The sequence below is a fragment of the Hyperolius riggenbachi genome, chromosome 3, assembly GCF_040937935.1.
Source record: "Hyperolius riggenbachi isolate aHypRig1 chromosome 3, aHypRig1.pri, whole genome shotgun sequence".
Lineage (NCBI taxonomy): Eukaryota > Metazoa > Chordata > Amphibia > Anura > Hyperoliidae > Hyperolius > Hyperolius riggenbachi.
Window position 1 is genome coordinate 223,207,545 of NC_090648.1, and position 72,089 is coordinate 223,279,633.

General features: G+C 43.2%; 1 protein-coding gene across 1 annotated transcript; it reads left to right on the top strand.

Moving 5' to 3' along the window:
• Window positions 1-520: 520 nt before the first annotated feature.
• SEC11A (SEC11 homolog A, signal peptidase complex subunit) lies at window positions 521-31,084 on the top strand. Its single transcript, XM_068275823.1, has 6 exons — window positions 521-651; window positions 5,832-5,941; window positions 20,145-20,294; window positions 22,434-22,553; window positions 28,769-28,826; window positions 30,515-31,084. The coding sequence occupies exons 1-6, from the start codon at window positions 601-603 to the stop codon at window positions 30,563-30,565; spliced, it is 540 nt and encodes a 179-aa protein (XP_068131924.1). The 5' UTR covers window positions 521-600; the 3' UTR covers window positions 30,566-31,084.
• Window positions 31,085-72,089: the final 41,005 nt, after the last annotated feature.

Here is a 72,089-nt window from a genome sequence, read left to right on the forward strand (position 1 = left end):
CATTGCCAAGTCTCTTCAGTAGCAAGGCGAAACTTCACCTGTCAAGCGAATGTAGCACTACATATGGCAATACATCATCACATCACACTTTTGTACTATTGTTCCCTGAAAGGGCTGGAAATGTTAGTACTGCTGATTGGTATCATGAGGTTAATTTATGGCATGCATGACTTTGCACATGCTGAGTAGCATTTGTATGCTATTTTGATGGGTATGTTGAAATGTTGGTAGGTACACCGGCAGTCGCCCATGTGAACCTGCCCAGAGGACACCAGATGCATAGCTCCCAACTGTCCCTCTTTTGTTGGGAGCCCTGTCCCTCTGTCCTCCTCATTTGTCCCTCTTTCGGGACTTTGCTGCACGGGTGGTTGTTCAATGGTGCCTCTGCGTTGTGTTAACAGCGACACTAGGCGGACAGATAGGAAGACTAGTTCACCAGTGTAGTGAATTATCACCTACGCCAATAGATGCCCTTTTACAATATGGCTACTTCTGCGCTTCCTGCCAGCAAAGGAAATAGCTTTTTGTGACTCCGCCCGCTCTTGTTTCCGGTGCCTAGGTGCCTCCGGTTGGCGCCGGTAAGAAGTGGAGGCGTACAGAATGATGTCAATGGACTTTCTGGACGATGTACGGCGGATGAACAAGAGGCAGGTGAGGGCGCTGATTGGTTCCTGCACGAGGCGCTGTAGTTAGTGTGTCACCAAGAGTCCCTGTCACAGCGTGCTGTTCATTGTGTTGACACTGTTCTTTCAGCTGCATTGCCACTTGCTTATACTGATCGCTCACTGCAGCGATTGTCGCTTCATCTATGGCATTGTGTCCACCCCTGTGCAGAGAAAGGGACGTGGCAGACTCGGCATTCTGTGTCTCTTTCTCTTGCAGCCCATTGCTGTTAGCTACCACTCTGAGCATAAAGAGGCAGAAAGATGAGTGGCTTTCTGTACAGGATGTCATGTGAGGTGTAATGGCCACGTTCAAGGATGAATATGTTATAAAAGTGTTTTTAGGCATGATTGTTATTAAAGGTAAATAAAATTCCAGCCGTCTACCATAATTTGAATTGTTTATTAGTTCAGAAATGCTTTTATTTTTAACATTTTCAGCCGTGTCATATGGCTGGTGCTGGTCATTGTTCCTCACAGTGAGGTTTGGTAATCAGTGATAACCAGAGATGGGTTAGTGAGATGCTAGAATTCTGGCTTGCATACAACTTGAAATGCAGATTCACTTCCTGCTGATTTGAATTGGCACAGTGTCAGTACAGTTTGCAATATATTTGCATGCACTTCAGTATTATTAGCGTCTCATTAATCATAGGTGGTGGCACTGAAGGGGAGTTTTATGATACTGCACTCAAACATCACCCCCAAAACTAACTGGTAACTTTGGAGGGGGCAGTGGCACATTGAAGGGGAAAAGGGAGAACAGTAAGGGACCTGATATACTGCAGGGGAATGGAAGAAGCCTCAAGTAAGTATATCTGAACTTCCAAACACAGACTCCTTCTGCTTATAGTAATAATGGCATCACTGCATGCAGGTACGTCTGCACATACTCTGTGTCGCTCTTCCCAGACCTCATCCCCTCCCCTGGTTCAAATGTGTGATACCATACTATCAACCTTGTATGCAAGCGGAATGCGCCCATCGCATCCCCTCCTTATCCTCTGGTTTCCAAAAAGTGCCTACGCCCTACTCTGTGTCAATACTAATCACTAAAGTGCAAAGTGCCATCTAACATGCCTACAAAGCACTATAACCCTAAATGCAAAACTAAACTATGCGCTGCCCGTATTAACCTCTATGGCAATATGATTACTTCTGGATTTTAGGGTCTAAAAGCAATGCAATCTTTTAAAACTCCAGCCCAGCACATTACTCACCTCCCCTGGATCCAGCACTGCAGTTCTTCCTCCGTCCACCGGGTGGTGCTGTACCCCTATAGTAAGTGTGCCAGCTGTCGCCATGACAGAATGCAATCTCACCAGAGGGATCCAGAGCCTCCGAGGACTGGAAGAAGAATGGCTGGATCCCGGGGAGAGGTGAGTTACAAAGCCTGCTGTGAGCAATGCTCTGCATTCTCCTCTCTGTGGCCAGGGATGAGCTTCAGATGAAATCTGAATGGGGTTCATTCAGATTTCATCCAGATAATTACTGCACCTGAGCAGGCGGGTGAGGGATGGTTAACTTACCCAGGAGCCATCTGCATTAATGCGTCCCATGGCGCAACTCACGATGCGTTCCAATTTGTGATCACATGACTACCACACTTCTACTTTAACCCTGAAGAAGGAAGCGTGGCAGTTACATGAACGCGAATTGGAACACAGCGTGAGGCGCGCTGTGGTACGCATTAAAGCAGACGGCTCCTGGGTAAGTTAACCATAACCATCCCTCGCCCGCATGCTCGGGTGCAGTCATTATCTGGATGAAATCTGAATCAAACCCATTCGGATTTCATCCGGAGCTCATGCCTGCCGGTGGCTAACACGAGTTGGGCTCGGGGTTACCGCTCTGAGCTGCGGATTTCCTGCTTGGGGTTACCGCTAAGAAGGTTAATTAGCACACCAAACATCAATCGCACCCTATTCCCCAATGATTTTGCTTTTATTTTCCCTGAACCCATGCGCCATATAAATGCCACAGCACGATGCACTACCTCCATGAATGCAAACCCTATACACAGTGATCGAATCTGCTGGGTAAAATCGATAAGTGTAAGTGTACCAGATACGTAAAATAATAAAGATTTGATACTTACCTGCGGCTTCCTCCCGCCGCAATGAGCATGTCTTCAGTTCCTCACCGTCCTCCCGCAGGTCTGGCGTTCAGTTTTGTTCTTCTGCGCATGCGCGGACCTTCAAGCCAAGCATGCAGATCATGTGCTCTGACTGAAGTTTTTTCTGTTATCTCTCTTGTTATACCATTTGCTGGCACGTGTCAAGGGCCCGTTTCCATTAGCACAGTCTGATGCAATGATTGGATAGCATCCAACCTGAAACCAATGCAGCAGTTTCCATTGTTTGCAATGCGATCGGATATGCAATGCATCCCCAGAAAAGAATCTCCTACATGCTGCAGATTCTCACATCACGCATCTGATTCCCTTAAGCTGAGTACACACGTACGATAACGATCATTTGAAAACGAACGATAACGACAATCGGACCGATAATCGTGCGTTCCAAATTTTCCAACTGTCGTTTTTTTGGACGATAACGACCGTTATCGTTCAATCCGACCGATCCAACCCGGCGGATTTTTTCGAAAGATAATCGTTCAATCCTTGCAGTGTGTACAAAGATCGTCCGATAATGATTATCTGTGGAGTAGTACGCATGTTCTTATTGCCTGTCATAACGTCACTTCCGTTTGCGCACGCATTTTTTTATCGTTCGTCGTTCAGTACTTTATACTTATATCGTTCACGTGTGTACACAATCGTTCATTACGAACGATCTTTTCGGTCTAATTTGAATATCGTGCAAACGTCACGAATCGTTCGTAACGAACGATCTTTATCGGACGTGTATACGAACCTTTAGGCCATTACAGACGGCCACATCCAGACTTTCAGAAGTGCCTGCGGCACGATGCGATCAACGCATCATTTTGATAGTGGAAATAGGCCCTAAAGCTATATACACTACAACCAAATCATTAAGTTTTTCTAATACTTCAATAAAATGATCGATTGCAAAGCAATGGTAGGAAGATCTATATGAACTCAAATACCGTATATTCCAGCGTATAAGACGACTGGGCCTATAAAACGACCTTCAACTTTTCCACTTAAAAATATAGAGTTTGGTATATACTCGCCGTATAAGACTACCTTTCAAAACTGGCAAAGCTGTCACACAGTACTTCCAATCACATACTAGGTGCTGCAGCCATTGGGGAAAGAAAGTGACATACCGAATGCTGCATGCAGGTTTAAACTGAAAGATCCGGTAGTCAAATGTTCCTGCACAACCATTATGCGAGCAGCCGCTTGCGTGAGTAGCAGCTCAGCTTCCTGGTTCTGGGTCACATGTCTGGTGCGCTCCACAATTCAGTGAGTTCCTCTGGCCATCTCCAGCGTGATACGCATAAGTATATATCACCAGTGGAGGGAGCTTGCGCGACTCCTCTAATTTGCATATTACAATCTTGTTGATTGAAAGTATGTAACATGAAATGCATCTCTTAACTACCAACGCAATTTTAAAAGACAACTGAAGTGAGAAGGATATGGAGGCTGCCATATTTATTCCTTTTTAAACAATACCAGTTACCTGGATATCCGGCGGATGTTCTGCCTCTAATACTTTTAGTCATACACTAAAACTAGTCCTTGATAAGCGTACTTGTAGATGGTACAGACAGGAACAAAGAACATCTATCAGGCCCTAGGCAATGTAACTGTGGGTACATGTAAGAGTGATGTGCAGGTACTCTGCAGGGGAATAAGGAGATTCTTCCTCTATTACACATTCTTCATGCACAATCTGAACCAGGTTTATGGGTGATAGACAGCACCTCTGTGTTTAATGTGCACAACATTCTCAGTGCATTCCCTGCAGCTCTGTGGGGAGTGCATATGTAGAGTATAGTACTACTGTGTAACAAAGTAAACCGGAGACGGATGAAATTAAAGCTTTATACATACCTGGGGCTTCCTCCAGCCTCCTTCAGGCTAATCAGTCCCTCTCTGTCCTCCTGGTGTCACCTGGATCTTCTGCTATGGGTCTAGGTACTGGAGCCGGCTGGGCGTAGTGCGCATGCACACACTCTGCCGCCGGGAACGTACTACACCGCATCACTATTGCGCAGGTGCAGAGTATTCCTGGCTGTAGGAGCGGCACGTGGCCGGACAGCGCTGACTGGCCGAATTACTGGAACTCATAGCAGAAGATCCAGGCGGTGGAGGAGAAATAATTAGCCTGAAGCGGGCTGGAGGAAGCCCCAGGTATATATAAAACGTTTCTTTTCATCCATCTCTGGTACCTTTTTAATTCGTAGTCACCAAACCAAATTTTAACATATCAAATTATTATCCATATATACTGTACAGTCACAATAAGATATGTATATCTGACTTTAAAAATACGGGGACTGCTTTATTGAAACAACACAAGTAACTATTTTTTGATTGGTTTATTTCATTTTTGTGGATTTGGCACAGCTATTACTGTATATATAAATTATGACTATTTTCTGAGCAATAGAACATTTTATCATAATATCTATTTTAATTACAGTTCAATTCATTAGGAGTCGGATTTGGTGCATTTTTTTTCCAGACTCCGACTCCACAGCCCTGCTGCTTATAGAAGGCAATGGGCTCTATTCCCAAAATTTCTCATTCATGACTTATTTATTACCTAATTAATAAAAATAACCTTTCAACACATTTACAAGCAAAATAATCACTCAAAGTACAATACACTTCATTTCAATATTACTTTTCTTACCTTAAATAACATAGATCAGGTGAAAACAGAGGAAAAGCGGGGAAAAAGCTTTGTGAATCATGCCCAGTGTGAAGAACCATGACTGTCACTAGAGTGTGGCAAGCTTATGTAGCTGAGCATGAGGTTTCCGGGACAGTTTTTTTTTGTAATGGCTGGAAACATTGGCCCAATAGTACTTGCAACAGCTGGATATAATGCAGCGGAGACTAGATACATCAGACCCACAGTCAAGTCAGGGACAGAAAGGCTTTTTCTTGTGATCTTTTGTAGTGGATTGCAAGTAAGGAAAAAGGGATTTAAAAGTATGTATCCTGCCAAATGCTGTTAGTAAATGTTTTTCATATACAGTAATAAGCATTGCATCTTTTTGTTTCAGTTATACTATCAAGTCTTGAACTTTGGTATGATCGTGTCCTCTGCGCTTATGATATGGAAAGGTCTAATGGTGGTCACTGGCAGTGAAAGTCCCATTGTTGTTGTTCTGAGGTAGGTTAATGTTTATAGTTCGTGACTATGTCTTCCATTATTTTCAAAATTTGATGATTATGTCCTTTTCTACGACATAAAGTTAACCTTTGCATTTTCAAATTGCATTAAAAATGCACACTACCTATATGCGCTGTATGTTTTAATTGGGTGGCAGCTGCTGATCACCCTGATTGCCGCCATACTTTGTCACTTTAGTCTACCTCAGCTGGCAGTTTCTTCAAAACGATCCAGCACAGCTCTTTTATCAGAAATTACTTTGTTTGGATCATAAAAAACAAACTGTTACAGCTGCATAGTGGCTATGGTCCACCGTTGACTGTTTATCCACACAGGTAACCACCCACCCATTCTATTGGTCAATGGTTCATGATGTCACTGCATTAGCAAAACACATATGATAAACAAATGTGAAAAGCATCTGTTACACAGATCCAATGTAGCTATAAATTACCTAAAAGATCCAGGATGAGGTAAAGTGCATCCTGAAGCATAGGGCATGAACAGATTTGTGGATCATCAGCACACAACCGCACTGTAACACGAACAGAGTGCTGCCCACGGCACCTTACCATAACTACGGAATGACGTACGTCATGACGCCTCTCAGGCGTTCAATCACCGTCGCGATGCGGGAAAAACAGTACCATAGTACGGAATCAACAAAAACAAAATACGCATGCCCAATGCCTACAATGGATGCTCAACACCTCAACCCATAAAGTAATTGCCATCAAGGCAAAGGAACATGATACAAATGTTAAACTGGTCGAAAAGACCCCCCCCCCCAGACAGCCCCCCACCCCTTAAAAAACAGGCACAGAGCACAGCTATTACCACACAAAATTAAGGTCATATTCCCTATTCAACCTCCCACGACTAATAGTCACCAGCTGCCTTATCCACCGTGCCTTCCTCTTTAACAGTTCTCTACCCCTATAATCCCTAAACTCCCGGGGTACCCCATCTAGTACTTGGACTCTAAGTTGACTACCATCATGTCTAAACTGAACAAAATGTTCTGAGACCGCATGGTCCAAGCTTTTGCCTCTGATGTTGGATTTGTGTTTGGAAACACGATCCCTTAGTTCTTGTGTGGTTTTCCCCTTGTAACAGTTCCCCATCAGGTCCGATCATATCATACTGTTCTTTGGCTGTTATACTGTGATAATGACTGTATAAAGAAGTGTGTTTGCATTTGCTCATTTGGCTGTGTGGCGTGAACAAGGACTGTGGTGGTCCGAAACGGTGGACCGTTGTCACTATGCAGCTGTAACAGTTTGTTTTTTATGATCCAAATATAGTAATTTCTGATAAAAGAGCTGTGCTGGATCGTTTTGGAGAAACTGCTTGATATACCCAGAAGGTACACGGGTTGATCCGCTGCACACTCATCACCTGCATCGCTGGAGTGCGGTCTCATATATCTTTTTACCATATACCTTTTTGGTTGCTACCTCAGCTGGTGGTACACGAAAGTGCGTAATTCTGTGAAAGCAGTGTGCAGAAAGCTGGGGGAGCTCGTATGATCTATCCTCTCTGTGTAATTTACAAGTTTTGTGATCAGAAACGGACAAGTAGCATGAAGGTCCCAGCTGCCATGGATGACAAATTACCCAGTGGTAAAGTAGTATATAGCAGCTGTTACAGCCTCGGGCAGCCTGATGGGGATGACTGCAGCATAGGAGAGTTGATTTATCTTAGTGTTGCCTACGTTTAGCACCCATCTTCTAAAGTGTGATGTCCTTAGATGTGCGCTGCTGAAATGGCTGCATGCTGCTTTTGTGCATCTCTGCACAGTATTGCTGCTGGCTGTGATCTGTAAGGCTCCAGTGATGATGTACCGTCTATTGAGGTAGTATGTTCTTTATTTTATGGATTCACAGGAAAAGAGGAACACTCACGTGCCCCAATAACATGACATGACCCATGTATGCATTGCCAATGTGTTTTACATGTTTGTCCTGCCCTTGTTTTAGACAGGTTTGCTGCAAAATTCACGTTAAGTGTAGTTACTTGCAATTACTAATACTGTAATTCGCTTTTATTAATCAAGTGGCAATATATTATACAGCACTGTACCTGTACAATAAATAGGGAGTACAGGTATTCTCCAGGTAATGAACGAGAATGGAACTATAGGTTCATTCTTAACCTGAATTTGTTTGTAAAGTCAAAAACACTGTGTACCCCTGTGCCTCCAGTGCCCTTTTCTGTGCCACCAATGTCTCTACTGCCCTCCTCGGTGTCCCTTCTGTGCCACCTTTTCTCCCTCTGTGCCCCCTCTGTCCCTTCATCTCTTCCCCCCCCCCCCCCCCCCTGTGTCTCACGCACTCCCCTCCTCTCTGCCTTGTGCCTCCTGTGCCCCTTTATGTTCCATCACTGCCTCCCTTTGTGCCACCTCTTCTCCACTCCCTTTGGTGTCTCCTCTGCCCCTTTTTATAAATAAAACTTGTGTACATTTAAAGTGGACCTGAACTCATGCACAGGACAGAAGGAAAACACACAGAAATGTACCCTGTATATATTTAGAGCGTTTAGCCAGTTTAATTCCCTGTCATTTGTGTCTAATCACAAGTTGTAATTTGATCTCTCCCCTGTGCTACATGACTGCCACGGCAGAGATGGCAGATAAGCTCATTTGAAAGCACAGGCTGTTAACAATATGTCTGCTTCCATGAATCAGGAAGTAGAAACAGTGCAGATTTATTTTAGTCTTTGTATCAGCTGTAACAAAGAAATGTTTTTCCTTTTTAAAGGTTCTTGTGCTGTTGTGTATCTTTTAGAGCAGAGAGGATGTTCTGAGTTAATGCATCTAAACAGTGTGCCTGGTGCTGGGGCATTAAAACCAGTACATACATTATATTTTTGTATTTATCAAAGAGGGACAAGGAAAGTATTGGAGTACTGAACTTTGTGTTGGGCCAAAATGCATTTGGAGGGGAATGCCAACTTACAACTAGAGGTTTATACACACATCAGACTATAGTCTTTTGAAAATGAAAGATCACAGACCAATTTTACCCGCTTCCATGTAGTATGAGAGCCATAGTCTACACAGTCTTTTCTATGGAGCTGAACTCCCCATCAGAAAAAATCTTTGCAAGATGCTGCGCACAAAGATGCTGTACAGACACAAAAGATCAGTATCTGCAAAAGATCTGTTCCTGCCAAAAATCCATTCCTGCAAATTGCATTCATAGTCTATGAGATCTGCAGATCATCATACACACCTTGTTTAACTGACATTCATCTGCAGATCAGACAATCATCCGCAGATCTGAAAATCCATCCTGGTGGATCTGATCTGCAGATGAATGTCAGTTAAATCATGTGTGTATGATGATCTGCAGATCTCATAGACTATCATTGCAATTTGCAGGAATGGATTTTTGGCAGGAACAGATCTTTTGCAGCTACAGATCTTTTGTGTGTGTGCAGCATCTTGCAAAGATTTTTTTTTTCTGATGGGGAGTTCAGCTCCATAGAAACTACTGTGAAGGTATGGCTCTCATACTACACGTAGGGGGGTAAAATTGGTCTGTTTTTTCCAGACTATAGTCTGATGTGTGTATGCACCTTAGGAATGGTTAATGAGATGCAAATAATTCTGAGCTGATACAGGAATATGAAAGTGTATGCATCTTTCAAAAATGGATCAATCCAATTCCTCCTTGGCGATGTTCGGTTGGACCATTATCTATTCTAGCATATAACATTTATAGCAATGAAGGAGCACCCAATGGATAATGTGGCGTGCTCAACCCCTATCCCAGCACCTCCAGGGGTACACTCACAGATTCTTCAAACAGAAGGGTCAGCACCACCATAAGTAATTAATGCTCTTTTAATGCAGGCATTGCTGCCACTGCATTAAAAGAGCATTAATTACTTATGGTGGTGCTGACCCTTCTGTTTGACTAATCTAGCATATAACATTTGCATAATCTTGTATTGACTGAATTTTTTTTTTTCATCTCATCGATCAACCCTACCTACTTACCTTTTCTAACTGGGTTTCTTTTGACCTTTTTTTTTTTTTGTACAGAGACCTATTTGTTTTTCTGTACTGTGGACTGTGAAGGAGAGAGTGTGGAGTTGAAGGTTAATCTAATGCACAGGAGTTGATTTGCATGCAGTCATATCATGCAGTCCGTCATTCTGCTTGCTTGTGCAGTATGCAGTTGGTCGTACAGTTGATTGGTGCGCAGAAAATACTAGTCACGCAATTGCTTGGTTGGTCATGCCGTCTGGTTGGTTGTGGGCTTTTGTTGGACATGTGTATGAGCCTTAAGGCAGTGTGCCTGAATGATGATGAAAAGGACTACAATGTGGCCAGCTTGAGGCCTGGAACCCACTACAAAACGCTATCGCTAATCGCAATCGCTAGCATTTTGTGTGAGCGTTTTGCAAAAAGTGCATAGCGTTTTGTGAGCATCACCGATTTAGCGTTTTGCAATTTGATTGGTTCATTCAAAAAAATTTTTTTTTTTTTTTAACCAAATTTAGGCAATGTGTAGGATTTGTTTTCAGCTTTTAAAGGGGACTACACACCTGTATGAGTGGCAGCATCACATACTTCACACAATGAATTAATAATGATAATAATAATAAAGGAGTCACGCAGAAACAATCGTGGTAGTTTACTTAACCTTCATTTTCTTTGCTTTTTTATTGTTTGGCACTTTTTTTAATTTATTGGAGGAAAAAAAACCTCAAATACAACTTTGTATCTGTATGGAGCACACATAACCCACAGTATTTTTGGAGAGATGTATTGTGTGTACATATGTACTCACATAATAGTTTGATAAAGGTAAAATTGTTCAATGTTCAACAACACGAATTTAACATAACGTAAACACATACAAATAATAAGTACGTTTCTTCCAGAGTAGAATGAGCCATACATTTTTTTTTTTCTCCTATGTTGCTATCACTTACAGTAAGCAGTAGAAATCTGACACAACTGACAGATTTTGCACTAGTCCATCTCCTTAGTGAATGGCAGTAGCCAGTGGCGGCGCCAGGGGGGTGCTTGGGGGTGCTCAAGCACCCCCTAAATTTGTCCAAGCACCCCCTGGTGTGAACTGACTTCAGGCGTCTAAGAGACGCCGAGTCAGTTCACAGCGGCAGCCCGGAGCAGCAGACAGGGCTACGGTAAGATGGCCGCCCGAAGCCCTGCTCTGCAGACTTGGAGTCTGCAGTGCAGGGCTTCGGGCGGCCATTGTCCCGTAGCCCTGCTCGCCAGATGCAGGCTGCTGCAGGAAGGAAGAGGATCGTGGGAGCTGAGCTGCGCGCCACAAGGAGGTCGGAAGAGGAGGAGGTCGGAACAGGAGGTCTTCTGACTAGGTGAGTAAATGGGTTTTTCTTTTCTTTTTCAGGTGGTGCTGCTGATTGGGGTCATATCTGATAAGGATTGTGCATATTGGGGTCATATCTGATAAGGATTGTGCATATTGGGGTCATATCTGATAAGGATTGTGCATATTGGGGGCAGCACGGTGGCGTAGTGGTTAGCTCTCTCGCCTTGCAGCGCTGGGTCCCTGGTTCGAATCCCAGCCAGGGCACTATCTGCAAAGAGTTTGTATGTTCTCTCCGTGTCTGCGTGGGTTTCCTCCGGGCACTCCGGTTTCCTCCCACATTCCAAAAAAGTTAATTGGCTCCCCCTAAAAATTGGCCCTAGACTACAGTACTTACACTACATAATATAGACATATGGCAATGGTAGGGATTAGACTGTGAGCTCCTTTGAGGGACAGTTAGTGACAAGATAGATATTATATATACACACTGAACAGCGCTGCGTAATATGTTGGCGCTATATAAATACTAAATAATAATAATAATAAATAATATCTGATAAGGATTGTGCATATTGGGGTCATATCTGATAAGGATTGTGCATATTGGGGTCATATCTGATAAGGATTGTGCATATTGGGGTCATATCTGATAAGGATTGTGCATATTGGGGTCATATCTGATAACGGTTGTGCATATTGGGGTCATATCTGATAACGGTTGTGCATATTGGGGTCATATCTGAATATGATTGTGCATATTGGGGTCATATCTGATAACGGTTGTGCATATTGGGGTCATTTCTGATAACGATTGTGCATATTGGGGTTATTGAATGTGTTTTTTGTTCAAATCTGCTCACATTACGTGTATTTTCTTGAGAAAACCTGCACAATTATGTGAATTTTCTGGGAAAAGGGTCACCAAAACTTGGGCCCTCTGTCTTTGCGTTGCACTTTTAAAGGGAACCCGAGGTGAGAATAATATTGAGGCTGCCATATTTATCTCCTTTTAATTAATACCAGCTGCCTGGCTGCCGTGTTGGTCCTCTGCCTCTAATTCTTTCAACCATAGACCCTGAACAAGCATGCAGCAGGTCAGGGGTTTCTGACAATATTGTCAGAACTGACAAGATTAGCTGCATGGCTTGTTTCTGGTGTAATTCAGTTCACTACTGCAGCCAATAGATCAGCAGGGCTGCCAGGCAACTAGAATTGTTTAAAAGGAAATAAATATGGCAGCCACCATATCACTCTCACCCTCAGTTCACTTTAAATTACAGTTAGCCCCGCCCTCACCCGGTCATGACCACGCCCATTTTTCCGCCTTGTAGCCACACCCATTTTTTGCCGGTAGTCAGCTCCCCCGGAAATTAGTCCAGCACCTGCATAGCACCCCCTAAAAAAAATTCCTGGAGCCGCCACTGGCAGTAGCTCTGCCCAACTGCCACAAAAGTGTGCAAACAGGTAGGGGAGCAGTCTGCATCTTTATATAAATCTTTTTTCAGGGATTGGCTATTTAGAAATCATAAAAGCCTTGTGGAGAATCTCCCATGAAGAGATGGACTACTCCAAAACCTGTTGGGTCTGTCAGATTTCTACTGCTTACTGTAAGTGACAGCAACATAGGAGCAAAGTCATTTATGGCTCATCTTACTCTGCAAGAAACATATTTTTTACATTTTTTTCCCATAGAAGTCCTTTAATATTACAGGTTATAATTTTTGGGGTCATAAGAACTGTAATGGGATCTTAGGTTGCGCCTAACAAACCTTAGTTTAACTTGCATATTGGTGCCAAAATCTAACTAATAATTAGGCATCATCTCATCTGAGCAGGTCCACAAATGAACTTTTGCTGGAGGCAGTATTCTCAGTTGCTTGTTGTGGCTTTATTTGTGTAAGATAAGTGTACATAACAGGCTCTTGAGTTTGCTGATGAACATTATAAGGAGGTTGGTAAGGGAGGTAATAGCCCATGTGGCTTGGAGGCCTATATGGGTAATTGTGGTATGCTGCATCCTGTTCACTTGGGTAGTAACCCTGTCCCTGATTGTTTTGCAAGTGCCCATAGGGTGGTTGTTTGGGATATGGTGAAATAGGCACTGGAGGTGATTGTGAAGGTGTGCTGGAAGAAGAGCTGTGTGATTGGCCCACTGTATTAGCTGGGTGGGAGGTGATATATATATATTTTTTTTTGATGAGATCAATAATACCCTGTCGAAGGTCTAAGATTTTTCTTCAGGGACTTTTTTGCGAGTTAACTTTGTAGTGATCAAACCTTTTATTATAAAGCACTTCATGAGGCTGCACTTTTACAATGACATCCTCCAGAGGTAAACCACGTTTTGCGACGCATTTCTCAGAAATTCTTCCTCTGCACGCAGCCTGCAGCTCTGTAGCACTTTCGACCATCCAGCAGACGTCACCAGGAAGTAGGAGACTGTTTTTTGTAAAGCCTTCTGGGAAGCACAAGGCCTTCTGGGTAGCGTTTCAGACAAGCAAAACTCTAACTAAATCGCTCTCTGTAGGTTTTGACCAGCGAATAGGCCAGCGTTTATATACTTAGCAGAAACGCTAACGCTAAACGCCAAAAATGCAGCATGTTTTAGGAATCGCAATTGCTCCAGTGGAATTTGGCCCATCCATTAACATTAGCTGAGCGTTTAGGGAAATCGCTAGCGGTTTGAATTGCTCCCTAAACGCTCACAAAATCACTCTAGTGGGTTCCAGGCCTTAGACTGATTTAATGACTGAGGTGAATCAAGTTCTATCAGGGAGCAATTGGTCATGTGTACAATCAGTTAATTATTGACCTGTGTATTAGATGCAGCTTTTTGTGTATGCACATCATCTTTCAGTCTTTTGACATTAAGTCAGAACCTAAATTTCTATGTCAGTTCTTGCAATGAACAGCAAATAGTTTAATCAATGACATTTCTATAGGCTCTATAAACACTAAATATAGGAAAGATTTTGAGGTGCATACATAGTATTTATGTACTTCTTGAATTAATAGCCTTGCTTTTTATTAGATTTTTGCTCCATCAACTGGTAGCTAATCAAAATTATGCAAATGATGCAGTTAACGTTATCTTTCTATGTGTGAGATCACCGAGTCCTGTCCTCAAATCTTCACTGCTAATCACTTTACCCTTTCTCTTATCACAATTGCCCATTTATTTATTTCTATTTCCGCTTGTCTGCTGCATAGATGTATTTATGAGATTGATGGCTTAATAAAGCAAATAGTTGCAGAACCTGACATCTCTTCTCAAATGAGTGGAGATTACCTTTTAAAGGTCAGTTAGATGTGTTGTCCTGGTCTTCATTCGCTGCACCCTTCTATTTGTGTAAATATCAGGAAGCATGTTTGTGAAGTGGCAGCATGCTCAGTCTTTAAGAGCAATCGGGGAGGTGATTGTAAAAGGCTATCCAAAGGTTTTATGTATTTTTCCTTAAGTACGGATTGGAAAAGCAAATAGTCTGTTCTTTAAGATAGGAATCTACTTGTCATTAATCATCAGAGCAAGATTTCTCATGTAATGTGAAGTAATGTAAAAAAATACACCTCATTTAATATACTAATTACCGTACTAGATGCCCACTGCTTTAGAACTGTGAAAAATGCATAGCTGTTTTTTGTTAAAATCTAAACAGATGGTCAAGCAAATTTCTTTAAAAAGGGAACCTAAAGTGAGACTGCCATCTTCATTCCCTTGTAAACAATGCTAGTTGCTTGGCTGTCATGCTGGGCTTTTGGCTTTAGTTGTTTTGAGTCACGTACCTGCAACAAGCATTTAGTCAGGGCAGTCAGACTAGAGCCAAAACATCTGATTTGCAGCCCATTCATGGACAGTGACTTCAAGTATTAGAGGCAGAGCATCAGAAATTCCACTTTTTGCTGCGAAAAAAATAAATCTTATAGTTTCAAGTCAGATCCATTCTTTGCAATAGATTACTAGCAACATTATTTCATCTTGGTTATATTTTACATTCTGGAAATGTAAAACAAGTCCGTGATGTTCTGAATGGGTATGTTCACTAAACTGCAGTAAGCAGTATAATGTGCATATGCACGATGCGTGGAGCGTAATTTATTGCATCCTGCTCTACTCATTGTGCGGTATGAGTTTATGCCTGCTATTCTGCTTACTACAGTTTAGTGAATTTACCCCGAAGTGAGATGGAAGTATCAAAACCTGCTGCCAAACACTGTATTAGTCCATGTACTCAAAGCTGGGTAGAAGGCTTCATACTCTGTTCAGGCATTTCATCAAGCCAAAAGAGCAGAAGTTCTTCACTATTACTGTGTCACATCATGCAACAATAACACCCATTGTGGGTTGCAAGTGAAAATCCTATTATCACAACATTAAACATCTTGACCTTGTTAGAATTCCGTGGTGGGCTACCTTGCAGGATTTATATTCTGCCCCCGCAAGCAGTCTTCACCTCTCTGAATCTAGCTTAGTATTACCAGTTTAGCTGTGTGGCCTGGTCCTGCTGGATTGGTGCTGATGTTGTGAGCTGGTTCTGGCCTGTCCTGGCATAAATTATTTGGCTAAGAATTGTATTTCTAACTCTTCCTGGTTGCTGACCTGACAATTCCCAGCTGGTACTTACTGTCCTGGTGTTACTGGCCCCATATGCACGGATCGCTCCCACGCCGCCGTCCTCCGCTTCCTGTATCCGGCGGTCCTGGGTCCCGTAGTTTCGGCCAGTCGGCGGCAACACACGGCCAATCGTCCGCATCACAGGGGCTCCCGGCATACCCTTAGGCGTGCGGCTGGCGCAGCCGCAAGCGTACGGGTATGGAGGGAGCCCCTGCTCATGCGGACATTTGGCCGCGTCCGCCGGAAGTGACGGGACCCGGTACCGGCGATCCAGGAAGCGGAGGATGGCGGCGTGGGAGCGATGCAGGCTTATGGGGCTGGAAGAAGCCCCAGGTATGTATGAAATCTTATTTCTTTTTTTAAAGCTGGCGTCTCTGGTTCCCTTTAAAGCTGTGACAGTCTGTGATGCAGTATGTGCCCAGTGTCTGAGTTCTGTACCATGTACTTAAACCACAAATGTATTTGACATTAGCTAATCAAGAAGCTTATCCACCGAAAAAGCAAGTTCACAGCCCAATCCCTGAGTGAACATAGTGGTCGGAACAGTGGCAGGTATGACTATGGTAGGGATTAGATTGTGAGCTCCTCTGAGGGACAATTAGTGACAAGCCTATATATTCTGTAGAAGATATCATTTTATAAATATTAACTATAGAATCTCAAGGGATAATAGTGAATCATATTAAACATTTAGTCGTGCATGTATATACATTTTAATATCTGTAAAACTGATTATTTTTAACCACTTAAGTACCACAGGCTTAACCCCCCCCCTCCCCCCTAAAGACCAGGCCATTTTTCACAAAATGGGCCACTGCAGCTTTAAGGCCTCGCTGCAGGGCCGTACAACTCAGCACACAAGTGATTTCCCCCCCTTCTGCCCACCAACAGAGATTTCAGGGCTTTGATGCTCCCAGGATATTTGTTTGGGTTTATTTACAAATATTTATTTCTGGGTTTTTTTGGGTATTAAATTTTGCTTTTAATTTTATTTATTTTTTTAAACCCTGCCCTCCCTCTCCCCGCCAGCCATGATTGACTGTCATAGGCTGTGACACGGTTGCCAAGAAGTTAAAGTTTTATAATATTTTGTTAGTGTGTCTGTCTACCTCTACCAGATGTCTGGTGGTGGTTACTAAACTGATTTGGATTACAGGATTTCACAAAGCACATTTCGAACACAGTGAATCCAGCGCAGGAGAACTTGTGCAGCAGCAGGATCAGCCATACACTGGCTGTATTACGATAAAGGAGAGGAGAGGGAGACAATCGGCACTGCTTCTATTGCTATGTAATTCAGAGTGTGGTGGAACACATGTAAACAATCCAATACAGTGTATCTTCAAATTGTGGCATCAAAATTATTCATTCAACGTAAACATGCATGAACATACCATTGTCTGAGGTGGTGTGGTAGCGGTGGGTGCTGGGCACAGATAGCCTGTTATATGCTATATCCTTTCAAATTCAGCGCAAACACTGTAGTGCCGACGCTTTTCTTCTTCTATCATAGAATATACACTGGCTGTATCCTGCGCCCAAGTCTCCCGCGCCGATTACTCTTGTACGCAGCACATTATATACCGTCTGTGCTTACATTCTAAAAGAAGGTACGGTATATTCGCGCTAAAGTACTTTTGTGTTTGTGGAAACAAATGCAAAGCTCAGAAATTCTCGTATTTAGCAATTCAGCTGGGAAAGCGTATAACACTGTGCCTCAAGAATAAACAGTATCTTTGTGACATGGGCTCCCAAAAAGGTGAGGCTAATAGAGGTACATTACCGCAAGGCAGCCAAAGCCGTGCAGCAGGAGGATGTGCTGTGATAGCTCTTTCCACTGACATTCAATTTATGTAACTTTGCAGAGATGTGGAAAAACAAAAACCACGCAGAAGTGTTCGTGTGCTAGGCTTTGTTACCTGGAGGGGAAAAAGCTCTTGTAATTATTACCGCAGCTGTTTGTTTATTTCGAATATTTGTTTACTATGAAATGAAAACAATTCCAAGTTGATGCTGCATTATGCAAATTTTCCATGCTGCTTGAGAATGGATCAGTCAACTTCTACCTTAGTGGAATCCGATTGGTCCATTTTTAAGCTGCATAAATTAGCATTAACTTTGACATTTGCATCTCATTGACAAATCATAATCAACTCTCTTGTGTTTTTCGTGGTGTATACCTATTGACTATGCTTGGTAATAACCATTCACAGTGTCAAGTACCACAACACACAGCTTAACTGAAGAGGGTAAAAAACTGATCAGGTCAATTTACAAATATCCTCCTGGATAAGATTTACCTGCTAGTGCATCCAAATGTTAGAGATAGCTGAGGGATGGAATTAACCCATGTCCAGTCATCACTGAGATGTTATATTTGTAATTTATTAGTTAGCATGGGGCTAAGCATGTGTCTAGGTATTGCTGCTATCTATCCTAATTATGAAGAATAAAGCTCTCTTCTTGTCCTGATAACCACCCACAGTCTGATGTAGTGGTTACCAAAACAGAATGTGAGAAGCACAAATAATATTCTGCCCGAGCTTATAGCTGTTGCCCACTCTTCAAGAACAGTTGTTGTTCACGTCTCTTGATAGGTGTACCCTACTTCATTTCAAGATTGGAAGTGAGGAAAATCCTCCTGAATTGATACAGGTCCTCACGAGGCAAGCTGAAACATTTGCATCAGGCGGCAGAGATTACAGGGGCAGCATTTTTGTACTGTGTTTACACCTAACAGCATATAGTCAGAGAAGAAAGAGAACGACACTCACAGACTCGCTGCCAGCCATTGTGCTATTTTGCGCAAAAGGTGGATCAGCGCAACACCAGGCCGCCTCCGAATGGCCTCCATCAGAGATGCGCTGAGCCCCCCCAGGAACTACAAACGCACCTTGAACCCAAACAGAAGCTCTGCATATACACCAAAAGCATGGCTGTTAAGTGGGAGCAGCTGACCAAAAACGAATTACATTAGTACATAGCAAGAAAATAAGCAGCGCTACTTAAAAACAGACTAGTGCCTACCTGCAAAAGAGTGCAAGCCCCACTTGTGGGGTCGAATACACACCGAGCATACACATGACCTGTCTACCACTAGAGGAGGATGTTTGTTTCCATTAACAGCTTGCATGCAACCTATTAAGTACTCGTCCCTCCCACTGCGAAGAAGTCAATCCTCCATGGGAGGGGCCTAACACTAACTAAATCCTAACCTATGTATATGCATAGCCTGGGTGCAGCTAATCAAATAAAATTGAAAATTGCGCAAAAGGTGGATCAGCGCAACACCAGGCCGCCTCCGAATGGCCTCCATCAGAGATGCGCTGAGCCCCCCCAGGAACTACAAACGCACCTTGAACCCAAACAGAAGCTCTGCATATACACCAAAAGCATGGCTGCTTTGTTGAGCTGCTGCATATCATGTGAGAACATTATTTGAAACAGAGTAAATTGTCGGGTGCTGTATGATAATTCCAAATCGGGGGGGGGGGGGGGGGGGGGGGAGCGCATTCTCACACATTTGACTCAGGCAGCAAAAAGTCTACAACCGGCCCTGGATAGATACAACAATAAAAACCCACTATGGGTTTTGATTCATTTTCACACTACACAAAAGTATAATAAATATATTGGCTACATTTGGGATTTTATGGTTTCCTGAAGTGAAAGTGAAATTTTAAAATTGCTTACCTCTGTAGAGCAAAGCCTCTAGGTAGTCCAAAGGATTCCCCGATCATCCAGTGGCACACCGTTTATTCGACACAAGCTTGTTAAATATGTTTTATTAACTGCACACCTGTCCATTTAAGAAGCATGACTGCTCTACGCATGCACCAGAATGTGTTCTACCCCATGCCCATTGCAGTGGTATGTCTTCTGTCAGGAACATTGCAGTATGTGTTGCCTTCTAAACAGAAGCAAAGCATCAGTGCTATCTGTTTAAGTTCTTTTCTGCTAAAAAGCATGTGGTGGTGGCAAGTGTCTATGTATATGTGGACAAGAATTAAGTTTTATTAACCTTGCCCATGATGCTTTTCACAGCCTACTGGTGCTTAGATTGCTGTCCTGTACACTGACAATTCCATGTGCAGAGTGACATTCAGGACCATTGTGTTTAGCTGAACTGAAGAGCGGCTCTCAATACTGTACAATAAAAGTCAAATGAATTCTGCTGAAAATTACTGAAGAGTTTCTAAACATACCACACTTTTTTTCTGAATCAACCTTACACTTGCATATTTTCTCTTGTTTTTATTAACGTTACCACTCTACCACTCCACAGTGGCAGTATGGAGCCTGCATTCCATCGAGGTGATCTACTTTTCTTGACCAATCGTGTTGATGATCCCATCAGAGTTGGCGAAATCGTTGTCTTCAGAATAGAAGGAAGAGAAATACCCATTGTACATCGTGTTCTAAAAATTCATGAAAAGTGAGTAACTGCATAAGTAAATGGAGCAAAAAAAGCTGTGTCTGTTCTTCATAGCTTGCATAAGTTTTATAAATGATAGAAATATTGAGATAGGTTGACGCTCAGTTTCAGACGGCTGCTGCATCCTTGATCACATCATCCTACTATGCAGCCTGCAAAGGTAAGGCACGTACTGTAGCACTCTGAGACGATTGTGAGTCTGTGCTGCAGGAACTGGCCCCAGCCTGGCTTCCTGACCAGCTACATTGAAAGTGATTTATCTGACTAGAGGGAAAGCAAGCTTTGTACTGGAAAAAAAAATGTGCCTGAAGTGGTGCTTTTTAACTGGTTCCAAACCATGCTTATTAAAATCTACGCCCTGTTTGGGTGCTGCTATCCCAACCAGGGCTTAGATTACAGTCACCCGTGGTTGCGTGCCTCCCACTGTTCGCACCGCTGCTCTGCTCTCATTAAGACAGCAGAGCTCTGTATGCGGTCCTGTTTAAAATATGGAAAGAATTGCTCTGGTCCTTAAAGTACACCTCAAGTGAGAGGGATATGGTGGCTGCCATATTTATTTCCTTTTAAAGGGAAGATCCGAGGGGAAAAAAAAGTTCAACTTACCTGGGGCTTCCTTCTGCTACTGGCTGCCAATATGTCCATTGCTGCAGCTCCGAGGTCCCCTCCGTTGCTCCAGGGTACCCTCCGCTGTAGGAGAAGCGGCAGCGTGTCTCCTAATCAATGGCTTCAGCGGGGAACACAGACCTCTCACCTTCTGCACTGCTCTCCTAGTGTCGACTTCTGCTGATGACCCGATCAGCAGACATCATCAGAAGCCATCACTAGGGGGAGCAGTGCAGGAGATGAAAGGTCTGGGTTCCCTGCTGGAGTCATTGATCAGGTGAGACATGCTGCTGCTTCTCCTACTTACACATGGGGGGGGGGGGGGGGACCACAAGAGGATGCAATAATTGGGGGAAAACATATACAAGATGCTCCTGGAACATGGACGCACCAGGTTTAAAAAAAAAAAAAAAAAAAAAAAAAAATATATATATATACACACACACACACACACACACACACACACACACACACACACACACACACACACACACACACACACACACACACACACACACACAGTGTTGCGTCTTATACAGCGGCAAATACGGGTATAAGTATAAATTATAATATAACCATCTTCTTATGAAGAAATGAAGACTCCGACGGTAGCCAACCTATATTGCTATGGGAAACGAATCATATTCCATTTGTGGACATAATGATGGTCTGCTGCTGTCATAAGTGGCCTTTACTCATCAATCCAGGCCCATGTTTCTGTTTTTCCACCCCCTCCACTGGGACTTCTGTAGCCATTTTCTTTTGCCCTATATAAATCACTATAGGAGTTTAAAAAAAATGGCTGACCTATTCCAGTGTATACTGTGTATACACTCTGACCCTTATTTTCTTGTAGTTCTATACTACTTTCTGTGTGGCTTCAGGAAAGCAGAGGGGGAAGCAGAGCGATGACACAGGTTGGCCCTAAACATTGGTGCACGCAGTGCCTCAGCAAACAGCCTGTGGGTTGCATGCAATGAAAATCTCAGGAGCTTTGGGCGCCACTGGAAAAGGCTTGGCTGGCTGCATTTGGCCCTCGGGCCTAACTTTGAACACACCTCATATAAGGCTACAGTTTTTTTTTATGAAGAAGGCACTCCAATTGAATGTCATTTAGAACAGTGTTTCTTAACATTTTATTGGTATGTACCCCTTTTAAAACCCTGTACTCACCAAGTACCCCTTAGCATAGTAAACATTATCACAAGTACCCCTTGACAAATATATATTTAAAGCTAGTACATGATAATTGGTTCTAAACTATTTCCAAGCCTTTACTATTTGCTTTTAAATAGCTAAAACACTAATTTGGTGTTGTTTAAATAGGATTTATCATTTTCTACAACTCTAAATTTGTTATTCTTGGTTTATTATATAAGGCCCGAGTACCCCCTGGAACTATCAGAAGTACCCCCTGGGGTACGCGTACCACACGTTGAGAACCTAGGATTTAGAAGACTGAATGCACTTACTGTACTATGTCTTTAGACTGTAATATAAATGCCACGAGTTGTAATACAGATATTTCTGTTTAAGGGAAAATGGAGACATCAAATTCTTGACGAAGGGCGACAACAATGCTGTGGATGATCGAGGGCTGTACAAGCAAGGCCAGAACTGGCTGGAAAAGAAAGATGTGGTTGGAAGAGCCAGAGGGTAAGTTCATACACGCACTTTTGGTGGTCAGTCATCTGGGATGAAATGAAAAGTATGAATAGCCTGTTTTGCTTATTCATTATTGACCTCCCTGGCATTCAATTTCCATAGGAGTTCTGTGCAAAAAAGTAGTTCAATTATTTTCCAATATTATACAGCATTTTTGCTGTACTTTTTTTTTTCCCAATATTGAATTCAGTACAGGTTATTGTATTGAATTCAATACAACAAACAAAAAAAAGTTTTCCACCAGGTGTTGATGACGCTGTTTGACCCACCGTCATCAAAACCGATTGCCTGGGAACATGTTCTCGCCAAGGGAGAAGCAAAGCCAAGGGACATGGAAGATGACACTGGGGAAGCTATTGGAGGTACACGACGAGGGATCAGCATGCCAATGGTGAGTATAAGCCCCAGTATAGGTAAACCAGCTATAGGTTTCACAGTATTGGTAAGCCAGCTATAAGTTCCACAGTATAGGTAAGCCAGGTGTGAGTGTCCCCAGTATAGGTAAGGCAGCTATAGGTTCCGCAGCCAGCTATAGGTTCCACAGTATAGGTAAACCAGCTATGAGTATCCCCATTATAGGTAAGGTAGCTATAGGTTCCACAGTATAGTAAGCCAGCTATAGGTTCCATTGCCAGCTATAGGTTCCACAGTATAGGTAAGGCAGCTTTAGGTGCTGCCAGGTATGAGTGTCCCCAATATAGGTAAGGCAGCTATAGGTTCTGCAGCCAGCTATAGGTTCCACAGTATACGTAAACCAGCTATGAGTATCCCCAGTATAGGTAAGCCAGCTATAGGTTTCACGGTATAGGTAAGCCAGCTATAGGTTCCACAGTATACGTAAACCAGCTATGAGTATCCCCAGTATAGGTAAGCCAGCTATAGGTTTCACGGTATAGGTAAGCCAGCTATAGGTTCCACAGTATAGTAAGCCAGCTATAGGTTCCATTGCCAGCTATAGGTTCCACAGTATAGGTAAGGCAGCTTTAGATGCCACCAGTATAGTTGGCCAGCAACAGGTGCAACCCTCCTTCCCTCCTAATCCCCGGGCGGCGCTGTGTGATGAGCAGGGGGAGTGTTATGGTGGGCATACACGGTGCGATCCGGTGGCTCGATTATCCGCCGGATCGACTCCCGCCGCGCGTCAGCTCGTGCGCCCGAATCGATTACCGCTCGTCCCCGCCGGCGGCGCCTATCTTCTGCTCGATTCCCTGCCATTGTCCGCGGGCAGGAATCGAGCGGGGAATCAATCCATTCGTGATCGGACCTGTCGGATATTATCAATCGAGCCCATCAGGGGCTCGATTGATAAGAAAGAAACGCACCGTGTATGCCCACATTACTCACAGAGGCTCTCTCCAGCGTTGCTCGCCAGTTTATGTCGGTGTCCAAACTTGACATCTGTCTGTTTTTCTATTTGTATGTGTATTTGTAATCGGGCTATACATTATGAGTCTAAATGCGGCCATATTAAAGTAAGGGGCAATAATACTAATGATGGCCATGTATAGTGGAAAATCTTATGGCTGTAAATAATACATTTGCAAACTTTATGCAATCAGCCTCAGTCTTGAACAGACTAGTAAAAATAGTTGCAAATTAAAAAATCACTGGAAATATAATTTTTTTTTTTTACCGCTGAAACTATTTTTAGGTTTGTGAATTGCATTAAGTTTTGCAAATTCTGGAGATTGAATGATGTTTGATGCTCTAGTTTTTGTTGTGTAAAAATATTCATTTAATTTCCACTTGAAAGAGATGTAAAAATGACTGAAAAATTATTTGTCTGTCATTAGTTAGTGCTGACATCTCTTAGCTCTACTAAGAATCTAAAGTGGCAGTGACAGTATGTTTGATGGTGATAGTTTGGGAGTTTCAGCAAGACTTGTAGGTGGCTTGAGTAAATTGTTCAGGGGCTTTAAAACAAACAAACAAACAAAACTTGTGTCATATTTAACAGCGTTTGTGAACCACACGTTACAACTAATGTGTGGTCACCTTTAAAAATTGCCATTTTTCTTGATAGTTACCAATCAGGAAGGATTGGAAAATTAAATGTGTTTCTTCAAAGAAATAGGCTTTCTTTGGTGGTATGTTTTGCAGAGAACTATTTTATTCTAAATGCGGTTTAACGGGAATAATATAAAAAGAATGGAAATAAAATCATTATTTCTCAGTTTTTGGCCATTATAGTTTTAGAATAAAACGTGCTGCTATGGATAACACCTACACATTTTGTTTGCCCATTTTGGCCTGGTTATTACGTTTAGAGTGTCCCTAGTAAAATGTATGGCGACAATATTTTATTTGGAAATAAAGGTGTATTTTTTCTGTTTTGCGTCCATCACTAATTACAAGCATATATATGCAAAAATAACAGAAATATACCCTTATGACATGCAAATTTAAAAAGTTGAGTCCCTAAGGTAAAGAGAGAGGGGAGGTAATGGGTTAACTAGTGGGAAAATGTATGTATTTTTTTATTATTGTAGTGTATGTAAATGTAATTTTACTATTTGGCCACTAGATGTCCCCCCACTTTATCTTCCTCAGTGTACTGTTAGTACACGAACAGTAAGTAATATGTGTATGTTTTTTACTTTCGTTTTATCAATGACCACGGCATCATTGATGCCAGTGGTCATTGATCACAGGCACTTAGATGTTCCCATTCACTGATCTGTGTGCTAATGGGCAATGACAAGAACACACACGGTAAAGCCGTATGGTATGTGATGGAAAGGAGGCACCCTTTTCCCATCCACCATAATGCATTTAGGTGGACTATTTGCATGACAGAAGCATTTCTGACTGCAGAAACTACTGTAGACTATAGCGTCACCAGACACCTGTAGTCTAATTTTTGTAAACCAGCACTATAGGGAGGAAGGTGAGATTATATAATACAGCCTTACCCTTAGTGACAACTATGATAGCCTTGACACAGATTAACTTATGTATGGCTGGCCAAGCGCATTGTGTTAGAACCTATTCTATATCACCTTGCTTCGACACCATTAACTTCTTACAGTTGCGTCTCACAGACTGTGAGATCACTTGACTCTCCACACAGCAAACAGGAGATAGACTTTCTCAGGCTTCTTCAAGGTTTACGTTATTTATTCCAGAAACAGAAATGCAGATAACTACAGTTCATCATGCCCTGGCAAAGCAGATTTCCATGTTGCGTTACAGCTGCGTTAGTACCTTCCTGCTGAAGGTACCCAGGTCGTCTTGTATCTACTCTGTTACATCCAGACTACCTATGTACAGCATACATTATATCAGATTACAGAAAGGAAGAACATACTTAGAGGTCCCAGTCAGCCTTGCGAGCTAGGGCGAAAGTAAGAAGCAGAAGCTCTGATCGCCCCCCTCGGTTTTAATACCGACTAGGAAAGAGTTAAATGTGACATCATATTTGCCCTCCCCTAGACCAGACTATTGGTTGGGCCACCTCGTGATGTCATAATACCCACCCACTCGATTAATAATCAATGAGGCATTTGACCCACATGCAGGAATGTGGATGTTTACAAAACATGGCTGATGTTTATTGTTCTAGTGGTGGTACATGCCCAGGTCAGGGAGACCTGCGGCCTTGTTCAGAGAACAGCTTCTTGGTATGTTCTAGTTCTGCTGACAGAACTGCAGATTTTCTCTCTAAGAGAAAATCCCCTTAAAGGGCAGGTCTGCTCATCAAGCCTTTTTGACTAACTCAGTCCAAATAACTGAGGCCTACTTAAATTATAACACATTGCACCATGTTGTTGCAAGCTAAACCTATCATATGGATGCTGTACTGTTTCTGGCATTGTAGAGGCGTTAGCAGCTGTTCCATATGAGATCTGATTTTATGGAACTATGTAGAAATGGGTTAGGTTGTCATGGTCCACGACAACATTGCTCCTATTTTGGGTCCTCAAACTTTTATAAATGACTTTATTTAAATAGAAATGTGGCAGAAATATCTGATTTTCTGTTATTCAACCAGTGCAAGTACAAACACCATGCTTTTTGTTGATTCAAGGGGCAGGCGATGTACACCTTTCATTCAAGGGGAAAGGAGTGTATACCTCTCATTTAAGGGGCAGGCTATGTACACCGTTCATTTAAGGGGCAGGCTATGTACACCTTTCATTCAAGGGGCAGGCTATGTACATCCTTCATTCAAGGGGCAGGCTATGTACATCCTTCATTCAAGGGGCAGGCTATGTACATCCTTCATTCAGGGGGCAGGCTATGTACCATCCTTCATTCAGGGGGCAGGCTATGTACCATCCTTCATTCAGGGGGCAGGCTATGTACCATCCTTCATTCAAGGGGCAGGCTATGTACCATGCTTCATTCAAGGGGCAGGCTATGTACCATCCTTCATTCAAGGGGCAGGCTATGTACCATCCTTCATTCTGGGGGCAGGCTGTGTACCATACTTCATTCAAGGGGCAGGCTATGTACCATCCTTCATTCAGGGGGCAGGCTATGTAACATCCTTCATTCAGGGGGCAGGCTATGTACCATCCTTCATTCAGGGGACAGGCTATGTACCATCCTTCATTCAAGGGGCAGGCTACGTACAATCCTTTATTCAAGGGGCAGGCTATGTACCATCCTTTATTCAAGGGGCAGGCTATGTACCATCCTTCATTCAAGGGGCAAGCAATGTACAATCCTTCATTCAAGGGACAGGCAATTTTATTGTCCTAGTAAACCATACATGGCAGTTTGTTCAAGTGCATTATTTGTCAGAAGTAAATTACCTCTTCACATGTGTACATTACGGACATCAAATATCTGTTAGCAAACGGGTAAATCATTTTTTTTTTCAGTTTTTTATTTATATTTATGAAACAGATAACAGCTTTTTTTACTGCACCAATATGCTGATATCCTCTTAGCCCCCTGTTGTTAGTGTTTCATGGCATACGGTAATGCAGTTGCTGATCTGTTTGTACAGGAGGATCACAGGATTTATTAATGGTTAAGCAATGACACATTCATAGGTCATTGTCAGTGACTTGCATCATTAACACACCATGAATAATTCTCACATAATACAAAACCGTCTCCTACCCGCATCATCTGCCGAGGCAGTGCTTGCATACAGAGCACACTGCTATCCCCCTAAAGGCAGCTCTGGATGTGTTCTGTTTGTGCTTCAGTATTCCTCTCCAACGCTAGCCTGGCCTTGACTCCTGTTCTTTACCACTGCCTAGTTTGCTTACAAATAATGCAGCATAATATGTAAGCCTTTGGCATTTAACACATTTGATTTTAGATCTGTTTATTTTCTTGCATTTTAACTGCTGTACACGTAGTCCCAAGTTAATGAATTAGGGATTGTAGGTTCGTTCTTAACCTGAATCTGTCCATAAACTAGCACACTGTGCCATCTCTGTCCCCTGTACGTCCTATATGCCTCCAGTGTCACCTCTGTTCCCCCGTGCCTACAGTGTACCTCTCTGTCACCCCACTGTCACATTTGCCTCCCTGTGCCCTCAGTTTACTGCAGGAAAATGTCATTTTACCAGTTTAAAAACCATTTTAATCTTTCAATTTGTTTTTAAAAAAAATGTTCAAAAACTACAAGGTCTTTTTGAAAAACAATTTTGCCTTGTTACCACAGAATTAAATGTATTATTTTTAGGCCTTTTCTATGTCCAAGTTTATTTGTAGATGTAGTTTAGGTGTTTTTCTTGTCTTCCGTCATACAGGTGAAAACAAGACCAGTACTATGGGAGTTGTGGGTACTCACATCGGGCGGACTGACATACCAAGCCCCTGCTAACATGACCTGCTCATTCACTAGTCGGAGAAAAGCAATTTATGCAGGAAAAAAAGCAGCATTTGGGAAATGTGCGCACGTAAAATGGAGCAATACAAATATTTCTATTTAAAACTGATGCAGAACAAATAATTGGCATCTTTTGGTGCTCACTGATGATACAATCTTGATTGTACAGTCTTACCAAATCTGTACAGTAGAAAAGTAAACAGAATTAATATACACTGAATGGATATTTATGTAGTACCTCATATTACATAGAAGTGGTAAGATTGTACAATCAAGACTGTATCATTAGTGGGCATCTTTCCTTCAGCCATTGGCCTATACTTGATATACGACACCACATCATCCTTGTATCTTTTGTATCTTAGATTTCCTGTGAATATACATTTTCAGTAATGCTTTTCATTTTATGTTTCAGGTTCGTGCCCTATATAGGAATTGTTACAATCCTCATGAATGACTACCCTAAATTTAAGGTGAAGTATTTTACCGTCTTAGATCCCCTGCACACTGCAAATCCGATTTGCAATTCCGATTTTCCCTGGATGCTATCAAAATAAGAAGAAAAATGCTGAAAAAACAGAGCATGCCGAACGCAAATCGGAATTGCATGTAAAATCAAAATCGCAAATCGGAAATGCATGTAGTGTGCAAGAGGCCTTAAATAGTAAACTTTTATTTCCTCTGATAAAACATGTTCGTGTCACTGTAAATAGTATGTATGTATTTTTGCTTGTTAAGTTAAATTAGTTTCTTAAAGTGTACCTGAGATGTGGCACATGAATAATATATATGTACCTGGGGCTTCTACCAGCCCCCTCCGGCATGATTCGATCCCATGCCGTCTTTTTCTTCCTCTTTGTTCGCCCGCTACTGGCCCCGAAAAATCCGTCAGTCGTTGCCAGTCGACTCATGCACAAGTCTGCCTCCCCTGTCTCGCTCCCGGCCTGATCCCTTCCACTCTTACTGTAATATGAGGGACTACCTAAATATCCATACATACATGAGCGCAGCGGGAGCGCGTGTGCAACCGGGCCACCCATGCACAATTGGCCTTGGACCGGGGAAAACGGAGAAGAAGAAGGGGACGTTGTAGGATTGATCAGACCGGAGGGGGCTGGATGAAGCCCCAGGTATGTATATTTTATATTTTATTCATGTGGCCCCATCTCAGGGTCACTTTAAGTCTGAAAATTTGGCAAAGAAAACCACTATTGGTAGGGTGGATGACAAGACTTTTTGTATAATTGGGTTTATTGTTACAAGCCAAATTTGTTTTTAGTCAATAGACAATAGTGTTCTCTTAGTTGGTCCATCAATCTTGGAATTTATTAGCTGAATTGGTGAAAAGGCCCTATGAAACCGGTTACCAGCTGGCTAAATTCTGCTTAATTACCTGGTACGCTTTTGCAGTCACAACTCAACATCCCGCCCTGCATTTTACTGTTCTGTTCGGGGGGGGGGGGGGGGGGGGGGTTGAGTGTCTGGTCCCTTTTCCATCAGAAAAGTGCAGACACTGGTGCATACACTGGTTGTATATCTGCACTTTTCTGATGAAGGGGACTCCATGTGGCCCTAAAACAATTGTCAGTTTTCAGTGCTGACACATGCTTTACTTCAGCTGTAGAATGGAGTGCTAACCTACTTTGGACTTTCGCTGTTGCTTGGCACCTTGGTTATGCACCCAACCAACCGAAAGGTTTGCCACTTACTGTACTATAAATGTCACAGAATCTGTGTTCCCCTTGCCACATTGTCCCACTGGACAGTAGATGAGATCTCAGGAAAGCTCTGATCTGATATCCCTCTGCCAAGTGCACTGGCTAGGTTTGTACTGCTTGCTGCACTACAAAGCTTTGGAGCTTCACTTTCACATGGCTTCTCCAGGCTGGCATCCTTTTTGTTAGATAAATTCACATGATGGAATCTGTATTTTTTTATTTAAAATGAAATTGTTGTCTTGCAGTAACTCTTCAGGCAAACTTGTTTTGTTTTTTTTCTCTGGCCAGTATACTAAAGGGCATGTACCTACCTGTCTGTGTTTATGCAATTTATGCATATGCACATGGATATAGAGAGTGAAAATATCTTTTTTTCTTACTGTCATCAGTTATTACAATATTACAATCTTGTAACCTTTTCTCATGATTTCTTTTCTTTTCAGTATGCGGTTTTGTTCCTACTTGGACTGTTTGTCCTTGTACATCGAGAATGAGAAGCTGGCAAATGGGAGCAGTCTAATCCGCACAGACTTGTCTGTGTTTTATCATTTGTTACTTGTCAGAGTGAGAATTATAAAAGGACAGATCTCATCTAGCAGTGTAAAGTTTTACTTTTCAGACCAGTATTTTTCATACATGCGTGTATGTGATCACTCACTTGTTAATGCAGAGATCCAAGAGATTAAAACGGGCCCAATCTCAACCACGGCTTTTCTACCTCCGTGGCCTCATACGGGTCAATTTATCAATAGCTACTGCACTGTTTACATTTCTTTTTTTTATTTTGTACTTTGGGTAGTATTTTTTTTTTATGATATTTAATACCAAAGTCCCTCATTGATCAAATTATGAAGCCTGTCTGCATTTTATTCAGAAGTGCCTAGCTAAGATGTGGTGTGGGGTATGTACGTCTTTCTTAAGATGTTTAGTATGGATATTTTCATGTTGGGGTCAGAAAAATATGATTTGATATGTCATGAAATTATACAACTAAACAGATTTTCTAAGCAAAAGGTTTTGTTTTCTTGTCTTTTAAACTCCGTTTATTTGTATTGTCTTACTCCTTGAAAGATGCAGTCTATACTCCTTCCTGTCGTTCACTGCTTTACAACTGGATGCCTTTTGTTACTGTACAAAAGATATTTTGATGTACTGTTTAAGTGAATATTTAGTTCCATCAAAGTATTCTAAATCATTCAGAATATTTGATACTGTATATACATAGTGTCAATCTCATGACAAATTGTCATATCACAATATCACATATACGTTCATGATTTTTGAAGTATATATGACCTAAGGTAAGCACAGAGATATGTTTATGCTGGATCCACATACCTCTGTGTGTTGTCCGTTCTTCTCTTCATCCCTCCAGTCCCTGGGCTAAAGTCACATTTTCAGAGGGGAAGAGATAGACTTGCGGCGATGTTCTCTCCTATTACTCTCCTATTTCCTCCTCTTCCCCGCCCCATATGGACAAGCCTGCCTCCTCCAGTTTGAAACGTTGACTTTAGCCAAAAATCTAATTTTTAAGAACTGAATATACAGGGAGAGGAATGGACAAAACATGAACTTACCTCCTGTGCTTACGTTGGATAGCTTTGTCTCTAGTCAGGTACAATTTCAAGCGTACCTGAAATGACATAAACATATGTACATACGGCACTATAGCCCTTCTAAGAAATGAAGTCCCTCTCTGTGGTCCAGTACAGGAAGAGTTAAAATGCTGGAGTTTTTATCTATGTAAATGAGCTTGTGGAACAGTTTATCAATTCAGTAGGTTTCCTGAAATGTAAATAGAAGCCAAAACAAGGCTTCTGATAAGGTTTAAGTGTGTTGGAAAGTTCAAATGATCATTACTTGTATTTTGTTTTTTTCAATAAAAGAAAGGTTTTCAATCTGGATGATACCATTTATTGGCTACTTTAAAATAAAAGGAGTAAGCTTTTGGTTTTTAAACCTTCCTCAGACTTGATTCCTGTACACTATATATTTTTTCAATCAGAAAAGCAGATTTGTCAGTTGCTGTTCAGAAAGAAGAAGCCTAAAATGAAGCATTTTAATTAAACTTAACAATATGACTCAGTTCTGTTTAATTAGCCTTTATCAAAACACATGCAATTAGTCATCTCATACGTTTATTTTTACTTTAGGTTTCCTTTTCATTTGGGTTATGAGAATATCGTTTTTGTAGTGTTGGAGAAACCTAAAATATCCATCTTACAAAATCCTTACTGCATGAATTTGACCGCTTACACCATCTGCACCCACACCCCTAGGCGCCGGGAACTCGCAGTAGCCAGTCTGCTTTGTATTTACAAAATACACCATAGTTAAGCACAAGCCATTCTGTCTTTAGTGGAGGATATAGTGGACAGCTTTTTTTGATGAAATGGGAAGGTTATCTCTAGTTTGTAGTGCAGCACTACCCAAAAGACGTGGGGAGCAGAGGTTTGTTATGTTAATCATTGCAGTGCTTGCTGCTCTATTAGGCTTCTGTACATGTTTGGTTGGATTGGAGCAGTTACTGGAGGTGTTGGGGGCTAAGAACAGTGTTTAACTCAATAGTTCTTTTCAGTCAAAATATATTTTTGAAGATGAAAGAAAATCTGTAATGTAAGCCTATGACTTTGCGGTCTCAAAAGTCAAAACACTTTGGGGCAGTTTTGTCAAAATCAGTGTAAGGCAAATTGTAACAAGACAGGTACATAAGTGGTAAAGATGCCCAGATCAAGGAATCAAATTTGTCTTCCTAGGCAACTGCTCCACTTTTGTGTCGCTTTTCTTGCATATGTTTTAACAAATCTGCCCTATTTTTTTTAGTGGGTGGTCTAGGTTTTGAGGTAACTGTTCAGAGCAATTATTTTGTGTAAAGAAATGAAACCAGAAAAAAGCAGAGTGAGCCTACAAAATCACAGGAATTGTGACTTTTCCTTTGATTATTAAAAATTGCCCAACTAAGATGAGTTCCATAAAAGATTTAGTAACCTTGTCCAGCCACTAATCTTGCCAGTGTCAAAGGTGCCCATAAACATCACACCCTAATCATTTTGGTCAGCCATTTGCAGCTCAACAATTGTTTGGTATGGCAGGCAAACGACCCTTGTCGGTAGATGTCCTTGTATTCTGCAATGATCATATTGATTTAGTATTGCATATCAAAACCATCGCTGTGTGGAAGTGATTGAAAAATCAGGCATTTCTCTTTATCTGCTGCATGGGTTAGTCTGCAGATATTTGGCCAGCTTTAGGCACTAGCCGGCCTCCTATTTTCAGGCAAAAATATTACAGTCCATATAACCATATCCACATGGCTGTCATTCAGTCAAGTCTGGGTGATATAAAGACAGTTGAGTGGTTGTATTATGTCTGCATTTACAAATGTTTCCTGCTATTTGTAGGCAGCTTAAAACCACTATTGGCCTCATACCATATGCATGAACTTTGTTTTTTTTTTTTTTTTCTTTTTTTCTTTTTTTTTTTTTTTTTTTCTTTTCTTTTAAACTCAGTACACATACCCAGATTCATGAGTAGTCAGTTACATGGGGCATTAGCAGTTTCTTTTCTTGCCATACCCCTAAACTGAAATGTGTAATCATCATAGTTTAAATATCATGAGTTGGTAAGCGTTAAGTAGGTATCACTGTATTCCTCTTCATCACTGCGCCCTTATTTCTCCCGACTACCTGACTGTTGCTGGGACAATTATCTAGTTATCTTACTCATACAACAATCATATACATGGGCCCCATCCACAGCCTGCAAATACTCCTCTCATCTCTCCATCTTCTCCCTTAAAGGGTATCTGTACCTTGCGACTAACATACGCGTCTCAGACTTATCATTCACAGTCACTCAGTCATCCATTCTCTCCCCGGGGTCCCCCGTCCCACCCCAACACCAACCATTACCGCCCACTTCCAACCCCAACAACCCTCTCTGATGACTCCGAATTCTCAGCTCATTCCCTCCCCAGGGTAAACCTAACCAAGATTAGCCACAAGACTTCTCCATATTTCTTCTACCTTATTCGTGGTTCCCAGCTCCATGTTCTTACACAGTTCATCCATCTTGGCAAACCATTCTCCTATATCTAGCCCAGACGGATTTTTCCAGTTGTTAGCGATAATACTTTTGGCAATAATCGTGCCATATTCTTTAATCAGTGAGCATCCCGGGCTTTCTTTTTTAACTGTATAACTGAGGATTGCTTCCTTCGGGGTAAGTTCAAATTTTCCTTTTAGCAATCTCCCGGCCAGAAGGATGAAATCATCCCAAAATTTTCTGACTATCGGGCACTGCCACCACATATGTAAGGTATCTCCGTCCCCCTGTCCACACCTCCAACACATCACCTTGCGGTTTGCAAACTTACCAACACGGGATGGTGTCATGTACCATCTACCAATTGTTTTAAATTGGGTCAATTGTAATCTTGGATCTTTGATTTTAAAAGTATTTACCCATATTTGTGGCCATAACCCTTCCAGACTGGACCCCAGGTCACTTTCCCATTTTCTGCAATATGCCGGGAGGTCCTGGTCATATTCTGCTGCGCAGATGTCTGCGTATAAACTGGAAATGGATTTATTCATTTTTTTTCCCAGATAAAAGTGTCTCTCGAGATTATTCAGCTCCCTCTTCTGAACCACCCTCGAGGCAAACTTACAGAAGAAACTATGTATCTGGGAGCGACCCCAAAAACCAATCTGGTCACTACACTCAAGAATCGATTTAATTCCGAGCGTGGGGTTTCCCCCAATATCTACAGCACGTGTTTCACGACTTATATTATGTTTGCCAAACCAAGCTGGGTCAAGACCTGGGGGGAAGTCTGGATTATCTCGTAGGGTTATCAAGGGGGAAAACCCCGTTTTTTTTTTGCCATTTTTCAATTATCCAGAGTACTGATTTCAGGGTTGGTTTAATCAACGGATGGGAAGATGTGTTATAAACTTTATTGATATTTTTAGTGATCCAAGTAAAGACTAGATCAAAATCTGCTTCTTCTTCCTCCAACCGTGGCCATATCTTATTCTCTGTACCAGTGGTGGTCTCCCTTTTCCATTCTAGAAATCTTGTCAGATGTACACTCTTATGATAGTTATATAAATTTGGAGCGGCAAGTCCGCCCTGGTCTTTTCTTTTCATGACTAATTTATAATTTATTCTGTGTTTAGCATTGTTCCAGATAAAATTCTGGAATATCTTGTGCCAATTCTGGAACCATATATTAGGGATGGCTATTGGTAGACTCTGCAACAAAAAGATGAGTTTAGGGAGGATCAACATTTTAATAATGTTAATCCTACCAATTAAGTTGAAACACGGACGGTCCCAAGATCTCAGCTTCTTTTTACATTCACCCACTATTTTCAAAAAGTTATTTTTAAAAATCGAATCAAGATTGCTGGTAAGATTGATACCTAAATATTTAATTGCATGATTATTACCTTTAAACTCACTATTCTGTTTTATCTCTTCCATGAGTTCTGCCGAACAGCCTATATTTAGAATCTCTGTTTTTTCTTTATTAAGTTTAAAATTTGAATATTTTGCAAAAAAATTAAATTTATCTCGACAATTTATTGTTGAATTAAGTGGATCTGTCAGAGTTAGGAGTAAATCGTCGGCATAGGCCAGGATCTTCATCTCGCCTTGTCTAGTTTTTATACCTCTGATTTCCTCATCTTGTTGGATAGCTTGAATAATTGTTTCAATGCCAAGATTAAATAGAATGGGGGACAAGGGACATCCTTGCCTAACCCCGCATGAACTTTGTTTATATTGTTATCATCTACAGTTATAGACCTAGTTGCACTCATTAAATGCATTACCAAGAGAGTCTAATAATTGTACACCATAGGGATGTTGAACTCAAGGACTGAGCTCCTAACACATGTATGGCACAGCTCAAATTAATTGATGAAACTTAATCAGGAAAGGTGTGGCGCATCAACACATTTCTCAGCCCATCCTAAATACTAGTACGGATATGGCACTCAAGGTCTGGAGTCCGACACCTTTGCCCTAGATCAGCGTTGTCCAACTTCGCGGGCATGGAGGGCCGTTTTTTTTTCAGACCACATGGTGGAGGGCCGGCAGACTGATACAATCCCCAGATTGGCAGCAGATTCTCCACAAAATGCACTCAGATTGGCCGCAGATTTGCCCACAAAATACACTCAGATTGGCTGCAGATTTACCCACAAAATACAGATTGGCTGCAGATTTACCCACAAAATACACAGATTGGCTGCAGATTTACCCACAAAATACATTCAGATTGGCTGCAGATTTACCCACAAAATATGTTCAGATTGGCTGCAGATTTACCCACAAAATATGTTCAGATTGGCTGCAGATTTACCCACAAAATATGTTCCGATTGGCTGCAGATTTACCCACAAAATATGTTCATATTGGCTGCAGATTTACCCACAAAATACACTCAGATTGGCTGCAGATTTATCCACAAAATACACTCAGATTGGCTGCAGATTTATCCACAAAATACATTCAGATTGGCTGCAGATTTACCCAAAAAATACATTCCGATTGGCTGCAGATTTACCCACAAAATACATTCCGATTGGCTGCAGATTTACCCACAAAATACATTCAGATTGGCTGCAGATTTACCCACAAAATACATTCAGATTGGCTGCAGATTTACCCACAAAATACATTCAGATTGGCTGCAAATTTACCCACAAAATACATTCAGATTGGCTGCAGATGTGCCCAGAAAAGGCAGTCAGATTGGCCGCAGATGTGCCCACAAAACGCACTCAGATTGGCTGCAGTTGTGCCCACAAAATGCAGTCAGATTGGCCGCAGATGTGCCCACAAAATGCAGTCAGATTGGCCGCAGATGTGCCCACAAAATGCACTCAGATTGGCCGCAGTTGTGCCTACAAAATGCATTCAGATTGCCCGCAGATGTGCCCACAAAATGCATTCAGATTGCCCAGAACACCCCCCTCGTTGTCCCCCGTGCTGCCGCCTGTAACTCACCTCAGATCAGCAGCGGCGGGCAGAAGATCGGACTCGGAGCCAGTCAGACCGGCGCATAGCAGCCGCGCGGTGAATTTGAATGGAGGACGTGACATCATCGGTCACGTCCAGCACGTAAAGTCCCCCGTGCGGCTGTCATGCGCTGGTGTTACTGGTTCCTATCTTCTGCTGCTGCTGCCGATCTGAGGTGTATTAGAGGCGGCAGCACGGGGGACAAAGAGGGGGAAGCCTGTAAATATAGTCTGCACAGCATGGGGAAAGGGTTTTTATTTAAAAAATAAATAAATAAAAGTTGCGCTACAGCATGGAACAGGCGGCAGGGGGGCCGCAGCAGGAAGCCTGGCGGGCCGGATGCGGCCCGTGGGCCGCCAGTTGGACAGCACTGCCCTAGATGATCAATATTATTACATGCTAAATTATTGTGTAGTGTTATTTGAGACCTTTAAAGTCCATCTCCAGGCACAGATATAAAAACATCTAGCAGCTTAGTATTCAAAGCACTCATATGTTAACTTTTTGAGTGTAAAAAGATTCTGCAGCTTGTCTCTTTGGGGTTAGTTGCTGATGTGTGTATTGCATCATCTCCACTGTGCTACTTATTGTGAACTGCAAGTCAATAGCAAGCTGTACCAGTATAGTAACTGAGACATACCCCTGGTCATCTTTTGCATAAAATTGAATACGGACAAGGTGGACGGTGAACTATGCAGCTAAACCTCTTCCTTCAGTTACATATAATACTATGGTAATGTTGGGAAATGTAGTCTAGTCTGTGTTCTTCCTCCTCTGAGAGTCACACGGTTATTCCTGGTTAACCCATCAGCTAAATCTACAGAGATAAGGAAGCCTGCTTGTAAAAGGTGTTTTGTTTTTTTTTCTTCTGACCACTTTGCATCTGTACAATGTTAATAATGCAAGGTCAACCTGATTTGGAATTTAGGCAGGCTTTAAAAAACATTTGTCTTACCTCATTAGCTAATCAAGGGACTTCCACACAGACCTAAGCTGTGCATTTTGAGTTCCTGCACAACTAACAATATATTTGTGCCCAGGGCTGGATTTCTGGAATGGTCCGGGCCTTGGGCGCTGCAGCCCAAGGGGGCACCTGGACATGAAATAGGGGTTGCTACATATGGAAGAGAAGGCTGCTAAAGGGAAGCAACACATGACAATGGAAGCTGATGTCTAAGGGAGTTGTACATGAGAGAGAGAGGGGCAGCAGTACATTGATGATACACATGGAAGAGTGAGCTGTACATGGAATGGGAGGGGCACCGCTGCACATGGAAAGGGAGCCCCCATATACTTGGCCTAGGGTCAGAAAAAGTATAAATCTGGTCTTGTGTGTGCCTGAATAGGGTATTTCAAATAATAGCAACAGCTTCAATGATGAGTAACCTAAAGAGAACCTGAACTGAAAATAAAAAGTCAAAATAACCATAAACAGGTCATACTTACCTCCCGTGTAGTCTACTCAATCTCTTTCTCCTCTCCTGCGTCCCATTTGTCCACTGTGATCAATGGAATTCTCCATCCTCCATTTTAAAAATGGCCATTACCCCATAACCGCTTCCTGGTCAGCATGCTGTTAAACTGTAATATCACCGACTTGAGCTATAGGGAAACCTGGACATTACCTTGCATATTCAGTTGTAACTGACAGTTGCTGATATATAACTGACAGCAACTGGTATATTTCATTTCTGACAAAATCTTGTCAGAACTGGAAGGGATCACTGTAAGAAGAAAATGGTGAGCTTCTGAGAGGAACTGACGGTGAGTTTAGTATGTACTATTCATTTGCAGGTACATCATGTGTTTATTTTAAATAATTTTACTCGCTTCAGGTTCCCTTTAAAGGGAAGGTTCAGGGAGGGTGGGTAAAAAATAAAAATCAATTTTCACTTACCTGGGGCTTCCTCCAGCCCGTGGCAGGCAGGAGGTGCCCTCGCCGCCGCTCCGCAGGCTCCCGGTGGCCGACCTGGCCAGGCCGGCTGCCAGGTCGGGCTCTTCTGCGCTCCAAGGCCCGGAACTTCTGCGTCCCACACCGGCGCGCTGACGTCATCGGACGTCCTCCGGGCTCTACTGCGCAGTAGTTCTGCGCCTGCGCAGTAGAGCCCGGAGGAGGCCCGATGACGTCAGCGCGCTGGCGTGGGACGCAGAAGTTCCGGGCCTTGGAGCGCAGAAGAGCCAGGTCGGGTCGGCCACCGGAGACCACCGGGAGCCTGCGGAGCGGCGGCGAGGGCACCTCCTGCCTGCCACGGGCTGGAGGAAGCCCCAGGTAAGTGGAAATTGATTTTTATTTTTTACCCACCCTCCCTGAACCTTCCCTTTAAACCTGTTAGGATATAAAATTAAGATAGGAACTGCCATTGTGGGCTTGCTTCCATCTATAGTCTTTTAGCTCCTGAATAAGTCTATTTAACAGCAGTGACCGTTCATGTTTTTCCCTATTTCAGCTGCATATGTTTGGAGTGCTAAAATGAGCATAAATCTGCTTTACTCTGTTTGCTTTTTTGTAAATCATCCTTAGCAACTCCCCAACCAGGAGTTCGGGCATCCCAACACATCACTAGCTCCATTCTTGTATCAACACATCGACTTGCTACTAAATTTAAAGGGGAGCCAAGGTGAAATTTAACTGTTGAGATAAACAATTGTATCTATCGTCCTAATTCTGAAAATTACTTTTATTTTATTATTTTAAGAATCCCAGCGTTATTTCGTTTGAAAACATTAAGTATGTTTCATGTTGTTTTGTCTTTCAGTGTCCCAAAAGCTAAAAATATATATGAACTATTAATAGACTTCTTTATTTGTATATTATCTCCTGCACTCTGAAACTGTTTTCTGCCAGGCCCAGAGTTCTATGGCTGTAATTCTTTACCTGTGTTGGTTGCACTATGGCCCGACTAGGTCTGGACTGGAGTGATTCACTTGCGTACCAGAATGGTTAACTCTTTTAGGCAGCAAAAGGAACACAGCCTAGTTATTTGTGTGCTTGACACTGTACATGCACAAGTCCATCTCATCATGTCACATCCCCTCTGGTACACTTTCAGGCCCTGTGCACACCAAAAACCGCTAGCAGATCCGCAAAATGCTAGCAGATTTTTAAACGCTTTTTTTTATTTTTCTATGGCGTTTTGCAGATTGCTGCAGCGGATTTCAGTATAGTACATTTCATATATTGTTACAGTAAAGCTGTTACTGAACAGCTTCTGTAGCAAAACCGCTCTGAACTGCCGTTTTTCAGAGCGGTTTGCGGTTTTCCTATACTTAACATTGAGGCAGAAACGCATCCACAATCCAAAAAATGCCTCACCCCGGGAGGATTCGTTTCTGCAAAACGCCTCCCGCTCTGGTGTGCACCACCCCATTGAGATACATTGACCAAGCGGATTAGCAGCCGCAAGCGGATCTGAAAACGCCCAAAAAGCCGCTCGGTGTGCACCAGCCCTGAGATAGCAAAGACAACCAGAGAGCTTCTGCTTTTGATATTAGCCATGGAGGCAGATTTCATGTTTGTCTCCAGACAGATTACCTTTATGAAACTGAAAGTACTATGTGGTTGGATGTAGACCCGGCTACACAACACATTAAGGGAAGGTATTATTCATTTTTAATGCCATAACATCAAAGAATCAAACGGTTCCAGAAAACCCATCTGGATTTATAAATAGTGTTCTGACAGGTGGCAAAAGTTGGCAACCCTCACTTAGATTATATCTAAACAGTGATTGTTACTGAAAGCTTAGTGAAGTAGCTGTTGTGCACCTAGAGACTACTGTTCACTTGAAGTGGGAATAAAGCTGGCCTCAATTTATTAAAGCTAAACTCTTGTTGAGGTTGTGTGTTTGTGACCTAGCAGCACACACTCTTATTCCCTATCAAAGCCCCTTTCCAGCCAAAAAATGTTAGGAAACTTCCTCCTCCCGTTTCTTCCCTGAAGCCGTGCAAAAGCAGATTAAAGGGATCTGAGCATTGTTTTTGCATTTTTAAAAAAAAAAAGAATCTCCCCATAAGGGCTCTTTTCCACTATGAAATGCGATCGCGATTCCGATCGCGATCGCAATCGCGTTTCAATTTCCACCATGCGATTGCGATTGTGATTGAGCTACTATACTCATTATAGTCCAGCTCAATCGCATACAAAACGCGGCAGGACGACGATTGCGCTTTGACCAAAATCGCATCGCAATCGGATCGCACTAATGGAAATTGCTGCTGCAGTTTCCATTAGTTTAATGTACCTTGCGATTTGCAGTCTGAAGCAAATCGCAGGCTAGTGGAAAAAGGCCCTTAGGGCCCTTTTCCACTATGAAATGCGATCGCGATTTGCGATCAGAAGCAAATCGCAGGCTAGTGGAAAAAGGCCCTTAGGGAGGTTTGTAATGATGAGTGCAGCTGGGGTCAAGGGGAGCACCAGTACTTACTGGGTGCTGATCCTCTGGCCCCCGACCCAGTGCAATATGCATTCTTCACCCAGCCATCAGCTTTTGTGGGAATTTGTAATTCTTGGCGGGTGTCATGAGCGTGCATGCCGTGATGCTTTCTGGGAGATATTAGTACAGTTCAGTAACACTTTTGACTTGGAAAGGGATTTTCAGCAATCCCCACTATGTTCGGCCACCTGGCAAGAGATCATTTTTTTTACTTTGTTCTGGGTTTGGGAAATCTCAACTGCTCCTCCAGTTCCTCTGTCCTTTGTAAGAAAAAAAAATATATATATATATATATATATATATATATATATATATATATATATATATATATATATATATATATATAATATTTGAAACTGTGCCCATAGGAGATTGCTATCATTGTCATTCAGAAGCTGTGTATGTATCCATATTTACATATCTTTGCACATTTTATGTGGCGACAGTCAAGGCTTTTGTGTAAATATTTCTGTTGTCAGATTAAACTGTGTTGTATAAGAGGAAACAGGATGGCGTGGCACTTCTCCTTTAAGGGGTGCGTTGCTTCCAGTCTTGGTGCGAGTGCGGTGTGCCCAAGGTGATCAATATATTAGCTGACAGGCTATACTTTCATGTGCTTATAGACAATTGCTTATACAAGACGTGTGCTCCGCTCCACAATTGGGAAGGAAGAAGCTTGAACATTATGCATATAGAAACAGATAGCGTGCATCTTCCGTCTTAAGCATGTAGATTTATTGCCAGTGTTATACATCAACATTGTATTCTGTGCATGGCGTATTCATAACTGCATACAAGATCTGCATAATATTGCACATATATAGTACCTTGCGGCTCCTTGTGTGGGCCTGTCAGTGTAGGAGGTGGGAGTGAGGGACTGATGTGGGCCTAGCGACGGCCGTTTCGCGTCCTCCTGGACGCTTGGTCACGCCGTGTTCCACTGCAAGCCGGCGCCGCCTCGCCACTGCTTACATGCGGGAAGACCCGCCTCTACCGTGGCGTCACAGCACCGGCTGTGATTGGGGCTCAAGTTTCCACCAATGAGGGAGCTGGAGGGGCTACACAATGCGAACGGTGCCCGGCGAGGACCAATACAAGCGGACAAACTGTCGCATAAACACACGTCATTATTGACGCGTCTCATGCGGCTCCCCTCCAGCGCATGCGTAAATCGTACGCGTTGCCGGAGGGCTCGTGAACTGGATGAAAAATCACCAGTAGAGAGCGCCAACGCTGTATGTCTATTCCTCAGCCGGCACATCGCAGTAAATTGGCACATATATTTCTGTTGCCCTTAGGTAGAAACCTCCAGCTCGTTCGCGGGCGGAAAAACAATTAAAATTAGTGATAGTGCATGATGTGTCACACCATTAAAATTAAATACTGGGACTGAGGGGCAGAACTTCCACGATTACATTCATTATTGTCGTGGACCGTTACACTTGCTCGTGTAACCCATAACTTCAAGCAGACCTAAAAGGGGGATGGAGAAGGGGCAGGGGGGAGGAGGATACATCGGCCATCACCGGCCGTCTCAGACATATATATATATTACACTCAAATGTGAACCATTGACGCATACATGTTGACTGAACATTTATGTAGAACACTCATCAGCAGCATATTCACGCCTAACACTAACAATTGGTACTAGCCTCGGCACAAACTCTGCAACACCCCATTTCTTCATAAGCGAGTATCCCAACTAGTGTCGCTCAACACAAGGTTTATGGGTCTAACGTACTTGCAAGCTCCACCTTATCATTAAGGCCTAATGGGCCCAGGGCTTCAGTTTGTAAAATCAACCAGGTCTCCCTTTTCAACAATAACCTGTCCCTGTTGCCACCCCGTCTTGCCTTATCTACTCTCTCTAGGCCCGCAAATCTTAAACCTCTGATATCCCCTTGGTGGTATTCTCTCATATGGGCAATAAAACGGGCACAACCCCTACCACTTTTAACCGATCCCAGATGTTCCCCTATCCGTTCTTTTAATGGACGCGTGGTTTGCCCTATGTAGAATCGTTTACAAGGGCAGAAGAGGACGTAGACCACATACTTGGTTTGACAGGTGATTAGGTCCTTAACCATCAAGCATTCCTTTCCTACTTGTACATATTTTTGTGAAATCATGCGAGGGCAGAACTTGCAATGTCCACATCGGTGATTGCCTTTTGGCATATCTTTGCTCAACCAAGTATCTTTTCTAGGGGAAATAAACTCACTGTGGGTAAGCATGTCCCCTAGTGTCGGAGCTCTCCTAAAAGCCACCCTCGGGGGACCTCCCACAATCTGCTTAAGGGATTCATCCCTCTCTATCAGCGACCAATTAGTAAAGATGGCCTTTCTAACCATGTCGGCCATTGGTGTGTAGTCGAAGGTGAAGGTCATACGATCCTGTGTGGACCTCGACTTATTTATTGGTGCCAGTAGCCCCGGTCTGGGTTGGTTTTTAGCCCTTCCATATGCCTCCTCTAACAAGCTGGCATCATATCCCCTATCGGACAGGCGTTTGGTGAGATCGGCTGCCTGTATTTCAAATTGCATTTCATCAGTATTATTTCTCCTCAGCCTCAAGTATTGGCCATATGGAATGGCTTTTATGACATGCTGCGGGTGAAAGCTCTTAGCGTGAAGGAAAGAATTAGTTGCCGTAGGCTTTCTATATCCCTCGCAACACAAAACATCGTTCTTGACCATGATTCTTAGGTCGAGGAAGGTCACCTCTATATCACTTTTCTCAGCCGTGAACTCCATGTTAATTGTGTTGCTGTTGATATACTGTAGAAAGCCATCGAACTGCTCATCCGTTCCCGACCACACCACCAGGACGTCGTCCACGTATCTCGACCATTGTCTGATGTGCCCGCGGAATGGATTACTGTCCGAGAGCACAGCAGACTCTTCCCACGCCCCCAGAAAGAGGTTCGCAAAAGAGCATGCCACAGGGGTCCCCATGGCCGTACCCGCTGTCTGATGGTACCAATGTCCATCGAACAGGAAGGCATTGTGCTTTAACACAAAGCTCAGGCATTCACAGACGAAATCTATATACTCATCATCTCTGTCTGTGCGAGTCAGAAAATGTCTGACAGCCTCAATCCCCAAATCCTGGGGGATACGGCTGTACAGACTGACCACGTCGATAGTGGCCAGTCTGTCACCGGGGACCCATGTAGCACGCTCCACCATCTGCAGAACCTCCAACGTATCCCTCAAATAGGAGGGCACCCCCTTAAGGAGGGGGCGCAGGAGATGGTCGAGATACCTGGACAGCCTCTCTGTGAGAGACCCACAGCCGGAGACAATGGGACGTCCCGGCGGTGCGGTCACGGATTTGTGCATTTTCGGTATGTGGTACCACACCGGACGGCGCGGATAGAGAGGAAGTAGGTCACAGGCTAGTTTTTGTGAAAGATATCCTTGCTCCACGCCTCTGCGCAGCAGAGTGCGTAATTTACTTTGGTATTTAGGAGTTGGATCTCCCTGGAGCGGACAATAGGTGGCTGTATCACTCAGTTGCCTCTCGGCTTCATTTTTGTACTGAGTTGCTGACATGATCACCAGGTTTCCACCCTTGTCCGCTCCCCTTATCACCAAGTCCTTGTTTTGTTTCAACCACCTGAGAGCCTCTCTCTCCGCGCCGCCCAGATTGGGCACCACAGTTTGGTAAATCTCTGCCTTAATGTCTTTCATCACTCTATCAAAGAAATGGTCTATACTCGATCCCGGCGTAACAGGGAAAGGCTGTATAGACTTGCAGGCCCTGAAATCACCACCTCCACCCAGACTAAGAGCCTCTGGCCTCCCCAAGTCAGTCCACATCTGATGACCTCCATCTGCCCACAGTTCCTCCACCATCTGGCTGAGCTCCTCATCCGTGGGGTCCCACTGTACCGAAACGGCCGTCGCTAGGCCCACATCAGTCCCTCACTCCCACCTCCTACACTGACAGGCCCACACAAGGAGCCGCAAGGTACTATATATGTGCAATATTATGCAGATCTTGTATGCAGTTATGAATACGCCATGCACAGAATACAATGTTGATGTATAACACTGGCAATAAATCTACATGCTTAAGACGGAAGATGCACGCTATCTGTTTCTATATGCATAATGGTCAGATTAAACTGTTACAGACTAATACACTTTCTTCATCCAAATTCTGGTTTTGGAGTTTTAATGGCCGTTTGCCATTGTGTAGTTATAAAAAAAAAAAATGTATGTTCATTATATCTGTATGGCTTAATTAAAGTGCAATTGTTTATAAGCTGTCAGTAGTATTGTTTATAAGCTGTGCATCCTTTTCATCATTCAAAAGGGGATTTTTTGGGAAAAAGTTCTCGTTATATTTTTGATTTGTAACAAACTTTTCACGGGGTATTTGGTGTCAATGTGGAAACATTTGTACACCTTGGTGTGTGTGGTCATGTGATGTGATGGTCATGTGATGAATACCAGAACTTGATTTACTAAAGGCATTGCTGGGCTGGAGATCAAAAGTGATCCTGGAGTTTTCAAAATGGTCTGTTATTAGACTATGTTGAATTGAGTATGGATAAGAGATGAGAGTATGAAAGCAAGTGATGTCTGCCTTTTAAATCAGGGCTGTGGAGTCGGTACAAAAATCCTCCGACTCCTCAGTTTAGGATTCCACGGCACCGACTCCTCGACTCTGACTCCTCTAATTTGCATATTACAATATTGTTGATTGAAAGTATGTAACATGAAATTTGTCTCTTAACTGCCAACGCTTAGGAATTTTAAAAGACAACTGAAGTGAGAAGGATATGGAGACTGCCATATTTATTCCCTTTAGTCATAGACTAAAACTAGTCCTTGGTAAGAGTACTTGTAAAAGGTACAGGCCAGAACAAAGAACATCTATCAGGCCCTAGGCAATGTAACTGTGGGTACATGTAAGAGTGATGTGCAGGTACTCTGCAGGGGAATAAGGAGATTCTTCCTCTATTACACATTCTTCATGCACAATCTGAACCAGGTTTATGTGTGATAGACAACACCTCTGTGTTCAATGTGCACAACATTCTCAGTGGATTCCCTGCAGCTCTGTGGAGAGGGCATATGTAGAGTATAGTACTACTGGGTAACAAAGTAAACCTGAGACAGATGAAATTAAAGTTTTATACATACCTGGGGCTTCCTCAAGCCCCCTTCAGGCTAATCAGTCCCTTGCTGTCCTCCTCCGCCACCTGGATCTTCTGCTATGAGTCCAGGTACTTGAGCCAGTCTGGCGTAGTGCGCATGCACACACTCCGCCGCCGGGAGCATACTACACCTTTTCAGCACTGTTGCGCAGGTGCAGAAAGCGGCATGCGGCCGGACTGCGCTGACTGGCTGAATTACCAGGACTCATAGCAGAAGATCCAGGTGGTGGAGGTGGACAGCGAGGGACTGATTAGCCTGAAGGGGGCTGAAAGAAGCCCCAGGTATGTATAGAACTTTTCTTTTCATCCTTCTTAGGTACCATTTAATTCGTAGTCACCAAACCAAATTTTAACAACATATCAAATTATTTGATTTCATGAGCAAAGAGAGTGCGTACATTTGCATAAATCATAATCAACGTAGAATTATTTCCATCTCATTGACCATCTCTATTAGTGACACGGCTACACATCAGGCTTCATTCTTACAGCATAGATGTTGTTTCGTGTATATGTTACGGCCAGAACCCGTAGTGTGGCCACTTTGCGTTCTGGCCAGCCACTTCGGGTTCTGGCCGGCCAATGTGCGAAGTGGCCGCAGCGCAGCGGCCAATGTTAGAAATGTTATGTTTACGTCGTCTCGCTGCGGCCAAATTTATGACAACCTTGCTTAATTTAATGAAATATAGCCGGCGGCAATGTAATAGATGAAGCCGCCGGCTTTCGCACTGCCTCTCTCCTCCTCCCTCGCCTCTCTCCTCTCCCCGCCTCCCATACAATAAGTAGCAGCCGGCAGGGACATGCAGCCGGAGAGTCGTTCGTCGCGGCAGGGGAAGCAGAGCAGGGAGGCTGCAGACATTGCTTCTGCCAGCACCCGCTCTGCAGGAACGGCAGGATTCCCCTGTCGCGACGACCGACTCTCGGGGACACGCGTGTCCCCGCCGGCTGCTACTTATTGTATGGGAGGCGGGGAGAGGAGAGAGGCAGTGCGAAAGCCGGCGGCTTCACATTGCCGCCGGCTATATTTAATTCAATTAAGCAAGGTTGTCATAAATTTGGCCGAAGCGAGACGGCATAAACATAACATTTCTAACATTGGCCGCTGAGCTGCGGCCACTTCGCACATTGGCCGGCCAGAACCCGAAGTGGCTGGCCAGAATGCGAAGCGGCCACACTTTGGGTTCTGGCCGTAACATATATATAAGAGATTTCTGTGTACACATCATATATACAGTCACAATCAGATATGTATATCTGACTTTAAAAATACGGGGACTGCTTTATTGAAGCAGCAGAAGTAACTAATTTTGATTAATTTATTTCATTTTTGTGGACTAAGCACAGCTATTACTGTATATATACATTATTTATGATGACCATTATCTGAGAAATAGAACATTTTATCATATTTTCTATTTCATTTACAGTTTAAATTCATTAGGAGTCGGAGTCGGTGCATTTTTCCCCGACTCCGACTCCGACTCCAGGCACCTAAAATTGCCCGACTCCACAACTCCGACTCCACAGCCCTGTTTTAAATATCCTCCTGTCTACCTAGCCCTTGTACCAATCATCTTCCTCAGTGATCAAGAATGCATATTGATATTGGCTGCTATTACTCCACTGCCTGCATCTATGTTGCAAGTGTGTGACGTGGATACTACTGATAAGCATGGCAGCAGTTATTTCTGAGGCTGCATTCACACTGCATCAGTTGTGTTGTAGACTAATTCTGCATGTCAACTCACTGCCCATACAATTCTATGGGGCTGCTCCCATCTCTGCATTGTAAAGGATCACATTATTCTAACTCGCATGCAGGCTTTGTATTACCATGTATGTTATAGTGCGTGCAGTGTCCATTGCAGTTCACACACATAATGCGTGTGTTATGCAAAGTGCACAATGTAAATCAAGCCTTAAAGCACACTTCAACTGAGAAGAATATGGAAGCTAATTTATTTCCTTTTTTTTAAAAAAAATCTAAAAGCCTGGCAATAATACTGATCCTCTGCCTCTAATCCTTTTAGCCATAGACCCTGAACAAGCATGCAGATCAGATGTTTCTGAGTTCTGACCGAAGTCTGACTGGATTCATGCTTGTTTCCAGTGTGTGATTCAGACACTACGGATGCCATAAATATCTACAGGACTGCCGAGCAACTGGTATTGTTTAATAGGGAAAAAAGGGCAGCCTCCATATCCCCTGCACATCAGGTGTCCTTTAAACAAGAGGATGGAATGATAGTAAACTTGGTTGCAAACCTTTATACTCTATAAAGCTACCACTTCAGAAGCACAGACTGCTGCCTCTCTAGTTTATTTATTGTATTTATAAAGCGCCAAAATATTATGCAGTGCTGGACATTAGTTAAGGTTACAGACAATATTTAAGGGTGACATACAGCAATACGACAATACAGGGATACATGCAAACCAGATCACACAGCACAGTATGAGTACAAGGTAATGCTTAGTCACTGGATGGGAGCATGGAGATTAGGCAAGTGAGTTCACTCAGATCCACAAGATGGGTGTACGGTAATGGACGTGCGTGAAAAGGTAGGAGACAAGGAGGAGGACCCTGCTGAAGGCTTATGATCTAGAGGGAGAGGTAGGGACACGAAAGGTAGGGGACCAAGGTTTAGCTGCGGGTTTAGAGCACCAGTGAGTGGGGGTAGGCCAGAGTAAAAAGGTGCCTTTGCGGTCCTTGAAGATGTTGGAGGGGGTAACTTTAATGGGGAAAGGTAGAGAGTTCCATAGTGTTGGAGAAGCTCTTGAGAAGTCCTGGAGGCGTGCAAGGGACTGGGTGATGCAGGGGGCGGTCAGAGGAAGTTTATTAGAGGAGCGGAGTGTGTGCCTCTGAGTAAGATTGGAAATGTAGGTTGGGCAGGTTTTGTGGACAGATTTGTAGGCCAGACACAGTATCTTGAATCTGATTCTGGACTGGATAGGAAGCCAGTGGAGGGATTCACAGAGGGGAGCTGCCGTGGTGGAGCGATGGGAGGAGTGGATAATTCTGGCTGCCACATTCATGATGGACTGCAGCGGGGCAATTCGGGTCATAGAGAGGTCAGACAGAAGGGCATTGCAGTAATCGAGGCAGGAAATTATGAGGGCATGGATGAGGAGTTTGGTGATGAGAGGTCAGGAAAGGGCAGATGTTGCAGAGGTGGAAGTTGCAAGACTTTGTGAAGTTTTGGATGTGGTGGGTGAATGGGAGTGCGGAGTCCAGGGTGACACCCAGACAGCAGGCTTGAGAGGTAGGGCGAATGGTAGTGTGGTTAAAGCGGATCCGAGATGAAAAAACGAACTATAACAAGTAACTTGTCTATATATCTTATCTAAAGTTTAGATAGATAGTTTACACAGCAAATCTAGCTGCAAATAGCTTTAATAGAAAATGATTATTTCTTCCTGTGATACAATGATAGCAGCCATGTTTGTAAACATTACACAGAGGCAGGCTTATCTGTATCTTTATCACTAAGCCTGTGAAAAAAACCTAATCCCCCCCTCCTCCCCTCTGCCTCTGAAATCAATGGCTAGTAACACCTCCTCCTGCCCAGACTGAGCACCCATGAGCCATTGCTACTGCCAAGGCTCTCTGAAAACCCGTGGGCGTGGTTTATTTAGTTTATAGGGAATTAGAGTATTAAAACAAAAACAAAAAAGTATTTGGCTTGAGGAATGCCCTATAAACAATAGGAAAGGAACACAATTATGCAATGAGTAAAAATTCACCTCGGATCCACTTTAACAGTGACATGCACATCTGGGAGGGTCAGGGATGGCTGGGGTGGGAAGATCATAAATTCCGTTTTGTCTAGGTCTAGTTTCAGGAACCTAGTGGACATCCAGGAGGAGATGGCTGATGGGCAGCAGAAGACCTTCTACATGGTAGTGGTGGATAGTTCAGGGGTGTGGACGTAGATCTGTGTGTAATCTGCATACAGATGATAATTCAAACCCATGGAGGAGATATCCTTGCCATTGGAGGATGTGTATAGGGAAAACAGTAGGGGGTTAAGGACCGAACCCTGGGGGACTCCCACCAAGGTGGTTGGGGGTAGATGAGGACTCATTAAAGGAAGTCGTAATGGAGCGGTTGGAGAGGTAGGGAGAGAGCCAGGGTGAGGTCATGATTGCCCATTGCCTGGAGGAGTGGGGGGTGGTCCACTGTGTCAAAAGCAGCTGAATGGTTAAGGAGGAGGAGAATGGACTATTTGCCTTCAGCTGAGGCAAAGGGGAGGAGGGAGACAGGGTGGTAGTTGGAGGGTAGTGAGGTGTCGAGGGAGGGTTTCTTGAGCAGGGGGTAGTACAGTGGCCTGCTTGAAGTCTGAGGGGAAGGTGCCTGTGCATAGGGAGAGGTTAAACAGGGCAGTGAGTACTGGGGCCAATTCCAGGAAGTGAGGACGGAGTAAGTCAGAAGAGATGGGTCAAGGGGGGAGGTAGTGGTATGGGAAGTCTGCAGTAGGTGGTTAACTTTCTCAATGGTAGTAGCAGGATAGGGTGATGATAGGGAAGGCGAACACTGTAAATCCAGCGCTGGAGACTTGGGCGCAGCCGGCGCCACCATAGGCCGTAATAGGAACTACGGCTATCGCAGGCACAGGGAGTAACTTCAGCGCCGTCAGAAGACGGACCTGAAGTTCTTTTAAAACAATAATTCGGATTCCAGCGATTGCTGGAAGCCGAATTATTTCATTCCCCCACTATCCATGTCGGCCTGGAGGGGGAATAGTAATTAACACGGCCCGGACTTGTGCGGCAGCAGGATCAGCCATATACTGGCTGTGTCCTGCGCCCAAGTCTCCGGCGCCGTTCTCTCTCGTACACAGGGAAGGATAGTACCTTGTGTTTTAGGAACTTCCTGGTTAGGAACCCAGTCCTCCTTTACGTGGCATTCACCAGTCATGATCCCTACTGGTGCATGGTAATATAACTTGTCCAGTGCATCAGACAACTCTCAGGTAGGGAAGAGTGAGTGAATGTCCATAGTGGCCTTCTCGGCAGGGCCGGATTTCTGGGAAGGTCACAGAGGCCAAGGCCTAGGGCGACAAAAATTAGCAGGGCGCAGGACTTGGAGAGATAAGAGGTCACATGTCAAAGTAAATCACCTCTCCTGCTTTGCTCTGGTCTGCCTGAATTCCAGAGATCCCTGCATCTCTCTTACTTGTGCAAAGTGTGTGTTATGGCAGTCAGCATCTGCTGTTACCTGTATGATAAGAGGGGACAAACAATCTGCTGTGAGAAGAAAAATATATCGGCTCAAGTAGCAGAACTCTTGAGTTCCGATAAGTTTTTTTCATGCAGCACGCATTCACTCACGGGAAGGAATTAGCAGCTCTCCCCCTCGCTGACTGATGTTATTTTATTACTAGTAGGTCAGTGCTGTTAAAGACCTCAGACTTGTCAAATTTATGGCTTTTTTTTTTCCTCCTAGAGAATGACAACATTCTTTGTCCTACAGTTTAACTCTTTCCTGGCATTTTTTGCCAGCAAAGTTCTGTGTTAGCCATCAGTGAAAGCAGGATGATTTGAAACAGAATGACAACTGTGTTACATTTATTTACATTTACAAAACAATCAATGGATCTCCTGCTGACTGTATATATAGCTGTGTGCCTAACCTCTTGTACACAAGTCTGAAGACGGCTCTCACTGTTTTTCTTTTGGTTAGCCAATAAAAAGTGTTATTCTGTTACAAAACTTCCTGCTGACTGATTTTAAGATCTGTCTTAAGTGCTAAATTGTCACTGTGTAAAGTACACCTGAGCTTATGCTGGGTACACACAATGCAATTTTCTGACAGATTTACTGTCAGATCGACTATTTCCAACATGTCCGATATGCTTTCCAATCAATTTTCTGAATGTTTTTTCATAGAAGTGAACAGCAAATTGATCGAAAAATTGAAATTAGATCAGACATGATGGAAATAATCGACCTGACAGTAAATCTGTCAGAAAATTGCATCATGTGTACCTAGCATTACACTACATCTATGCCAGTGTGTGTAGTGTCAGAACCTTCTACTTACCTGGTCTCTGTTTTGGATGGGCTTCTCTCCATTGCACTCCTCTGTCCCGTTTGTGGCTCTGACTACAGCTAGTCGCACAGAGCACAAAGAAGCAGCGATGTCCACTGGGGCTCCTTGTGATTTTGCACTCCTGTATGCATGTGCACAGGAGCCGAGGGAGTGTTATGGGTATGTGTACTTGACAAGTGCTGCTGAGTGCTCATACATGAGCATCATTTCTGAAGTATGCAAGCCCAGAACACTATCGCCTGCTGTGCATGCAGACAGGAGCGCAAAATTACATGGAGTGGACAGAGCATGCACTGCTTCTTTGTTGAACGGGCAGGCCTGGGCCGAGGCACAGGCTGGAGAGGCTCCAACCTCAGGGCGCAGTGTAGGAGGGGGCGCACAATTCATTCAGCTGTCATTCCTAATTGTGTTTGAAGCAGAAAGAAATAAGAAAAGGAGATACATGGAAGTGACAACAAGCCAGATAACTAGAGATTAAGGTGTTGGGGGCCCTGGGGTGCCTCTTACTCTAATAGCAATCAGTGTGTGATGGCTGGGGTGGGAGGGATGGAGGGGCGCACTTTGGTGTCTCAGCCTTGGGTGCTGGAGGACCTTGTCCCGCCTCTGTGAACAGGGCAAAGCAGCAAAACAGAGGGGGGCGTTCAAACTAGTCAGAGTTGGACAGAATGGGGGGGGGGGGCGGTTGGTCACAGCCGGCCTAGGGTGCTGGAAAGTACAAATCCGGCCCTGCTTCTCGGCTGACTCACCGGAGCTCCATTTGTGACAGCAGCCATGCAGCCTACTAGACAGCCATATAACCAGATAGATACACAGCGACCCCTTCAAAATTTTATAAAAAAATGGGAAGAAATGGCGGCCTTTATGCTTTAGGTTTTCTGTAAACCAAATGATGCTGTGGTTGTGTATACATATGACTGCTATCCTATAACTAGTAAGTCACTAGCCTTTCATCCACCAATGCATTTTTAACAAATCTAGGCCATTTTTACAGAACCCCTAATGATTTCCATCCCACCCGATGCAGCCTCAGTAAACCATATCTCTAGCCACAAACAAGCCCAGACGCATTCCTTAGCAACATTTCTTGTATTTTCTGCTTCTTAAACTTTTTTTTTTTTTGTAATTAATTTCCTCGGTGTCTCTTCAAAGCAGGAAAACATGTTTAAATATAATAAATTATTCATGTTAATTATGCACAAAAATTACACCCAAACCCTTTAGGAAAAGTACATCTTAATGTCACACAGCAACAGATTTGTTTCTTACACATTCATATGAAGAGAAAAAGTTATCTGTGCGTCTTCATGATTGCGTAAATAGAATATCAACGCATTTACTTTACATTTCTCTTTCTGTTTTTCTTTTCAATTTGCAATTCATAAAGACATCTGTTACCTGGAACATCAAGGGGGATGTCTTCTGCTCTGTGAGTGATTTCATTAGATATTAAAGCGGATCCGAGATGAAAAACTAACTATAACAAGTAACTTGTCTATATATCTTATCTAATGTTTAGATAGTTTACACAGCAAATCTAGCTGCAAACAGCTTCAATGTAATATGATTATTTCTTCCTGTGATATAATGACAGCATCCATGTTGTTTGTAAACATTACACACAGCCAAGCTTATCTGCATCTTCAGCACTCAGCCAGTGAAAAAAAACCTAATCCCCTCCCCCCTGCCTCTGAAATCTCTTGCTAGTAACACCTCCCCCTCCTCCTGCCGAGACTGAGCTCCCATGAGCCCTTGCTACTGTCTGAAAATGCCAAGGCTTTCTGAAAATCTGTGGGCGAGACTTGTTTAGTTTATAGGGAATTAGAGTATTAAAACAAAAACTAAAAAGTATTTGGCTTAAAGGAGTCATCAGGGAAATTCTAATAAAATAAGTGCTACTTACCGGGGGCTTCCTCCAGCTCCCAGCACGTCCCTCGCCGCAGCTCTCCCCACAGCTCCGTCCCGGTACCCGGCGATGACGTCAGGGCGACCTCCAGGTCAGCCTGTACTGCACCTGCGCGAGCGGCGCTTTTAATCACCGACACGTGGGCCAGAGCGGCCTGCGCAGCCTCAGTAGTTTTGCGCAATCCGCTCCAGCCCACGTGTCGGTGATTGACAGCGCCGCTCACGCAGGCGCAGTACAGGCCGACCTGGAGGTCGCCCTGACGTCATCGCCGGGGACTGGGACGGAGGTGCGGCGAGGGACGTGCTTGGGGCTGGAAGAAGCCCTGGTAAGTAGCACTTATTTTATTAGAATTTCCCTGATGACTCCTTTAAGGAATGCCCTATAAACAATAGGAAAGGAACACAATTATGCAATGAGTAGAAGATCATCTCGGATCCACTCTGCCAGGGCTGGTTACATAGAAGTTACTGCGTTCATTCATTCTGCACAGCTGCAATACACTTCTAATCTAAAATATACTACTGTATAGCTAGGCTGACAGAGCTACACATAACATTACCTTTATTTGACATCAGCTGAATATGTACAAGACTAGGAAGATATTTTATGGTAGGAGTTCGACTTTAAAGAGTTGCTATGTGTGAAGCCAAACTTATTAGCACCATCTCTTCTGGTCATAATTAGTCTACTTAGGAAGCAAAAAAAGACCAGAAGTACAAATCTATTATCATCCTTGCGCTTCTCTGTGAATTTTCTTTGCAGGTGATACTGTGCTAAAAATATATATATATATATATATATATATATATATATATATATATATATATATATATATATATATATATATATTTATATATATATATAGGCTCTACTGACCTCTGCTACATGGGACAGCCAGTCAGGAGACTCTTCTGCTTTTTTTTTTTAATGTATTTATTTTTTTAAAGCAAGTTGGGACACAGTGACCATATTTGTCGCTATCTTGGAGGGTAAACGGCTCTCTCCCCCTGGCTGCACCCCCACCTCCCTGCACCCTAGGAGAGAGGAAGCTCTCCTTCCAGCGTTGTGACCCAGAGGTCGTGAAAGGGGACCATAGCAGGCCAAAGGAGGAGTGGGGATGGCGGCTACCTGATCCGTCCAGCACCCTGGATCAGGTAGCCTAGGGTTTTTTTTTTAATTATATGAGCCCACCTTGGGCTGTCTTTAAGAATTAAGGCGAACATATATTGCGGTATCTATATCCGGCAGATTCTATCATAATGCTCGAATCTGCAAGAGATTTACTGCAACGGGGCTGCCCAATTGTAGTTTCGATTGCTTTCCAGCTGAAATCATAAGCATAGGCGTAGGTAGCTACAGGTGCCCCTTAATACTGAGGGTACCTCTGGCTACCTAATACTAAGTAGCTAGTGGTGCTCCTGACTGGATGTTGATTTTGTCAGTGGGATGCAGTGAGCTGGGTGAGTAACCTCTCATTTCCGCTCTGCATAGGGAAGGAGGCACTAGGTAAAGGGGGTGAGCCGCCTTCCCATCATCAGGCGCCTGTAGGCACGGCCCTGATGGGACCAATTGATCTGGTAGTGGTGCTCGTTTACCCAACATCCAACAGACCCTCGGACGGTCTCCATGACATAATTGCATCACTCATCAAGCCCAGGTGCAAAAGCACAAGAACATCCAAAACATGGTGCACAAGGTTGGCTGAAAAAGAATGCCACAAGGTATAAGAAGGCAGAAAATGGTACAACACTCCAAGCTACCTTCATAACTTAAGCTCAGAATTTAAAACCTGCACTCATGAAAGACTTTACAGTATTTTCAAGCCAACGTCCATAACTAGAGGCTGCATAGTGCTGGTGACCATTATATATATATATATATATATATATATATATATATATATATATATATATATATATATATATATATATATATGTATGGCTTATCCTGCTCCTGCACAAGTTCCCGGCCGTGTTAAATACTATTCCCCCTCTAGGCCCACGTGGATAGTGGGGAATGATGTAATTTGGCTTCCAGCAATTGCTGGAGGCCGAATTATAGTGTTTTATAAGTAACTTCAGCTCCGTCTTCTGATGGAGCTGAAGTTACTCACTGTGCACCGCTATAGCTGTAATTCCTATTACGGTCTATGGTGGCGCTGACTGCGCCCAAATCTCCTGCGCTGGATTGGAAGTGTTCAGCCCACAGCCATCTTCTCTACTGTAAGCTGTACTTTCACTGGTGGTGAACTTGCTAAGAATAAGTAAGTAAATGTAGATGCTGTATAAAGCTAAAGGAGAAAATACTTTCTCTTCTGATGTTATCATTGGTTTAATTTGAACCCTAACCTTCAGTGGTGCTGTACAAAGTAAGAGATAAACATGGATCTAAAATATAGACAATGGTACATTATACAGAGTTGGTGGACAACATAAATGTTGCAATGACTAATACAATGGTGTAAAAGAAACGGGAGAAAACTCTGCACTTGGGAACAAACAGACTAAAGCAGGGGTCTCAAACTCAGATGCAAAGTGGGCCGAAAATTGAACATGGGGACGTAGCCGAGGGCCAACCTCAAAGTCTACTGGACACCTTAAAAAGTTCCTTGGTGTCTAATTGCCCCACCCCCCACCCAACTCCTATACAGTTCCTTGTTGTCTAGTGGTGGTCTTCCCTTCCCTTTACAGTTCCCTGATGTCTAGTGGCCCCCACCCTCCCCCATACAGTTCTCTAGTGTTTAGTGCTTTCCTCCTTCCTACCCCATATGGCTTCCCTGGTGTTCTAGGGCTTCACCTGCAATATAGCTTCCCTGATGGTCTTGAGTGGGCCAAACGTAATGCAAAGTGGGGAAACCACTTGAGGGCCAAATTGATTGGCTCTGAGGGCCAAATTTAGCCCACGGGCCGGAGTTTGACATGTATGGACTAAAGGAATAGGGAGCAAATTAGGTGAGACAATGAATAAGCTGCATATCCAGAGGTGGTGAGCATTTAAATCCATATTTTACAAGAAGCAGGGCTTTGCCAGTGTCTGATCATAACCAAGGGTAGATTAATTGCTTGCCTGGAAACGTGTGTTTTAGAGGTTTCAACAGCTGGAGAAGAATGTGTTTTGGAAAGGAATTCCAGAGGAGGGGATAAGCTTGTGAGGAGGTGTTGCTAGTGAAGGACAGAAAAAAGGTTGTGTGCAGAGCAGCGGGTGGAGAAGGAACAGCAGGTGATTAGTGAGGTGAAAAAGTCCAGCAGCAGTTAATGTCAGCGAGGAGGCTTTTGTTTTAATGAACAGAGATATTGACTAACAGGAGAAAGTCAAATGTGGACACTATGAAGCATAGTTGGAAAAGTTTTCATGGCATTCATTATTCTTGTTGGTAAATGCCACAAAGTGTAAATTAACAATTGGGAATTATGTCAGATTCTAATTTAGGATAAAAACAAATGCAGGTCTCCATAAGCAATCACTGGAAGAAAAGTAGTTCACGTCTGTTCACAAGAGTGAATGCTATGCTCGTGTTTGAGGCCCCTTGCACACTTGCACTCTGCGTCACACCGCATTACTCTTCCACATCGATAAGGCCATGCAAGTCTATAGAGATGGAGTGAGTTGGCTGGTCCGAGGGACTGGGAGGGAGGTTATTGGGGTCAGGCGGTACATCTTTTATGTATGCTTTTTAATGCTGTTATACAGTATATATGATTTATAATAAAGCTTTTTGATATACTTTTCTAAATCTATTGAAGATTATTTGTGCTCAACAGGGCCATACCCATCACTATATTAATCTCACCGTTTTTTTTTTTCTATAGAGACTTGCACACTTCCAGTTCACTGCATTGCATCGTGTAAAGGATCCAAATCGCCACAACGCTGATGCAAAGGCTGCAGCGCGGTACTGCATTATCCGCGCCTGTCACAGGACCCCTAGTGGCCGGAACGCCAAATGCCTTCCAATCGGTTTCAGCCCACAGACCATGCAAGCTGTGGTCGCGATCAGTGCGCAGAAACCCGCTGGAATTTTGGCAGCAGACCGACTAGAAGGGAGCCTGTGAGTTACGGTAATTACAAATTACACACTATTTCAGGGTATAACTGCCACCACCTCTGTTATCATGGGACAGGCACCCACTGACTGGCTGAGCCTAGACCTGCAAATAAAACGGTTAAACACACTCTATTCTGTCTAGCTAGCGACAATAGTAGCGTCTCCCCAGAGACTCTGGTTCAGTTTCTGTGTATGGCTGAATAATAGGGTAGCGGAATAAACAAACTGACGTTAGCATCGGTTTATTGAAAAGCAATATAAATAATTAATATATACAGAAAATCATTAAAATCAACAATTATGTAAACATTAATAGCCAGTATGAAAAATAAAAAGGGAGAAAATACTTAGTTCGTGGAAAGATGCCCTTTCTGGGAAAAATCATAAGGTTCTTGGTTTCAGTTCAGTTCCGTTAGCAAAGTCCAAACAAACCAGGTGCCAGCAGGTCCTCAAGCTGGCAAGGATATAATCAGGATGATGTTCAAAGTGGAGGACACTGAGTTTGGCTCCTCTGCCATTCTTATGCCCCTGATCCAGTAGGAGGGAGTGAGGGTGGAAGCCACACACCCCCTTAGAATATGAGAGGAGTCCTCCCCTTGTCCTGGAGACCAGAAATCATATCTAACCATATATGGGCTCTATCTCACAGAACCGTACAGGTCAGGGCAGATTTACTAACATTTTCAGATCTGTCCCAATTTACCCAGCGCCCTGATACCAGACATGAGGGGTAGGACCCCTGTGGTATCACCAGGGCACTTCCTAACTGCCTAACTGACAGTCTTTACCTCAGAATGTTCTGAAACTTTCCCAGTACCAGCGCCAGACAGGGCCCAGCATGCTCTGTTAGTTTGGAGGGTCTTCCAGACTGGCAATACAGAAAATATGACACATATAGCAGTTTATGGAATATTATATACATCTGGGATTTACAGCAGGTCATTTCTAGGTGAAGGCTCTTTTGAAGCTTCGGGCAGCAAGCTACGCGTCAGCTCCTCTGCTGGGATTGTAGCCAGAGAGTCTGACTTTTTCCCCAATAAATTGGTTCTGTCATGCTGCTTATCAACTTCATCTGATGGATTGGCTATTAGCACAGCTGGGTGCCGGGGACACTCTGCAGCAGGCTCCTGCCTTTTGGTGGAAGGAGGAAAGAAAAACCAGTCTTTTAAACTAAGAAATGTCAGTTTCTGATCGCTTGCCATGACTGCGCAAATCTAACCAGGAAATCAGAAAAATTGACTGCGAATCTTCCAGATTCGCCCACGTTTCTCACGGCTGTTCCGTGACAGCGCCGACTGCACATATTATGCAGTAAGTGTGCGCAATGGGAGCATGACCTGATGGCAATCCCAGTGACGCACTTCCTGCCCAGTAAGGAGTACACCACTAGCTGGGGCTATGCATATGACCCTGTCGCCACACCAAGGAGCAGGGTCATATAAAGGCTGATTTCTCCCGTGCGATGCCCTCACTGTGGGGGAAGGGTTCATAGTGGCTTAACTTTTTATATGCCCCATGTCTTATATGTCATCTGGCCATGGTGATCACCATGGTTGGATGGGGAAGGAGGTGTGAATCTAAGGGGCCCTATCAAAGTCTTCCTGTGTTTTAATTGTGAAACTGTCATGCCCCAGCAAGTGGTTGCCCATGGCAACCCACCAGCTCAGAACTCTGACTACAGAGCTGTTTTCCCTTCTTGGACCTTTAGACGTTCCCACACCATCTAGTGGCTAGAATCAGCTATGCATCCCTGTTTGCACATGAGCATGTGAGCTCACTTCCTGGACTATCTTTTAAAAGTGCTTCCTTGGTTGATGCTCACTGCCTGAGCATCAGGTTCCCTGTGTCCTTGTTTCTGGAGAGATTTCAACCCTTATGCACTGATATCCTGACTATGATCCTTGGCAATACTTAGACTATTCACTTGTCCTACGTTCCTGTACTTCACCTGATTCGGAATGATTTCCTGTTAACGAACTTCTGGCTTATCCCTGACTACGTCTGTTGTATCTCGCATCGGATTATGTAGTCGCACTCAGCAGACTCCCTCGGGTGCACCCATCTCGTCTCCAGGGCTGCACCCATCCGGCCACACAGAGGATTTACACTCCCCCGGTACGTGACAGAAATATAGTGAAGAATTGCACTCACATTTTCAGGTGCTTTGTACATCAGATTGGTGGTGCCACTTAAATATAGTGGACCTTTTTGTTCTACATTTAAATAATAAGAGAACCTTCTCTGTGTGGAGGAATGCTTTTGGGTGTTGCTAGCCCATTTCATTACAAAGACAAAGTGGAGTTACTGTACAGACAGTTGTATCGCTATTCTTTTCATGACGCAGGGCACAAATAAAGTATGTCTCCCCAAAGAGTTCCAGTATTGATGCGCCTTTGATCTTCAGCATTGGCTTTTAGCTCTGGGAATGTAGAGTGGTTACAACCAGTTCACATAGATGTATGTATGCAACACTTTCACAATGAAAGACTGAATGTCAGATGTTATGGCCACCTGCAGCTTACAAGGAATCTGTACTTTCATTAAATACCTTATGATGTTGCCTCTTTGTCTTAGTGGAAAAGTAAAAGGAACTCCAAAAGAAACTCACAGAAATATAACTATAGTAGGAAGCGCAGCTGCTGCAAAACTAGAAAAAAATGTTTACAAAGTATGGGTTAGACATTCCTATTTTACTGCATGATATCATGTGCTAAAATTGCATGTAAAAATCAGTGAGAACACCGGCAAAAAAGTGGTACATGCATATAAAATGCTTCCATAGTAAATATTCTAGTGAGGGGGCCTTTTAATAAAAAAAAAAATAGTTTTGGTCGATTTAAAGGATACATGAGTCAAATAAAAGAAAACCAGTTTGTTACCTGGGTCTTCCTCCAGCCCCTCGAAGCCTATGTGTCCCTCGCCGCAACTCCACTCTCAGGCAGTCTCCGGGGTCCCGTTGGCCTCTGTGAGTGTGCGCACGCGCCACTTGCAACTGCGCTTCTGTGACCTGGCTGGATCTGCGGCCGCTACAAAGAGGACAATGGCTGAGAGTGGAGCAGCGGCGAGGGACACATAGGCTCCTAGGGGCTGGTAGAAGCCCCAGGTAAGTAAAACTTGATTTTATTTTGACTCCAGTATCCTTTAACAAAACAGCTTGGGGCTCAGCAGACATGCAATTTATGACCAGAACATTTTCCACATGGATGGCCACAGTAAACAATTGTCTCTACAGTTCAGATTCACTTATATATGTAAATATTTGTCACACAAGACTGAAAAGGATACAAATGCAAAAGGAGAAGTAGTAACACATGAAAGATGTATAAAAACAAGAGAAGGGGTGCAAGAGTAAATGGATGGCAAACACTCCTTTCATTCTCACTCCGCCTTCTTCCTTTTTCTTGTTCCTCTTTCCCTGCCCACATCACCCTCTCTTTTTAACTCTCTAAATTTTCCTTTTAACTATTCATCCCCTCTCATTTCTCTGCCCATATTCTCTATTTTTTTACTCTTCCTTTTATCCCATTCCAACCCTTCTTTTTTCATGATCCACCTCCTCTTTCCCATTCTTTCCCATTCTTCTTTTCCCCTGCCACGCCCCACTTTTCTCCCCTGTGCTCCTCCCTCTTTGGCTTCTTCCTTTTTTCCTCTATCCTCCCCCCTCTCCGTTCCATCACAATCTCTGTCTCCTTCTCTCCCCGATCTATATGTAGATGACGATGGGTTTGGAAAATTGACTCTCAGATCAAATTCAATCTCAACAGGAACTGGAGGAGCAGGAGTCAGCTGGCCAGGTATTTTAAATATATTTATTATTACAAAAGGTTCGGATTTACAATGTACACAGCTTTGTGCTTAGCTATTTAATGCACATCTACTTTAATGGTAAATCTTCAGATCTTCTTTGAACATAAGGCCCCTGGCCATAGGCCCCTGGCCATAGGCCCCACTGAAACCTTTGAATGTCTTGCAGCCCAACTGTCAGCAGAAGTAAACATCAACATATTGCTCATATACCGCCCCCCAAAAAATGGTCTAGCCTTTCTTAAAAAAAATCTCTGAACTCTTATCCTGCCTTACAGTGGAACACCCTAGATGGATCATTCTGGGAGATTTTAATGCATGGGTGGAAGATCACTCCTCACGCCTAGGAAGTGAACTACTTCTCATAATGAGTGAGCTGGGTTTCTCTCAGGCTGTCTACCTCCCCACCCACAAGAAAGGGCACACCCTGGATCTTATATTTCATTGTGAACTTTTAATATCACACATGGATATAAACCCAGTGGTATGGTCAGACCACCACACCATCCACTTCTCTCTGACAGCACCAGCGATAAAACACAGAGGGAAAGAACTCATAAAATACCGTTCTCTGAAAGATGTCTCACCCCAGCACGTTCAGAATATCCTCAACTTCGACGCATTAACCAATCATTGCGCAGACCCAGACTCCATGGTCCTGATGTACAACCATGCAGTGTCATCTGCCTATGACGCCCTCGCTCCAGTTCGCATCAAACGATCTACACCACTTTACCATGCACGGTGGTTTGACAGCTCACTAAAGGACCTAAAGAAAGAAATGCGCAGACTAGAAAGGAAGTGGCGAAAATCTCAGAATCCAAAAGATAAACACACCCTTGTCTCTCACCTGGAAAGCTACCAAAAAGCGATCACCCAAAAAAAAATCCTCCTACCTATCACAGGAGATCGCAAAGGCCGCCAACAGACCAGCCCAGCTATTCCGCACAGTTGATAGACTATGTAACCCATCCTGCCTAAAGCCTACTATAACTCCCTCAAAGGAGCTATGTGAGAAATTTGCGTGCTACTTTGCTGACAAAGTATCCTCTATTCGGTCTCTCATTCAGTCCACAGCACCCAAGACTCATGCAACGCCTGGAAATAGCTGCAAAAACAACCTAACACCCTGGACTGACTTCAAAAGTATTAGTGAGGACGAGATCTCAGACATCCTCCGCCGCCTCCGCCAGACAACCTGCGCCCTGGACCAACTAAACATATGCTGAAATGTCCTGACCTGCTTGGCCCAGCATTTCACAAAATAGTAAATTGCTCTCTGCAAGCAGGGAGGTTTCCTACCTCTTTAAGAGAAGGAATCATCAAGCCCCTTCTTAAAAACCTTCCATGGATCCAGATGCAATGAGCAGCTACAGACCTGTCTCCAACCTCCCCTTCTTAGGTAAAGTTATTGAAAAGGCTGTCTATCTGCTACTTGAAACCAGGCTGTCAGTAAACAACATCCTGGACCCTCTACAATCTGGCTTTAAGAAACACCACAGCTGTGAAACAGCCCTCATCCAAGTCTGCAACGATTTGCTCATGGCAAGGGACAGAGGGGAATGTTCCATCCTAATCCTGTTGGATCTCTCAGCGGCTTTTGATACAGTTGACCATGAAATCCTGCTTAACAGACTGCAGGAGTACTGTGGCATCAGTGGATCAGTCCTCCAGTGGTTCAGATCATTCCTGACTGACAGAACACAGAGAGTATCCCTAGGACCTATAATGTCCAAACCTGCACCTCTACAATTCGGAGTGCCACAAGGATCAATCCTATCCCCTCTGCTGTTTGCAATCTACATGTTGCCACTCGGTACACTTATCCAACGACATGGCCTGACGTACCACTGCTACGCCGATGACACACAGCTATACCTGTCCTTCAAACCTGGTGGAACAGACCCTACTCCAAAAATAAACTCTTGCTTAGCTGAGCTATAGGCATGGATGAATGATAACTGGTTGAAACTGAATGCTGACAAAACTGAGGTCCTCTTTGTCCAAAGCCAGTGCTCGCCATCAAAACAGCTCTATCCTAAAGCAACACCAATCAGGATTGGGAATTCAGACATAAACAGCTCCAACCTTGTGCGCAGCCTTGGTGTACTAATCGATGGGGATTTAAGTTTCAGAAACCAAATTTCATCTGTAGTTAAATCTTCCTACTTTCATCTGAAGAACATTGCAAAGCTTAAACATCTGATTCCCCCAGAGGATCTTCCAACCCTAGTTCAAGCCTTCATCACATCACGGCTGGATTACTGCAATGCCCTTTATGCTGGCCTCCCTAAAAAGGACCTGCGTCGCCTGCAATTAGTGCAGAATGCTGCTGCCAGATTGCTAACAAACCAGCCTCGCCACTGTCACATTACACCGATCCTTCGCTCACTGCACTGGCTACCAGTAGAATGGAGAATACTCTTCAAGATTGGACTGCTGACATTCAAATCCCTGCACAATCTGGGCCCTGGATACATGAAGGACTTGCTGAAGCTGCACCACACCTCTCACAACCTCAGATCAGCAAGTTCTATAAACTTGGTCACTCCCAGAGTGCACCTAAAAAAATCTGGAGGTAGAGCCTTCTGTCATGCTGCCCCTACTCTTTGGAACTCCCTGCCACACCCAGTAAAGACAGCACCATCACTGGAGCTATTCAAATCCAGACTGAAAAGCCACCTGTTTAGCCTGGCATTTCCGGACTTATAAAATTCTTCCTCTGTACCACGATGGTCGGAGCCATGCTTATGCGCTTTGAGTCCTATGGGAGAAAAGCGCTCTACAAATGTTATTTGTTGTTGTTGTTGTTCTTCTTCTTCTGTAAATTAACTTCATTGTGGTTAACTAAGACCAAAGGTCTAAACCGAGATTTGATTTCCAATGTTATTTTGGGGACCGAATACGTTGGTTCCTTTTCGAGTATATACAAGTTTTTTTTTGTGATTAGCCACTAGAGGGCTTTTTAAGTCTTTTCTACACATATTGGTATTGTCTTTTTAATGTGTCTTGTACTGTCACTCTAAGTAAAGTAGAAACGCCCATCTTGGGTGGGCCTTTGACTATTTAAATATGTGTCTAGTTGTCTCATGTTAGCTATGATTAAGGGGCTATACAGAGCTCCGATACGCGTGAGCTGTATTCTGTGTATTTGCTGATGTGTTCAATAAAGTTGGAGAAATCCTTTTAACCCTCACCATGGTGTAGCGGGATATCCTTCCTTCTTTGCTGCTTACATTGATGCACCTGGATCCCAGGCTCCCGTTGGTCACGCTGATGGTTGCAGCGATCCACCTTTCTTTGTTTGGTATATACAGTAAATCGAAATCATGGTAGGTTGCCACTGCAGCTTCAATAAATAGGCCCAGAGACCTCCTAAATATGCCAATATGATTTCTCCATCTGAGAATTACACCATTACACCACCAGCAGCAGTCTGAACTGTTAACGCAAGGCAAGATGGATCATGCTTTCATGTTGTTTAAATTGGACCTGAACTCTTGCACAGGGCAGAAGGAAAACCTAGAGAAATGCACCCTTTATGTATTTAGAGAGTTTAGCCTGTCTCTTTCGCCTTCATCTGTGACTAATCACAAGTGTAATGTGATCTCTCAGCTGTGTCAGCTGGCTGCCTCAGTAGAGCAGCTAATTTGAAACACAGGATGTTAACTCTAAGCCTGCTTTCATGAAAGCAGGAAGTAGACACTACAGATTTATTGCAGGATTCATATCAGCTGTAACAAAGAAATGTTTTTCTTTATAGGTTATTATGCTGATGCTTATCTTTTAGAGCAGAGAGGAAGTTCTCAGTTCAGGTCCACTTTAAGCCAAAATCGGACCTTACCCTCTGAAGTCACAGCTGAAACTGAAACTCATCAGACCAGGCAATGTTTTTCCAATCTTATATTGTTTATATTGTTCAATTGGTTGGCCTGTGCGAATTGTAGCTTCAAGCTACCTGGGCAGACAGGAGTGGCACCCGATGTGGTCTTCTGCTGCTGTAGACAGCAGGGAGAAGTGGCAGCGATTCCCAAAGCTGGCTTCATCTGAATGACTACCAACATAGGTGTGCAGAGCCTAATTTATAGGCAGGGTACACATCCTGCATTCAAAACAGATGTACCAAATTAACATTAATGGAAGATGTTGGCTTCCAAAACAGTTTGCATGCAAAGTATTCTGTACTGGACCCTTCCACTGCGATGACACCATCCTTTCACAAGGGACACTAGCCTACTAAACAAACAGGCATATGTATAACCTGGGAGCAGCTGGCCATACAATGGTTTACACAATTTTAATAGACTATGGGAGAAATGGCAGTGCATCCTAAGACCAGGCCGTATCTGAATGACTACCAACAGAGGTGTGCAGAGCCCCCTAGAGGCAACATACACACCTTGTATTCAAAACATGCAATTATGCACTAAAGCCATAACCTCTAATAGAAACGTATTGCAAGCAAAATCTCAAAACGGAGCAGCTAGCTATCATTTTCCATTAATGTTAATAAGTGCATCTGTTTTGAACGCAGGCTGTGTATCCTGCCTATAATTAGACTCTGCACACCTATGCTGGTAGTCATTCGATGAAGCGCTGCCACCTCTTCCTGCTGTCTAACAAAAATTAAGTTTACCGTATGGCTAGACATTTATGTTTGCCTTATGTTTCTATTAGAGCTTAGGGCTTTCTTTTTTTTTTTTTTTTTTAAGGCCTCGTTCACATTGCGTTCCCTCCGCTTGTCCGTCCGCGTTGCCCCTTTTTTTAGGCGATCTTTTTTTTCTTTCCCGTCGCTTGGGTGAGCGATGCATTTTTTTAAAAACGCGTTTCTAAGCGCTTTTTTTAGAGCGTTTTTTTTCATTCACTCCCTGACGCAAGTCAGGAAGTGAACTCTTTGACTCGGAAAAGAATAAATACAGTGTATTTATTCTTAAAAACGCGAACGCAATCGCTGCACAAAGCGATTTTGTGAGCGTTTTGCATTTTTCCTATACCTTCCATTGAGGCGGAATCGCCCCGAAAATGGTCCGCGCACCACTTTGCTGTCCGCACAGCGCATGACCAGCGCTGATATGAACCTTCTCATAGACATTCATTGCACAAGCGTTCAGGGGGCGTTTTTAAAAAGCACACACGGGTGAAAAAAATAAGAAAATGCCTGCAGTGTGAGCGAGAGAATTTTTGATTGAGATTTTCAACAAAAAGCTCCAACAGTAGAGCTAGAAATTAACAAAACATCAGAACAAAAGAAAACAACCCACAAGAGTTACAATTCAAAACATGAGGCAATTAAGACACTGCATAGATCAATAATAAGAAAGTTTTTATAGTACATTGGAGTTACATAGGATTACAAACAAAAGTCATCAACACAGTAGGCTAGAAAATTAGGAGCGCTCAGGCATGATATAGTAACCAAGCATAGGTATATCAAGGAGCTATATCTTGTACTGAAATATTTATATCCAGATTCGGAATTATTGTATCTGAAGAGTCAACCCAAACCGACCAAATTTTATTGAACTTGTTAGGTTGGTTGCGGGACTGATAAGTTAACTTGTAAAGGGGAAGAGCTGAGTTCACAAATCTCTTCCATTCTGATAGACTAGGCACACTACCCAACTTCCACTTAATAAGAAGGGACTTACTTGAATAAAATAATAGGATTCTAATAAGCGTTCTTTTCCAGTGACCACATGAAATATCTTGTAGTATATCCAGCATACAGGATTTAAAAGAAAAAACATCAGGCAGTCCTAGAGGTTAGTCCTAGATATTTTCTCCTTCCCAGGTAAGTAGGCAAAAAGAAACAGACCAATTTAATATGAAGAGCGATCTCTCTGGAATTGTTCAACATTTTGATAAACCTTTATCACCAAAGTTGATATTGTATTACATATTCTGTCATCACATGCTCTCTGACATAGAAAACTAAAATAAGCGCCCTCTAAAAATGTAATTTATTAACCTTTAACAACTGCTAGGCATTGACTGACTTATCCACCTCAGTGTAGGAGTTTTCTCAGCTTGTCATCTTTTCTATCTGTTCTGACTCATCGGATATGTAGATCTGTCAGGAAGACAACACATTTTTAATTAAAGTTGAAGTGATGATTGCTGGTGGTGAGCTGTAATAATGCAGCTCCCCAAACCTTTGCTGTACTTAGCATGATGACACTGAGGACCCATTTATACGCTGCAGAATAAGTACTAGGTAAGAGCTGTTTCTATCTGTGCCTATTCAGTCTAAACAAGTATATGGATCACACACAGCGGTAGGAACCACATCCTTGAGCCGTGAACAAATTACAGTGTACGCATAAACAATTTCATCTCATTTGAGACAACAGGGTGTATTCGGGCCCGGATTTACTTTACAGAAGCCTATAGGCACAGATGTCCTGGCACCCGAAACTTCGCCCTTCATGAAACTACAAACCCCCACCGAACCCAACAGCAAGTGCGCTGGTTGTCCCAACTGTCACTTCTCCCTTACTTTCCTTGCCTGTTATAGGTAGCTACAGGTGCCCCTTAGCATTAGGTAGCTAGAGGAACCTCAGTATTAAGTAGCTAGAGGTGCCCCTGACTAAAGGGAGATCTTGTCAGTGGAAAGAGCAGGGTGAGAAACCTCTCATTTAGACTCTCAGCAGGACTCTGCATAGGGAAGAAGAAAGAGAAGCGCTCAGAGAGGGGAGTGAGCCACCTTTCCACCATCAGGCGCCCATAGGCACATGCCTACAGTGCCTTATGGTAAATCCGGCCCTGAATGTATTCACTAAACTACGGAAAGCAGAGTAACATGCATAAAGTCTTACCGCATGATGAGTAGAGCAGAATGCAATACACATTACATGCAGCGCATTCTGCTCTACGCATTGTGCAGAAGACTTTACACAATTCTGCTGAATTTAGCATTTGCCGATTTTAGGAAGTGTGTTCTAATAAAATATCTACATTATACAGTATATATCTATCAGTGCTGTATTCTCCCTTCATACCTTACTTTGAGCTACATCTAGAACTTGGTCCGAGTCCTAATGTCTTTGTTTTCCTATTGTTTGTTGCTTACAGGTATCTATTTAGCAAAACAATATACTGTCTACTTTGAATACATTTGCTTTTGCTCTGCCCTGAGCGGCTGCCCTGAGCTCTAAGCAGATATTTCCTGAAGCCATGTGACGCTTGATAAATGGCTCTCTCTCACAGAGAACGTCACCCAAATGACAGCACTCACAATTACAATACAGGGCTGCTTTCTCAAAGGTCCCATTCATTTTTCATCACATAATTACTGTTCTTCCTCCTATTGCTGTGATCTGGAAGCCATTATTACTTTCTGAGCAGCTTGTGGAAATGTCAGCTAAAAGCAACCTATAAATTGACAAGTGGTTAGAATGTGTAATATACTTGACTTTTTTTGAGCACCGCAGGTCAAAGTCACTGAAAGTTATAAGACTTTTTGGCTTTTAACACACAAGACATTATGATTCAGTGCAGACCTAACTTACAGTGGCTACAGGAGCTATGTGCAACTCTGCCAGTAGTGACTGATCATCAACACACATATAAGCATTGATGATGTACACAGTGATGTGAGCTTTGTATTGTGGAATATACTATTTTTTATTTTTTGACTGCAATGTTTGAGCAAAGGCCCTTTTTTAATTCACATACTAAAACAAATAAGACAAATGACATGCTACATGCAAAACACACAGGGTCATCTTTATTTTTTCAAATGTAACCCTGTGAAAAGGAAGCTTTATTTCCACAGTGTAAGTGGCTTGTCTGTGACTGGCAACGTTGATATGCAACAAAATTAATTATTTATAAATTGCGTCAATACGGCACTGGTTTGTGACAGCAATTCCAATCATTTACAATCACTGCACATATTTGTTTTGCACATTAAGTGAATACCAATGCTAAGGAATGTGGCCCATGGTGAAGAAACATACTAAATCTGTCCACTTTGTTAAAACACACACACACGCACGCACGCACGCACCGCACGCACGCACGCACGCACGCACGCACGCACACACGCACACACACACACACACACACACACACACACACACACACTGTTCTGACATTGGTAGTGATTGAAATTATGCATGCCTTGAGAGGGAAATATAGGGGGTTTTTTTTACTTAGTATTAAAGGGCAAGTAAACAGACTTTTTTTTAATTGTATTACTATTTTGATGATTTACTGGTAATATTTATAGATTTATATAATGTTATCATATTTTCAGCTGCCCTTTAGAGACCATTTTGAACAATTTACAACACAAACTGCTGTTCAGCTTCACAATCTAAAGTTCTTACAATTGTTAATAGACATTTTTTGTACAAAGATGTCCATCAATGATACAATCTTGATAGTAAAATCTTACCAGTTCTATGTCATAATGTAAGGGTTGACTAAAAGCATCCATTTCAAAGTACTGTACATTTACTCAGTTCTACATAGATTTGCTAAGATTGTACAGTCAGAATACATTAAGTCACATTTTCACTTAATTGCAGCACAGTATATACTTGCCTTTTTGGTACTTCAATTTTGGCAATCGAGTGATGACTAATTTAGCACTACCCTGCAACTATTACTGCCACCCCACCATTCTTTTCCTCTAGTTAGTGGTGTGGGTCCTCCTGTTCCCTTTCAGACAGCTGTCTGCGCCTGCTTTTAGGACTGCTGGGAACAGAAAGTTGTGCAGTGGTCGTAGCATCAGAGGAGGCTTTGCCGGGCAGCAAAAAGGAAGCTGAACAGAGAACTACCTATAGGAAACGGGTGGGGCCTTAAAGCGGCACTGTAGTGACATATATAATAGAATGCAATAAATTATTCAAGTTACCCACTTTTACAGTAATTTTTGTGGTTTTAGTATCCGAAACACATATATATATTACTCTACATGTTTATGCAGCCCTCCCTCCCAGTTTAGCCTAGGGCCTAGGCCATAGGTGTCAAATTCTGGCTAGCGCATAAAACTTGACCCGCCAGTGGTTAGAGTAATTAACATTGAGTTTGGCCCGTGGCCACACTCTTGGTCCGCCTTTCCTCTTTCCATGTTTGTTGGGAACACAAGTTCTTATTCTGCCCCCTTTGCCTTGCTCTGCCCGCTTCATCTTGGTACGGAGTGATTGGGCTCTATCACTCCCTTGCTCCGCCCACTCCCGCCATTTTCTCAATACGGAGCACTTGAGCATGCTCACGCTCTTGCTCTGCCCACTTCCCCTTATTGATAACAAACTACGGAGCGCTGAACATGTTCAACCTCTTGCTCCGCCCACTCCTGCCCTCTTCACCATGTCCTGAAATTAACGAGTATGTAAGGTGCAGAGGGGATGGGATCTAATTTTTGCTGGACACTGCTGACTGCTTGAATTTCAGGGTAAGAGCACACCATTACTCTTATTTAAAACATTTTGAGGTGTTTGTTTCATATTTTTACTGCAGCAGTTGGCCCCTTGCTGTAAACGTATTCATTCTTTGGCACTGATGGTGCATGGGTTCCTGCACTGTAATATATTCTTGCATGTTATGACTTTCTGCTAGCACTCTGCTGCACAGCAT

Bases quoted from the DNA above. Each gene is read 5' to 3' on its own strand.
- SEC11A (XM_068275823.1), top strand. From the start codon at position 601: ATGATGTCAATGGACTTTCTGGACGATGTACGGCGGATGAACAAGAGG. The intron at 652-5,831 runs GTGAGGGCGCTG...TTTTTGTTTCAG, and splicing joins GGCGGATGAACAAGAGGCAG to TTATACTATCAAGTCTTGAA. The intron at 20,295-22,433 runs GTGAGTAACTGC...TTTCTGTTTAAG, and splicing joins GTTCTAAAAATTCATGAAAA to GGAAAATGGAGACATCAAAT.